Raw genomic sequence first — 72,089 nt, forward strand, 5'->3', positions numbered from 1 at the left:
CTTATCATGTCTATCTGCTTGTTGGGTGTCTTGGATTATCTTTTCCTAGGTCTTTTAGTCCAAAATGAGAGAGAGAGAGAAGTTGTTGGGGATCATGGGCTATTATAGAAAATTTATTCGAGTAAATCTAGATGAGTTGCATCGATTGGTCGGGTTCTTGAAGACCACTGGTGTGTGAAATATAGAAAGTAGTCAAATTGTTTGACTAATTTTTGCTTTAAGAATGGCTGACACACACTAGGAAAGACAAAGAAGATATGTGGCTAGACGTGAAGAGTATCTGAGTCAAAGGCATTGGTTACATCTGACTATGAGAAGTGGAGCAGTCCCGGAACCAAAGTTCAATGCCCAAACGAGGCTAGCGAAAGTGATTATCCCATAAGAGCAATAAGCATGAGGAGAGAGACATAGATATGCTACCGCAGGGGTGGAAGTTGACTATTATATAGAGCCAGAAGATTATAATGATGGTGTCGGGCCAAGGCATCCTTAAAAAGATTGGCGGATGTAGATCTGTTAACCGATTGGTTAACAATATACCACTGCTGGTTAGTGATGTGATTTGATGGACAGTGGCAAGCTCATAGAGCCAAGATTGTGTCTTGGATCTAGATGGGCCCAAGAGTATGGTAAAAGAATGAGAAGGGAGAGTGATAGAAAGAGATTAGGGTTGGCCCTCCCTTCAAAAGGTGACATGTATAAAAGGCCAAATGGTTGACTTTGGTCTTCATTTTTGTATGCACAAGTTTGGAATAGAAGATCCCTCTTCTCTTCAAGAGTGTCTTTGGGTGTTCTCTTGTTTCCTTTATAGTGCCTTTGTGTTTACCACTCCATCCCCCTTCACTCTCTCCTCTTCCCGTCTCCTTCTCCCTCCCTTCTCCTCTCTCTTCTCCGTTCTCCCCATTCCCCCTTCCTCTAGTGGAAACACATTGCAACAATCCAGGAGTTGCTTGAGTGGCACATGAAGATGGCTCATGCCTTGCATTTCTCTCATAATGAGTAGCTTGAAGTGGAGGCTCCATCAGCATTCCTTCAAGATCCCCATGACACATGAGTCATCGTTGAGACCACATTTTTGGTGCCGTTATCAGGGAGTTCAAGGTATGCTTTTGCATTGCATTTGCCTTCTCTCATAATCTACCCATTGCTCATTGTTTCAATCTTAACTTGGAGCTTTGATAGTGGAGTTGTAGGAGAGGAAGGAGTGAAGAAGTATGCATTTGGACAAAAAAGTGAGAAAAACTATCATTTGTGTTGAAAAGTCTTTTTGATCATTTGAAGCTTGTTTTTATGTTTTTTAGTGTTTTAAGTTGGTAGGAAGATAGCTGGAAGATTGCTAAGGAGTATATGATGTCAAAACTCATTAAAAAACAACTAAGAATGAGGAATCAGGCTGAAAATCGAAGTGGTTTTGAGTGTTGATAGTCACTCTTCAAGAAATCTCTCATTTTACATTCAAATGTTGTTTTTCTTTCTTGTTTTTTGCATTGAGTAGGTATATTAGGTAGTTTGGCATCCCCCCATCACAAAAAAACATGAACAAAAACTTTAAAATCATCAAGAAGCATCAAAAACTAATCGGTGACACTTCGCGTTCCTATCCCCACATGTCGTTGCCTTAGCATTATCCCATAGATCAAACTTGCATTAACCTGTTGCCTTAGCGCTATCCCACCAGTCAAACTTGCATTGACCTGTTGCCTTAGCCCTACCCCCATGACCTAATACATGTTAGTACCTAACCTGTCGCCCTAATTAAATACTATCAGTGAGCTATCCCGCCAGTCAAACATGCATTGACCCGATGCCATAAGGTTATCCCATCGGTCATTGCCTAAGCTCTATCCCCACGGGTCATCACCATAGCTTTATCCCACTGGTCAAACACTTTTTGACTCATTGCTTTAGCTCTATCCCACCGTTCGTTGCCTTAATTCTATCCCGTTGTCCCCAACCATGGGTCATTGCCTTAGCTCTATCCTATCAGTCAAACATTCCAAACTTGTGCATACAACAATGAAGACCAAAGTCAACCATTTGGCCTTTTATACATGTCACCTTTTGAAGGGAGGGCCAACCCTAATCTCTTTATGCCACTCTCCGATCCAAGACACAATCCTGGATCTATGAACTTGCCACTGTCCATCAAATCACATCACTAACTAGCAGTGGCATATTGTTAACCAATTGGTTAACATGCCCCCCTTTCTGATCTCGATCCAGTCCTCTGGATCATGCAACATTCATGGTTGTTGGAGTGTTGTCAATTAAGATCATGCAAAGTAGTCTTTCTTGTGCACTGGGGTGAATCTTCTTTTGGTTCATTGCAGCAAAGGGATGCGGTGGCTCCTTGTTATGGAATGATTATTGGAAGTATGGTTGAGTGATTCTTTTGGAACTAGCACCTTAGGTTTTGAGTGAGACAAGTTGAGGACTTGTGACCATTCAAAAAAGGAAAAGAAAAATTTAAGAGGTAAGTTATTAGTGCGGATTGATGTAACACCCTAGTGGTGTTAGTGTTAGCAGAGTAAGTAAAGTGCATTCTCATGGTCCTCTTAAGTCCCATATTATCAATTTGAGGGGGACTTCTAATGGATTCTCATCATACCAAGTCCTTAACATGCTATGTTTGAATGTTTGGAATTGTGCATGACATTTTGTCTTGCTTCTCTACATTGAAGTTCCTTTTAAATCCATTTTATGGATTATATTTCATTGAGGGATTTTCTTGGAAGTATTTGAGCCCAATAAGGTTGTGGACCATCTGGAGATTTATTCGTCTGAGTCATCAAATTTGAGAGGAGCCTAATATTACACCATACAAACCCCTAAAATGAGGACTATGGCTGAAGAAGTTTATATAGAAGGGAGATTCTAGGAAAGGATTATTCTAAGCTAGAACTAAAAGAAAAGAAAAATAAAGAAAAGAGGATGAGCAGAAGTTAGATGTTAATGGTGATGTTAGTAAGGGAATGTGAAAAAAGCTTTGAGGCTCACAACAAACTCATCCAGACCCATATTGGTGTAATCCCCATCACCCTGGAGTTGAATGAATCCTCGAGAGCTATTGTGGAGAATCATTTTGCATTCCATTTGTGAACTCAAATTCAAAACCTTAGTGACTTAGGCATAAGTCAGTGCCCTAATCTGTTTTGGCTCTGCTGATCAGATTTGTTGTTGATGCGGATTGGTATATTGTTTTTCCATAGTGTTTGTAGCTTATCTTCCCGACCAAGGAGCCCTTGGGCTTATGTACATTTGCTGAGTATGCTGTGCTTAGAACATGAAGGGGACTAACCGCCTATTTTCAACTAGTCTTGTTTTCACCTAGGACTTCCACATGTGACATATTGACCAATTGTTGCCCAGACCTAGCAAGAACATCATTTTGTAGATCACCAGAGGAATAGGAATTGTATAGCTATTTGGGACCTCACGTTAATCACTTCAAAGGAGAGTCACTAAGACATCAGTAGAGATCTTTGTTGGCGAGTAGTTTTCATCCCATTGGCAGCAATGTTGCTTGAAGCTCTTTGAGATCCTTGAGTGCAGCAGCACGTTCTTGTGGAGCTACTCCATTTTTAGGAGCAGGTTCTTGTGGATCTATTGTTGGCATGTTTTTTGTTGTTGGTAACATTGCAGTCTCCCACATGTACCACTTCTATGCTAGTCATCATCGTAATAAAGTGATATATGATCTATGTATCAAATATGAGTAGGATTGCAATGTCAGAGAGATATTTTGCTTTTGTTGAGCCCAAGTTTTAGACGATAAAATTTTTAGGGATGAAGATAATTCATTTTTCACATTGGAAGGTTCTTGTGTGACTTCCATTGTGATGGACATTGTGGCCAATTCTTGCGTAGCTACCCTGATGATAGATGGCAAATTTCTCAGTAAGGAAGGGCTCCCAACATGGATTCAGCTTTTGTCTTGGCATGTTCTTGTGTTACTATCTCTTTTTTCAAGACAGATTCTTGTGTTACTGCCAATTGCCTTGAAATTGATGCAATAAATTGACATGCCTTTTGATAGACTTGCAGTCGAACAACTTCTTGTGTTATTGTCTCCCTATTTGAGATAGGTTCTTGTGCAACTGCTCGAGAGGAGGTAGATGAACTCCCTTGCATATGATCCTCCTGCATTGGTGCTTTTCCCTTGTCCTTGCAAGCAGGTTCTTGCTGTTCTTAGCATCTTTGTGGTCGAGTAGGTTCTTGTGTTATTGTCTCCCTATTTGAGATAGATTCTTGTGTAACTACTTGAGAGGAGGCAGATGAACTGCCTTGTGTATGATCCTCCTACATTGGTGCTTTTCCCTTGTCCTTGCAAGCAAGTTCTTGTAGTTCTTGGCATCTGTTCAGAGTAGGTTCTTGTGTGACTACTACTGGAGCATTTGCACTTGATACTTTTATATTGATAGATTTGGGGATCAATTATGCTTTTGCGATGGAGATGGTGTATATTTGGGCTTAGGGCAAGCATGGATGGGCTATTGATTGCTTTGGTGAGGCTTGGGTACCCATATATAAGAGTTGCCAAGGTAATATCCCTAGGACTCGAGTAGTCTTGTGGGAACCCATTGGTAATGTACCTTCCTTGTTGGATGGCATCTTCTTCTTCTTTGATGTTGAGGTCTGTTGTTTACATGAGGGGGTGGCTGGCAATGGTGAGGCTTGATGTTTAGAGGAGGAGGTGGCTTTATATGTTGAGGTTTCTTTGGAATCCAAAAATATGATTCACCCTCAAAGTATCCTTGACCCATCAATAGATCCTTTCGAACCCATATTTTCTTGGTTGCCTTTTGTCTTCATCTTATTCCTTGGTGATCCTTGTCGAGGTGGGAGGTGGAAGTAGTCTTGCTGATGTTGATCCTTGGCTAGCAATTGGTGCATCTTGATGGGATGATTCATCACCAAATAACCCCTTGTGTCTTGGATCCATATTTTACCAAGAATGGCGGCTTTCACCAAGGTACATGCAGGAGCTACAAAAAACTTGCAAGGCACAATGTAATTGTCCAAGGAAACATTCAACATTAAAGAACCAATAACCATACTTGAAGGCATATCTGGCCGAGATGTTTTAATGTTTCCCAGGAGATAAGGTTGTGGCTTGCTCGCCAATCTGCCATGGCTTGTATTTGGCATGTTGCACCTGGTGATGTCAACTCTACCCAAAGTTGAGATGGAGTCATATCTATCTCATTAGGATCAACGGCATTGTCGATTCCTAGTTCAATTTGATTAGGTAGTACTGCTCTTATGGTGTAAAACAGTGTAATGGAGTTAAGTGTTCATCATCAAGGTGCATCGCCTAAGTGCCCTCAGTAGTTGGGTAGATCTATTGCTACCAGTGTATGCATCCAATCAAGTGAGTCTTCTAGTTTTGGTAAAGGAGCACAGCAAGGTTCATCAAGACTCTTCTCACTTTCCCCTTTCTCATATTTTTTAAATAGCTTTACTACCAGCACAGACCTATTGGTGGTATCTGATTCAGCTGCTGCAAATAGATTTCCAGACCTAGTGTGAGGCTTTCATGTTTGGAGATCAACCCTCACAACTTGATGATCTTTCCTTAGATAAATGTTGTTGGAGCAATCAATCCTGCCATACGCAAGGTGTCATACCCAAGGTTGTTTGGGAAATCTGTTACAATAAGACACACTTGATATGTGAGACCAAAGGTTTTGATTTTAATGTCCTTTAGTACTCCTATGGGATGAGCCATGCCTCCATCAGCTAATTTAACTACCAAGGAAGTACTCTCTCGATCAGGACTTCCCCACTTTTTCCAACATTGTTTTGTGATGATGCTAACACCTACTCCTCCGTCTAAGATTGCCATAGTTTTCTGATTATGGAAGGAGATGGGTAACACTGCATTTGTGTCATCATCACTCTTAAAGTATTGGTCCAGTTTGTTAACTGGCACCCTTGGAAGGTCTTGAGCTTGATTGGGAGATTCAATATTCTCAAGTTTTGTGGACTGGGGTGTCACTATTTGCCCATTCACCCAATCTGAGAGGTCTCTCCATAGAGTAGGATTACCTCGTAGTAGTGTTGCGATGGGTATCTTGATCTCAGTGGTGGACATGAATGAGGCTAATCTTGTGATGTCTTGAGGACCAATGATAGGTTCTCTGCCTATTGATTTTGACTCTCCTAAGCCATATAAGGACATGTTATCATCCTCCTTTAGTTGTTGCAAGGTGGGGTCTTCTTCAAACATCCATTGCATTGGGGTGGATCTCTCTATTAAAGGGCATGACACACCTTCTTCATCTACCCTTTCGGGTATTTGCAAAGCTTTTGAGGCTCGAGTGCTAATCTCATGTCTTGGATGAACTGTATCAGTACTCTTGCTTGCCTTGAGCCTTTGGTCACATTCCTCTTGGCCCTTTCATACCAATTTCTGAGCCTCGATGAGACCTTGTTTCCCCATCCATGGGTTGGGATATTCACCATGACCCTTAGGTGTTTTGGCTTGGCCATGGGTTGAAGCTATTATCATTGCCTCATTTGCCTCATGCAAGTGTTTGTTGTTGCTGGTACCATTTGAGAGAGTATCACCAGAGGAAGATGATGTTGTTAGGGAGGATGTATCTTCATCCAACCCATCTTGGATGATGACCATTATTTTTCCCTTCCCAATCTTCGTTGCACCCTTGGTGCTTACTTGTGATGATTCAGTTGCCTCTCTAGGCTGTGACATGCTAGCTTTATCCCTTTTGGCTTGTTTTCAAAGCTCTTTATGAAGGGCTTTAGCTTGTAACCTCGTGATTACATTCAAGGATACTGGTGACGCTTGACCTCACTCAATGCTTAACAAGTTAAGGCTTGTGGAATTAGATGGCCTTCTCATCGAGCAATCCTTAAAAATATGGTCCACAACACACCTAGTGCACAATGGTGGTGGTGTATTAGATGCTGGTGCACATGTGATTGGATGATTAGATTTCCCCTTATATGGACATTCATTAGCTAGGTGTGGCCCTTGACACATATGGCATTGAATCGGTTGTGCCTTGGCCAAGTTGTTCCTATCTCCCGTTGTTTGAGAAATCATTGCCGTTTGGTAGACCGGAATGTATTGGCCATCTTGTATACTATAGTGACTTATAATGCTAGACCGATTTGCATTGTCACCATTTTGGGCATAGTTATTTCCATTGAAGGTAGGTTTGGGGTCCCCCCCAATCACTAGGTATCTCTTCCATCAATACTTGATTCAGGGGAGTAATTCGTGGTGGTGGTGGTGGTGGTTGAGGTCCCAGTACTGGCAGGGGTAATGGAATATTTTGAGCCCTAAATTGCCCTTGATTGGTTGATGTGGCTCCTTGTATTGCCAATTGTGCCTGATTGGATGGATTGGGCAGTGTAGGCAATGGTAGATGTGGCCTTTGTTGATAAATGGGTTGAGGAATCACCCTAGGATAATGACATTGGGATGTGACTACAAACATGACCATATTTGGAGTCCGATTGACCAAGTTATGGCTCAAATAAAATTGGCAGGAGGAGCCTCCCAAGAGGCCACAATATCGCGGCCTCTTGGGAGGCTCCTCCTCCCATTATTTTTTTCCTTGAAAATATAAATTGCACAAGAAAAACACATACTTTTTCTTCCACCCCTCCTTCTTCCTTGACCCTTGCAAAAACATAGCCAAACATTTTTTAAAATTGTTGTTTGTACGTAAGACAATTGATTATTCACAATATCATAGGTAGGACAACAACCGTAAAAGTAAGCAATGCATGATACTTTTTAAATATAAAACATCATACGAGAATGTCAAAATTTATGAAAGTCTTTGCTCGAGCCACCGCCTCGCTCGAACGCAGTCGCTTGAATTCTGGTAATCCTTTGCCCAATCCACCCTGCACGTAAGGCATAATCACAGTTTGCCAAGCCACTCTAGCTTTGGTGTTGCGCATTCCATTTGACCCTATCGCTCAAATTCTGGTAATCCTCTGCCCAATCCACCTTGCACCTGAGGCATAATCACTGTCTACCAAGCCACTCTAGCTTTGGTGTTGCGCATTCCATCTAACCCTAACCAAAGAAAGTCCCACACCAATCATCGTAGATGTCCCATGAAACCTCAGTGGAAATACTAGCAAGAGTCAATATACGAGGCCGTTGGCAAGAAGGATCTGGTTAACTACCAGCACCTGACCTAGTTTGGTTGAGCTCCACTATAGTAGCTTGTACCGAATAGTCTCTAGTACTAGGCTAAACTGCTGCTCTATCGAGATGTCAATACCAACGTGACAGCCTAGGTACCTTGCCATCTCTCCTCTCAAGATCCACAAAAAGCCAAAATTAGCACCCAAATCTTGAACGTCCTAGATCTCCTCCAAATATGTGAAAAAACCAATTGATTTGGTCCACTTTATGCGATCACTGTAGGCCTTGCAATAAATGGACAAGGTGCGTCTGACCCTCTTTAGGTTGGATGCTAAATGGTCCTCATAGAGGACAATATCATCTACAAAGTTGGAGTCTAGTCTTCCTATTGGGATTGGGAGCCTCATCCCTATAAGGCCAAGCACCTAAGAGCACAGAAAGTAACCAAGGGCCTCTGCTACAAACAGGAATAAATAGGGGGCTAAAGAATAGCCCTCTCATACTATATGGGAGAGAGGAAAGGCCTCCCCTTTGTGGCCCCTAATAACCACCTGGCTCGAGCTGCCCACATAGAGCTGAGATCCCCTTGATTCACCTCTTTGAGAAGACAAGCCTCTATATGGTACCCTCGAAGAAAGACCACTCCAAGCTATCACAAACCTTCTTGAAATGTAGAAGAAGAATGGCGAGATGCTGTCCTCCCAGGACCAGCCCACTGCCTCCCAAAAAAATGAAGATGTTGTCCAAGATACTACGCTCCTATACAAAGCATATCTACATCTCATGGATGTTGTCTGGTGGTAAGTGCAATCATAGGTGCAAGGTGAGGACCTTGGCTAAGATCTTATAAGCGGTATCAAGGAGGGTGATTGGCCTCCACTAGTGGATGTCTAATCTATCACCCCCCTTCAAAATTAGGCATATCCATCCTTTGCTCAGGGAATGTGGGAGGGTATCTAAGTTGAAGATCTCATGGGAGGCTAACTTGAAACTCCAAGTAGCACTAAAAGAAACTCTGAGTCGGTCCATCCTCTCTAGGGAGCTTCAGGGCTGGAGGAGCCTATAGGGTCTCCCAGAACTCCTGGTTAGTAAAGGGAGCCTCCAATTGTATGCTAAGACTCTGCGTAACAACTGAGGGGATCTGCCCGCCTCTTTGGCTAGAAGAGTGGTGGGCGAGACCTCCTTCGATTGAAAGACCTATCAATAGAAGACTGTGGTCATCTCAAGGATCTCCTAGTGGTTGGTGTGTATCAGTCCTTGAGAGTCCTTGAGTCGCTATAGCTGGAAACTTGTAGAGCATGGACCTATGATCTGAAAGAATGTCCTAGTCTTCTTGTCGCCCTCTTGGCCCATCTGGCCTGAGAGGAGTGATAGGAGAACTTGGCTCTGTGGACCTTCAAATCTTGTAGCTCCAAACGTGCACACTCCAAATAGTCCCTAAGCCATTTGGACCGTGGGTCTTACTCTCTAAGTTGCTTGATAGATGCGAGGTCTCGCCAAAGTGTCCTCTCTTGCTTCTAGAAGTTAGTAGGTCTCTATCTGATGGCCTGATACCTGGAGCTCCTGATTGCTCTACTAAATCTGTTCGACCACCCATGCTGCCCACTCGTCAAGGAGTCTATCCTCAAGCCATCTCTAGAGTGTCGCTATTTCATGTTGTACCTCCTCCTATAGATCTGGTATACGGACCCCCTTTTTGGGGAAGTCTGCAATGGGGCTACTCCAAGTGAAGAACCACCAAAGAATGGTCCGACGATGACATTGTGGTACTTGCTATAATGTCGGTGGAGCCACCACCATGGACTAGGTCCCAATCCCCTATGTAGAATCTATCGAGCCGCTCTTGATGCCGCTCTCCGAAGGAGAAGTGAAGGCTTCCTAGACTCCTGGAAAACTCAGGCTCGCACTAAGGATCACTACCACACTGATCACAAAGATAATCTGCTCCCAGTACTCCTCTCCACACAGCTGGCATCTCTACAAAAGAAGTTCCTCCCTGCTTATCCTCCATGAACTCGAGGTTGTTGAAGTCACCTCCAACAATCTATGAGTCCACCTCCAGTAGGCAATCTGTGAGCCACCTCCAAAAAGTCAGTGGTGCTGCAGGTGCATATAAATTCATAATACCAATCTAGGCCTCTTTTGCCTGAAGGCCCCAATCCATAGTGCATGACCTGCAATGGGCTTGCTCTGTGCATTTATCTTTGGGGCCACCGCCTAGGATGCCAGAATACATACCCCTCCTACCAAAACTACCGCGGACCAAAGCTCTGGGCCCCTCCTAGGGAGGAGGTGGTGATGACGTGTGATATCCGCCCCACTGAGAACATGTGCTCCTAAACCAAGAGAAATTCAATGTTTTACCTACCAAAGCCCGTTGTAATTCATAACAGAGTAACTGGTATTATGGCTTACTACACACGGTCGTGAAGCACATGCACATTCTAGTTCACCACTATCAAGCTCATGGGGATAGGGCAGCAACAACGAACAAGGCTCGCTTATGTGTGCGAGCCCACTCAAGGTAAACGGACTTCAAAGACTTTGCTGGAGGTTTGGAGGGAGAGTAGTCTATGTTCGTATGCCAATGAACCAGGGTCGCTATTGGCTCAATCCCAACATTCTGTGCCCAACATTGCATGAAGGAGATGTCTACACCAAAAAGGTTAGTGCAGTATTGTAACATCCACCAGTAGTGGGACTGTGTGAGTACCGCCTCTAGTGGCAAGCAGATCACCGCTACCACGAAGCCAGAGCCTGAATTTACTAGGGTGAAACCAAGATAGAAATATGCTGAAGCACCGTTCTACCCCTTGTGGCCCCATCCAATTAATCCATCATCTGGTAAACCTGGTGTTCCACTGTATTGTCCATGTGTCTCCTATGGGGAACCCATTCTGCGCATTACCAGAGCAATGTTATCCCATTCCATGGTATCAAAATATTTAGCAACATCAACCTACTAATTAGCACATCTTGCTCTGTATATTTTACATATTCAATGCCTATGTACACATTAGCAATATTATTATGAATTTGCCTTTGTGGCACAAAACCATATTGAGCTGGATGCAAACTTGTATGTAGAACCCCTTTTAATCCATTGACCAACATTTTGTAATGAGCTTGTAGATAACAGGCATTAAAGTGATGGGTCTCCAATCATATGAGCTTCATACCTCCTAGCCAGCGGGCTGCTCCTCTATGCGGGCATCATCTCAAGCTTGTGGCCTTCAACTCCAACTCGCCTAGCCCATGGACTTCAACTACATCATACTGCCGCTCGCAACCTCTAGCTCGTGGCATAGAGTTGGTTCCGGATGTTTAAGCTACCCTCGGTCCGCTGTGGGTCAGCCACCATTGGGATAAGTTACGCTTAGCAAGGTCCTTATTTAAGCTTCAAACCGCAAGGTGGCTATTGTACACAGGATGGTAAGGTGTGACCAACCTCCAAGTCTTTCTTCTGAAGGTCTTGCTAGTCCCCTAGGCACATGGTTCGATGAAGGAGAATCCCCGAGTTCATGGAGCGCCTAAAAGCTTTAGCTGTTCACGTTTTCTTCTAGCAGCTCCTTGTGCTTTCCTTTGTCCTTTTCAAATTTGGGAGCTTGCTCAAGAAATAACGACATGACTTCCCCTTTTGAACCTCGATCCAATTGGCACCTATCTTCATGATTCAGCTAGATCCTCTTCCTTGGCTGTGTCGATGGTGGACCCTTCCTCGCGGGCACGCTCTTTTCCTTCTCCTTCTTCTTTCTTCTTCTCCTTGTTTCTCGCCTTTCCAGCAAGAGGTGCGGCTTATTGCTCATTGCTAGTGACTGGGACTTTCGGAGGATTCAGCTAGAGCCTCTTCCTTGGCTATGCCGATGGTGGGCCCTTCCTCGCAGGCGTGCTCTTTTCCTTCTTCTTCTTTCTTCTTCTCCTTCTTGTTTCTCACCTTTCCAGCAGGAGGTACAGCTTATTGCTCATTGCTAGTGACTCAGACTTTCGGTGGCAACCTTTGGTCTGGCCAGAGGGGCTCTATGGCAACACCCTCAACTCCCACAGCTATCAAAGTTATACTTTCACCAGCGGATAAGCAGCAAGAACAGCAGGCAGTGAATCTCTTGTAGGACAAGGTAGTTGTAGGTAGGATAGTCGCCTTCACTCCTTCGAGGAGATAGATTAGAGACTGGGGATCCAGGCCATCCTGGCACTAAATGGTGACCACATCTAGCAAGCCACTATTTATGGACAAGGTGTTTTCCTCCTTTAGCTTGGTTCCCTGAATACTGCTCTGGTTCTCGTGGAGAGAAGCCCTATTCTCCTAGGCCCTCATTTGGTGTATCTTATCTCTTGGTATCACGGTTTCACGATGGAGGACACGAATTCGACTCATTATGTTCCCTGCTTTCCAATGACGCCAGGTGATGGGGTTCCTCGTCTCAGAATAGTTGTAGAGAGCTTGGACACACTACGAGAGGTGATTCTTTTGGTGACTCTTGAGGGAGGGACCCTTCGCCAAAGACTAGAGGTCTCCGATCTAATGATGCTATTTTTTTGTTATATCAAAATAGTACTGCTCATTGCATAATTGGTGGTGATCTTTCATGCCCATGGGACATTGGATAGATCAATGAGGCAAAGATGCCCTCTTAGTGCTTTGCTTTATGCCATTGCTACCCACGCATTATTGTTATACATGGATAAACTCAAATGAGGGCAGTTTGCATGGACTACAACTACCGAATGGGAAGCATTGTGTGGCACAAGCATATGCAGATGACTCTTTCTTCTTTCTACGCAACACTCAATCGAACACATGCTCCATCATGGATGCTTTGAAATTATATGGATTACATATCAATTTTCAAAAGTCAACTTTTGCCTATGATGGCAAAAGATTGGCATGAGTTATTGTGGCCGTCATATTTTGGAACAAGGACATATAGTATGGCATTAGGGATATCCAATTGGCTAGTGCATATATTTAAAAGAAAGCACTTGGGTGATGCAATGTAAACAACAAAAGTTGGACGACTGTAAGCTTTCTACTTGGCTGCTACATGTGCATCGGCACATCATACAAGAAATCATTATGGCTTATATATAGTTTCACTTGCGGCTCATAGCATGTGAAAAGAAAACTTTGGATGCCTTCATGTCACAAGACCTTCGAAAACAAGAAAAGACAAAAGAAGCTCTTCATCTCTTGAAAGTTGATCTGGTTTGTTCTTCAAAAATGCATCAGGGACAACATTTTAAACATACACTTTCATTTGATTGCTCAAAAAGCTACCATGCTATTTAACTTTTGCAGTTCAAAAGGAACCATGGGCAAAAATGCTGGCTAGAATGTGCACTAAGGTTAGTACGCATGCTTTTGGTAACTGGGAGACCACTTTCTGGAATTTTATTAAAAGGTGCAATCCTCTCTCCAACCGACTGATTGCTGATTGACAAGTAATTATGCAATACATCTGTTGGTCTTAACATCCACTTGATATGAGAAACAACATGGCTTTGGAAGGCATACATTGGAGTAGACTTTTTCCTGCACCCCTTATAGTGGTGTCTCCCAAAAGGCATATTTTCTTACATGAAAAGGTATCAAATATGATTAAGATGTCATTCAAGAGGATGGTACTTACATGCCATTTCCGATAGCAAATAGGCGTTATGCTTTAGGCATGCACTCCAGAGCAGTTGGACACAAGCTGCATGACTTGATTCAACCATTCCTCATCTTCAAGTACAAGATAGGTTGAAGGACTAGAAACTTGCAAGACCAGAGACTAGTTGCCAGCACCTTTTGATGTCAAAACTAGTGGGCGGCAAGAGCTCAAAACTAGTGGGCGGCAAGAGCTTACCAGCTATTGATTCCCCCACCGTGTATCTAGCATCACGCCAAAGAACTTTGGCAGTTGAATAAACCTCTCAAATGGTGCACCAGATGCACGTCTATCATATGGAAGAATGGGCTTCCTCTCAATCAAAAGGCCTTCATGTGGCGGTGCTTGTTGGAAGTTTTACCAATAGGGACCCCACTAGCTCGGCATCGAATTGCACCGGCGCATCGCTTGCGTTGCTCTTGTTCACGAGACACAAGTCTTCATCTCTTGTGGACTTGTTCAGCTACCAAGACTCTCCTTTGACTGTATCAGCTAGCCTTCGAATTTGTTTCCCTTCGCATAGCTTCTCCAAGCACTTTTGGGTGTTTGGGCCAATTCACTCCTCTTGTTGGGTTAGATTTACTCCATATTGGACCATCTAGCATGATAGAAACCATGCATTTGCTCTCATGCCCCTTTTGATACTTTTATGCATTTTTCAGACACCATGTGCATACATCACTTTATGATGCTCATCGTATAGGTGATATTTCTATGCACATTTTACAAGTGTTTTCCCACTGCTTCTAACTGCCACACTTCGTGGTAGCCGTTGTAAATTGCATTAATTGAATCAATGGTTCCACCCAAAAAAAAGTGTGAGCATGCATGTGTGTATGTGTGTGTGTGTGTGTGTGTGTGTGTGTGTGTGTGTGTGTGTGTGTGAGTGCGATGGCGAGCTCAGCCTCTCCCTCACCCATGCCTGTACCTTGCCCGCAGTCTGCTGATGTTGCTCCGCCTGCATCCGTACCCCCTCTGTCAACCCCCGTACATCTTTCGCCTGCTTCTGTACCAGGCCCGTTGCTACCCGTACCTTCTGCGCAACAGCCTCTGCACAGGCCGTCCCCAGCCATACCATCTTTGTCCATCCCCTCGGCGCTCTCCTTTGTTCTTGTCCCTTCCTTTGCCCCTGCGCAGGACGTACTTGCTGTATGGTCATCCGTACAATCTGTCTGGATTTTTGTACAGGCTCCCCCCTCCGTACAATTTTCTTCATCGATACCTACTCCCATGTCCATACAATCGGGTTCGGTACAATCTCTTCCTGATGTCTCTTCCTCCCCTCTTTCTATTGCTCCGACATATGGCTCTTTCGTTTTCTCTGCTTCAGCCCCCTCTTCTGCCTCTACTCCTCTTGCACGTGTCTTCTTTCGACGGAAGCGTGAGGTTTGCCTCCCTCCACTTTGGTTAAATCGGCAAAGCTGGATATTGCGGATGGTCCTTCGTCTTCCCTCTAGCTGGACCTTCTTCGCCAAATGTGTTTTGCTTCTATCACAAATGTTCCTTCATCGAGTTCACCGCTTGTTTGTTCTTTGGATTCTGCTCTTCTGGTTTCTGGTCTTCGACAAGCTCAACAGTTTGGGATCTGTCTCTACTTTATGGACAAGGTTTTATCTGCAGCTCAACTTTGTTGTTAGGCTGAAGTTGCAGTGGGTCAGGATTGCCTTTCCTCCTTACTCTTTCTAGGCAAAGGTTTTTATTATGCTCACTGCTCTTCGAGTAATGTGGTGGAGCGACTTGTTAGTCTCTTGGTATTCATGGGGCTGGTTTCTTTGCTTATGTGATGCCCTAGGATCCGCTTTTTGATATGTTTGCCTCTCTTCTCACTGTCTGCTCTGGATTACCCTCAACACATTGCCTCTGCCTCTTCTTCAACATCTTCCTACTCTTGCAACACTTTTGGGGAGACCTCTACATCTTCCAAGACATGAGTTTTTGCAAACTACCCAAGATGTTCGCCTTTATATTTTATGGGATATGATGCAACGCATGCCCTCTACTCAGGATTTACCCATCCGATGCGCATCAAACTACATTTGCCTCTTTTCCTACAACATATTATCGATGCTGGCAAATTGATCATTTTGCACGTGCTTCTCTCTCTGCTTTCATACACGCTCCTCCTGCTCCTCCTTCCACTGTGAAGGATACTCTTATCCTTCTTACTTTTCCTCCGGTTTCTGCTAAGGCTTTACTGAATAATCCTTCTTTTACTACTACAAAGCATTACTGGAGGAAGGTAGAAAAATCACAAGCCAATCTTTCTCTTGCTAAAGAAGTTCAAGATCCGACTCCTGTTGAGCACATCATCAACCTCCTCCTCCTCCTCAAAATATGGATGTGCCCCTTGCAAAGGGGATCATATAGGATGTTGCACATGCTCTTTCTCAAGTTAATCCTCGAAGTGAAGCTGAAATGCTAAGTCCTGCGTTATCAGATGCAGCTCTTTCGTCAGAGGATACAGATGTTAATCTAGCTCCTTTGCCTTTGATGCATGTGCCAAAGTCTTTCTGTTCAAGATGCAGATGTGCCATTTTCACTGGATTCTTTTCATCCCATGTTACAAGTTTTCGACCCTGTGATTCAAAAATTTTGGGTGCCGAGCTATATTAAGAAGAATCACAAGGACAAAAAACACCTTGATTTATTGATGGTATGATTTCTACACTGCATCAGTTTTTACAAAGCAATAATCTGAAGCTAGAGGATGTTGTGTTTGATCCTTCTCCAGCTTGATATGTAACTTTTTACTTGACTACCTCATGACTTTTGCTCTCAAGCTTTACTTGTAAATTTTTCCTTTGTACTTATTGGTGGGTTTTTACCTCTTATGGGGTTTCCCACAAAAATATAAGATTTCCAAAAAAAATGTGTGTGTGTGTGTGTGTGTGTGTGTGTGTGTGTGTGAGAGAGAGAGAGAGAGAGAGAGAGAGAGCGCAAAATGAAATGCACCCGCATGGTTAAGGGGGGGGGGGGGGGGGGGGTTGTGAGAGAGAGAGAGAGAGAGAGAGAGAGAGAGAGAGAGCGCAAAATGAAATGCACTTGCATGGTTGAGACTACCAACCCCCATCATATGCATAGTAGTACTAGTTACCTAGACATTCCTACCCAATACATTATTAACCCTAGGAGGTATCTGTAGATTTTATCAACATATGGTTCTCCAATCTCTTAGTTTCATGCTGTGTTACCATAGGTGAATGGCAGAGTTTGTCATGGACTAGCTGTTAGGAAACAGGATATTATATCCTCTTTATCCAGCACAATAAACCTGACATGATCAAACCTGGCTATCCAAGACAAAAAATGCATTCAAAACTCCCGTCTGTCAAATAGCCCGACTATTCTCCTCAACCACCCAATCGATGTAAAATCAAATTTTATGCTATACGCAGCTGCCCGCCCCCTCACACATACATCTAATCCACCCGAGAAACCTTCAATTTCCGACCCATTCCTAACAAATCCACTCATTGCAGAATGCAATTTGTATGTTATCATCTACACTTTGTAACCAAATAAGCTTAAGAACATTCTGCTTCTTATCGAATTCCATGGGTGTCCCCAGTCTACTTTGTTCCACCGACGTTGTAAATGGAAATTGATTTTCATACAATCAATCTGAATTGATTCCGTATTTGAGCTCCATGGGGTCCCCAATTAACTTTGTTCCATCAATGTGCAATCCTTGCAACTAGACTGTCCTACGATCAGTCAGCCACTGATTCTTTAAGGAGTTGAGTGTGCTAACAATGAGTTTCTTCCAACAAACATGAGGCCACTACAACAGTACAAAACTTGGTCTCATAACCCCAGAGATGAAGCAGCATTTTGTCAAAAACCTTTAGCACAAGGATAAAAGACCCACCCAAACATGAAATGATACTTCAGTCTTAGGGTGACATATTCACAATTTCACTCTCTCACTCTCATCAGCAGAGAAGCAGGGCTAGTGGAAGTATCTGACTCCTTGGATCATGTCACGTGGCTTCCATTAAAACACTTTCATCTTTAGCAGCTTCCTTTTTCATTTACAAGAGGACCATGACCACCATTCTCAAGTTTATTGATTCTCAAAGGTGGGTTTGCGACCCTACAATCATTTATACCTCCCTCACATATCATGGGGAGCTTGGTTTTTTCTTTGTACTCCTTCATTTCCTTTATATACCTCTCCTTGTCCCTCAGACCCTTCTCTTGATATGGCTGCAAGTCATGACGCAAATATGTCAGATAAGGGAGCTGAAGAGTGCCAGATGAAAACTTCGTGAGCACAGAGGAAAACTGCTATATTGTTGTGATCGTATACTCACACTTTTTTCATCTTCAGAAAGCCTACTCCACGAGTCTCCAATCATTTTGCTTATTGCTCTATCTTTATCTGGTTGCATGGTCTTCAGCTTAGCCTGTTGCTCAGCAAAGAAAAAGTTGTAACCAGACCTGTTCTGCCTGGGAGCATTTGGATCCTTCCTGCAGCTTTCCTTCTTCCTCCTCTTTTGGCTTACTTCTTGGGTAAGATCAGAGGCCTTTAATTCTGAGCCAACATTTTTTGTCAGAGATGGCACACACGCATTTTGAGGCACAGCGTTTGCAGAGGGCACATGATACAAAACACCCCTCATCTTTCTGGTGCCAACCATCACAGTCACAAGGTATCCGTAGTCAAACTTCCCATCGATGGCTCCAGTGATGGTGCTCCCTATTGACGATGCAGGGTCGACTGTAGCAGAGCTGCATATGTTAAACCTTCCTACATCCAAATCATCTTAGGTGGAGAAAAAAAGAGAAGATATCACGGACATCAGACTCATGCAGTTATTATATAGCAAGCACTGTACAAATCGCATATAGAGGACCTCCAAGTGCTTGGGCGGAATCAATTATCCCCTTTTCTTTCTTCAGCCCATCTTCTGCATCACATGAGTCTCTTGGATCTGGTAGCTGAGGGACCACTGAATTTTGTATAGATAGAGCAGCTGAAAAAGTCACAAGGGTCAGTTCCCATAAAGGTTTCTCATGGCTCCAACAATTCCTTGATCATCAATCATATTTCAATGCAAGGACGAGACAGACATACCAGGAGGTGAAATGATCTTTCCTTGAACACCCAAAAAATAAACTTGCTCATAATGATGAAGTAAATCAATATAATTTCTCTGTAAAAGATAGCATTCACTTATTGCAGTAGGAGGGATGTTAAATGCGAGAATGACCTCCATCCACTTCTTGTCCTTCATTACCTGAAAATTTCGAAAACCAGAAGCAATTAGGACAGAATACAGAGTTGTGCTACTCCACAGACTTACGCTACATTGTGGAAATTGCAATGCCATATAAATGGTGCCACAATTCTTTTACCAAAAATCAAAAGATCTCATAGGAGCTATCAAAGAGAAATCTTCAAAAAACGAGCTGTACTAGAAAACTAGCAAGAACACTGAACCCCTTCAGACAATCTTGTGAGGAAGACGAGTCCTAGCCTTCCCAACTTGTAAGAACACCTGCAATCAACCCCTTCATGCATTTCAAGCCATTCCCAGGCTGACAAAAGCCTAAAATCAGAGATTTCCCCCCAGGCACACGATTTTCCATTTGGGCACCTGTGCATCTTGCACACACATCGAAGCCAATAGCCACTTGTTTTAAATTAAGAGCAGAAATTTGCTTACTTGTAGAGTCAATCAACAGAAAAATGTATGCGGTGGAGAAAATAGCCCACCAGTGGTCTTGTACACAACTGTCACCCTGATAGTGACGTATCCAGAACAACTTGCCGTAGGAAAAAGGCATTTTGTAATACAGCAAAGTATGTCTGCTTTACAATGCTGCACACACATCTGCAGTGAGATGAGCATCACCATGCTTCCATAGCTGCATCATGAACACGACGTTGACATTCACTGTCCTTCGTATTCTGCCATTAAGTTGCAATAGTTCCACAGCATCAGCACTTACAATGTCTTGACTTCTCAGTCAACTTGCGACCGGCAAGGGCAAACCATCACTCGTCATCCCCCTTACTCTGAACTGGGTGGTCAATACCATCAACCAAAGTAAAAGACTATACATTCATTTTTGGGAGACAACCCAAGGCAGCGTACCTCTTATTGACTCCAAATACATTCAATTTAGAGGGAAAGGCTGAGAACCTTTATTTGACTCAACACAAACACACAGCATCATTGGTCATCATCTATCACCTCAGAGAGGGATGGATCATGTAACATAGCAGATAGAGCTTGCTCCTCAGGTCCAGTAGATGTGGCGTATATATTCTTGAGCTTGTCTGGTGTCTCCTTGGCTGAAGTAGTGAGATCAAGATGATGAAGTAGTCTATTAGCCAACCTCACACCAATAAGCGCTAGTGCCTTGTCATTCTTCTCATCCCAAGCTGAGACTTGTGCGGATTGATCTTCACCACGAGGACGAGGCTCCATGTGTGCAAACTGAGGGAACAAACTTGCAGCACCAGCTGAATAACCAGCAAGTATGGCAGCTGGTCTAGGACGCCAAACGCAATAGCAGCCTCCACGTGTGCAAGTGGGCAGGTATAGGTGGCTGTAGGTGCTCCAAATACAAACCCTAATCAAAACACAGCAAGAATATGCTCCGAAATGCAGAACTGAACCAGAAATGGAGCTCTTGTGGTCGTAGTAACTGCTTGAATTGCTGCAGCAGGTCCGAAATCTGCAAAGCAACTCACTAGGGCACCCTGAAGTGCAAAGGCTGGTCACCAATGTGCAAGGAGGCTCCCTACGGTGGATTTTCACTTCAGCCCCGCTGACTCAGCCCCGCTCCCCCTTCCTCCGCAGTCTCTTCTCAGTCTGGAGGAAGCTGCGGCACAACCTCTCCCAGGTTCCCCCCAGCTGCCGAGAGGAGATAGACAGACAGCCCCTGATTTGTAGCAGCGAGGTGACAGATGATACAGGTCGCCAACTTGGAGAGAGGTCCCATATCCCATGGGCACTCTGGGCGCGTGGGCCTGTGCGCTCGCTCCGGGTTTGGAGGGACCTCTATAGCCAGTTGGGCCCAGACGAGCTGGCAGCAACAGTAGGTACGGCACGAGGGATCCAGACTCGACGAGCGGAGATTGATGTTGCCATTCCTGCACGTTGGAGGATTCCCACAGTCACTAGACACGTCCTCCCAGGAGATGAGAGGTGGCTAGGGCAGTTCACACCCCGCGGCATTCCTTTGGTGGTTGCAGGCCTTTTCTCGGACTCCTCGATTTATTTCTTCTCCGTCGCCGACGGTAGCCGTCTCCAGAGCAGAGAGGCTGTGATCGACCCCTAGCTTCCTTGGCAACGCCTTCGCATCATAGGGCTGCAAGGAAAAGCGTGGCATATGGACCCCCTGGTTGTGCAGGCCCAGGACTGGAGACTCTGGATTTGGGAGGGCCGCTCCTTGACAGAAGTGGAGTGGGACCCAGGGGAGTGGCATTGGCCACCATTGGAGGCCTCAGAGAACCCTACCCCCTTCTCATATAGCGCGCGTACCGGTAGGCATGCTCTTGGGGCTCTCCAGCGCAGGCTACCCACCCAGGCACATAGCTGGTATGCCCAAGGGATATCTCTGGTCTTTCTTCGTACTTTTTGGAAGACTCTATGGGCAAGCTGGCGGCCGAGGAAGATCTCTTACTTTCTTTGGATGGTGGTCCATAAGGGGCTACCAGTTGGGAGCTGGCTGAGGCAGATGGAGCAGGAGGGGCACTGCCAGATGTGTTTTCAGGAGGAGGAATCCCTGAAGCACTGCCTTTGGAGCTGTTCGCATGCTCAAACAGTGTGGAAGGGAGTCATGGGGGTCTTAGCGAGGGCTGCACCCGAGCTAGGACCGGTCACTTGGGGAGCCTTTTGCTGGTGCAACACCGTGATGGGACTTCACTTGGCTTACAAGTTCTCTCGACAGGATCCAGTTTTCTTTATCACGCAGGCCACCTGGGCATACATGGAAAGCTTCCCCTGGCATCTGACAGAGACAGATGCAGGAGCGATGACTCGGCACCCAATTTGGGAGATCATAGGGAGTATTGTAGGCTGGCATATCTGGACTTCCAGATGCGCGCAGACCCTAGGAGATCAAGCTTCTTCTGCTACCTAGACCCTAGCGGACATCTGGAGCACGATCATTCACGCACTCAAGGGTCAGTGGGATTAGAGTCAAGGGGACTCCCGGGCAGGGAAGGAGAAGAGACGGCGCTTCCTTCGAGACTGGGACCATCAAGAGCTTTTCTTCCAGCACTCTGCTCAGAGTCTTTAGTGGCATTACTCACCCCCACCGTGGCTCTTTGTCCACACTCAGATGATTATGCCCTGAGAGGCTTGTAATTATTTTTGTTACCCCGGGCTGTATCCATTTTGTGATTACAGCCCGCTGGCCTTTTTAGGCCGCCTTGTACTCTCGTTTTCAAGCAATATAACTAGCACTACTTTTTGCGAAAAAAAAAAAGGAGGCTCCCTAGAACAGTTCCAAATGCTGTAGCAAGACACTAGTCTGAAAATTGGCTGTAGTAGGTGTGTTGGAAGCCAAGAGACTGCTCGAAAAGGCCCTCAAATGACTCGAAATGCTGCAGAGAGTGCTGTCAAGTGACTAGAGAGTGCTGTCAGGTGGCCGATTACACAGCAGCAGTAATAAAAGCTTGTTCTTGGCGTTGAAAACCTTCGACAAAGCTCCGTTGAAGGCAGCTATGCAGCAGCAGCTCATAAACCCTGATTTCAGCGATAGAGAGCTCCAAAACGTCCTTGGGGAGTCACACATGCAGGCGCCTCTTGTAGGAAGTGCCGACCCACAAGCAAAGAGGGAGCCAAAGGCCTAGCTACAGCTCCAAGAGGGCTTGAATGAAGGCGGCTGGCTGCAAGGACAGAAAACCGGGGTGGAGTAGCTATGGAGGAGGTAAAACAGGACGAAAATGGAGCAGGGCTGAGGCGGCTGCAGGCTGCAAGAAGAAGGGTGAAGCAGAATTAGGGTTAGGGCAAGGGTGACGAATTAGGGTTAGGGGAAGGGTGACGTGGCAGCTATGGAAGGCGGCTCTGATACCAAGTTAGAAACATGGTGTGAGGGAGAGAGAGAGAGAGAGAGAGAATGATTCTCAAATGAAGACATAATGAAGGCTTTCATTCATTCACATCATCCTGGGCTCCCTCATTGGAACCAATGCCCAGTCTTGTAGAATCCAACACCAAATCATCCTCTGGAATGGGGTCAAAGTTCCCCATCTGATGCTTCTTAAACTGATCTCCAGATCTCTTTGGAGGTAGCCTGATAACCCCAACTCAATTCTGAAATAAAATCACTGTTTGCATAGAACTTACTGTCAGATGCACTGTTGCAGCACTATTTGCAGATTGCTTAAACCAAGCTGTTTCGAATAGGACAGATTAGCAGGAAAAACTCAAAGCCCCAAATTTTAGGGAAACCATAACTTCTGATAGTTAAAAATGCAGCTGCTGGAACCCATTTCAAGGCAGAAATTAGTACCAAACTTGGTACAGGTGTCCCATGGGCAGAGGCGACTCAGGGTATGCAATAAAATCTTTTGAAGCCATCAATCGCCAGATCGCTGCAGAAATTGATTTCTTCCAGCACCACTGAATCCTGCCCAATCATAGGTCAATTTTTGAAATTCCACTGCCATACTTTAGGGCTTCTGATCAGAAGATCAAGCTGAGCACAGTGATGTAAAAATTGTTCAATTCTGAGCACTTTGGATCTTGGTCCGCTGCCACGTGTACATCTATAGATCTAGACATCTGGCCGTGACAGTTTTTTGCAGGTAGGTAGCCCATGGCTCAAGATGATGTGCTCCAAGTTTCAAAACAATGATTTCCTCCACAAAATTTCCAAAAAAGAGCTCTGATACCACTGTAGCTAAACTAGCCTATAGCACGCTAGTTTAGGTCTAGTGCAACAGCCTCGTAATATAGAAATGGCAGCAAATGAATGCAAAGGTAATGTATAGTAAGTAGGTTGCAGACATTCATGAGCTGAACCATCAAAGTACCTGGATTTGTGTGTAGATCCATAGCTAGTGAGGGGCTGTACCAGCAACAAGGCCGCTCCACCTCAGCTAGCCATTCCTTGAACTTCCCAAAGGCATCTAACTTCTCTTTTAGAAAGTACACCCACACCTTCCAACTATATTGTCTATGAATGTGAGAAAGTACAGACAGCCACTAAAGGACCTTGTGGACATGTGCCCACACTAGTCAAAGTGTACCAGTTCCCAACGGCATGGTGCTCCTCCTCTAGCTGTGGAAAACATTGCCAATGTTGCTGAGGCAAGCTGTGTGGATGAAGAATGTGGGTTAGGCTTTGGAAGTCTTGTCACCATATTCTTCTCATGCTTTCTGCCAACCTGGTGAATAGTACGTGCCCGAAATACATATGCCACAACGTGCTGGCCGAGAGCAAGGATTGCATTTATCCAATAAGGTTGCAATCCTCGATCCCTTGAGCATTGCTATGGCAATTTCTCACCAAAACCTACTTGTTATCAAGCTCCACCTTCATGTTGTCCCTAGTCATGGCAAAGACTGAAAGCAAATTCTTTGCAAGAGTTGGCACATGCAGACATCAATAAATTTTGTGCAGACCAGCATGAATAGAAGTCTCTCCCTTTTACCAGACACTTCGAATCATCATGTGACGCCAACTCTCGAGATACAAGTTCAATCTGTGAGAACCATTCCTTGTGACGGGTCATGTGCCGAGTAGCTCCACTGCCAATGTACCATGGCTCCTCCAGAGTAGAAACAAGCCCTCAAATGTTTCTTTATCGAGGTAGACTAACACTTCTTTGCAATGTTTTGCTTACTTTTTCGACAATCCGTGGCATAGTACCCAAGCTTCCAAAGGTAGAATCACTTCACTTTCGTGTACTTTCATGGAAAAGTAAGTGCTTCTGCCTCAGCAACAGCTATCTTGATGGACCTTCCACATGCATGCGAAATTCAAAGCCTTACACAAAGCTCCTAGGACAAAGTTCTCGACCGACCCTCCCACTGATCCTCACAAGTCTTCAGAATCACGTGGCTCTAATACCACTAATGGCATTTACAAGTAGACTTCAATGAGAACCACTCTTCAACTAGCCTACAGCATGCTAGTTTCGCAACCTAGGTATGCAGAAATGACCGCAAATAGTAATAGATGGATAGGACAGCATGAGAACAATAGATTTCATGTGCAAAATCATCATATGTACCTGGAATCTTGTGTAGAACCTCATCTTGTGATGGGCTGCACAAGCAACACGCTAGTAAGAGAGTTCCTAGGCTTAGTCCTAGTTCAGTTTAGTCAATTCAGCCAAGAGCATGGAGGCTCAACTGGAAATGGATGTGTATTAGAATGCACTTCAAGAATGGATACATGGAGCAGTAGGACCCCCCCAATTTATAGGTTTGTGCCTGGCAACAATTGCTACATTGCTTAAGGAATAGCCATCCTAGGATGCCACGTGTCAACTTTAGGCTTCCCCCTACTTAAATACTTCTTATTTGCAAGCTATTTAAAGGCTGCCTAAACTATAAAGTACTAAGTGCTAAAGTCCACCTTGGCCAAAAGAAAATTTGCACTCAAATTTGCAAGGGAGTTGTAACAAGGAAATACAACCATAGTAATAAGAGAGAACTCATATCTCATAATAGCACATGTGTAACAGTGAGTCCAATCTCCTCCTGTTGGTAACAATTAACCACCACTGGCTCATGGAAACTCTATTGCCTTTGGGAAAATTTTGAATCTATATCTGCTGGCTCATCATGAATCTCGGATATGTTTTCCCCCAGGATGTACCAAGGTACCTTGAGATAATGTCTCACATCCACCTGCCTCCATTGTTGTTTCTGTTCTAAGTAGAAATCTAAACAATAGACACATGAAATACCAGTTCTCGCCCTGTGAGTCAATTCTGACTCTCCAAGCTCAGCACTTGAAAACTGAAGAACATAAGAGGAAACTCAACCATAACTCAAACAGAACACAGAAGGGTTCCCTAATGCTGCACAAACCTCCTACAGTGACATGAGCATCACATACGCTTCCATAGCTGCATCATGAACATGTCAACGTTCACTATCCTCCACATTCTAATTTCTGCCAAGATGTTGTAATGATTGGCACAGCATCATTATGTAGAGAAGAATTGGGTGAGGCTTGCTGAGTAGTCAACTTAGAAGTAGCAACAAAATCATTGTCTTTCCCCCTCCAGCATCCCTAGAATCCTTCTTAGTAAGAGAATGAGACACATTGCTTGATGCCTTATTTCTAGATATAGGTTTAACTGAGGGCTGCTAAGTAGATCCTTGTTCCTTCAATCTCCTGTCTCACAGGTCATGTGGAGACCTGTCACTACCAAACAGTTGCATGTGTTTGCAGGTCCTGGTAACTGTTGTATGAAGCAGAAAATACACCATGGAAAGTAGAACATCCATTACAAGGATCTCCTCAGAAGGATACAGACATTTCCAATACCTTCTTTTAAGAATCCTGAGAAACAACAGCAGTGTGAGGCATTTGCCCCTTACATGTGATGGATTAACTATTTCTTGTCCTGGTAATCGGATGCATCACTCAGTTGTGGGCTGTCACAAAACCCTGTAGAACTTAGAATTTGATTCAAGATTGAAGAATACTTAGCCATGTCTACAAAATAATCAGCTTCACCAAAAGGAAGACTATTTCTTGTCCTGGTAATCTGATGCATCACTCAGTTGTGGGCTGTCACAAAACCCTGTAGAGCTTAGAATTTGATTCAAGATTGAAGAATACTTAGCCAACAAAATAATCAGCTTCACCAAAAGGAAGCCAGGTAAGTTGAAACCCTGTCTTGAAACTCCTCAGAGACACTTCCCTCATATATGAATCCTCCTTCAGGTTCTATATTCTCATTGCCAAGCAATGGTGGCAGTGCTGGGGAGTGTAGAGCAGAGTGTATTTATAACAAAGGCTAATTTTACTTAGAAGTTTTGGTTCTATTTGGCCTTTAATGGCTAAGTAATAAGTAGCTTTTTAATGGTAAAGCCAATCGGGGCATCATAGGGGGCTATCCCATAAGCAAATGCCTCTTGACTAGCCTAGGAGCTTAGGAAAGTCTTTTCCTAGCCTGTTCTTGTGCAGCCCATCACAAGTGCTTGTTCTCCCTATAATTCCAAGTCCTTTGTACTTTGATGCTCATGGATTATGAAGTTTACAAGACATTTCATCATTCTGCACTTAGCTGTTGCTGTTTCTAAGCCCCTAGTCGTAGGAAATATAACTAGATTGCCAAACTAGTGGCTGGTCTAGTTACACTGGTACCAGAGCCGTTTTCTTGGGATTTAGTGGTCAATCCTCCATCATTTTTGCGTGAAAATTGGAGCATGGATTCTTGAGCCTCTTCCCTACCCCTATACAAAAATTTGTCACGGGAAGGTGTCTATGCAACAGCTTCCACGTGTCAGCCCGTAAGAAACCCTAATTGTCAAAGTGCTCAGATTTTGGGGCTTTTTGCATCAATGGAAAGCTCTTGATTTCCTGATTCTCCGTATGTGCTGGAATCAAGAAATTATTAGGGTTTGACCCCACATTGCAGTCATAATCCAGACGCAGGTGGAACTAACAGCCAGTCAACGATCTACTGGTAGAATGCACCAAATCATGTCATATTTGGCTTGTTCTGGTCTCCATAGCCACTAGGTTCCGCTCCTAAACTTTCGTGGAGATCTAAGTTTCAGTTGCAACAGCTAGCGCACAACAGTTATTTGCCAAATGTTCTAGCAATTTCTTGCAATCAAGGTGCAATGTTAGGAATTTCTACTCCTGGTTGGCTCTATCATTCATTCTTAGCATAAGGATCGCCTAATCAAGTGGGAAATTTCAAGTTCTCTCTCAAAAATTTGACCTGCAAAATTAGGGAAAAACTGGAATCTGGGGCTTTTGGTACTGGAGTTGCTATTCATCTGCATACTTTCCTGTGAATGGCTAGGCCTTGGGGAGGTTACCATGGAGTTCAATCACATGTATATGAGGTTCTTTCATGAGGGTAAGGAGATTCTTTTGAAGGGCCATGAACCACCTAAGCTAGCTGTTATTTCTTCCAAAAAGTTGGCAAGGGACCCCAAGAATGTTTGTGCAATCTTTGCCCTCCATCTTTCCACATCTGAGGACAAAAAGAAAGTTCTGATTGAGAACCCATACATGAAAGAGTTGTAACAACAATACTCAAATGTGTTTTCTGATCTTCCAAATCATCTTCCTCCTCAAAGGGACATTGACCACTCTGTCACTCTAGAGCAAGGTTCTAAACCAGTTAACAAAGCCCCATTCAGGTTGTCGAACAGAGAGGGAGGAGGTGGCTAGGCAAGTGAAGGAGCTACTGGATAACCCAAGCCTATTGGGAGTAAATATTTTAATGATATCAGGGGTAGCCAAGTTTCGTAAAGACCTAAAGATTGATTTGTCACGGGGGCGTGAAATTCTAAGTACTTTAATGTACTACAAGACTGTGACAACTTTGGTTTTATAAGTTCAAGCATGGGCTTAATAATGTGTAATTAAACGCGGCATGGTGCTATTCAGCAACTAAGCAATCCCCAATTTATGGGGCAATCAAACAGCTCACAGGCCAGCCAAAAGGCCAGCCATCTCAGCCAAACAAATGGCCAGAAAGTCCAGCTGGTCTGGCCGACCAGAACTGGCCGACCAGCTGGCCGACCAGCTAGGTCTGGCCTATAAAAGGCTTCTGCCCCCACACTTCCTCTGACAGGACAGGACCTGCAGCTGCTCCTCATCTCCTCCATCTTTTGCTGCAGGCCCGCCTGCTCCATCTACCTCTCCTCTTCAGATCTGCCTTCACTGCTGCCTCCACTTCTGCCTCCTCTGCTGCTGCCTCCACTTCTGCCTCCTCTGCTGCCTCCTCTTCTGCCTCTCCTTCCTGCCTCCTGGCTGCTCCATCCTCTCCCAGATCAGCTCCTTTTCTTCATCATGTTGCTATTCCAGATAGCCTGAAGGTGCCTTCCTCAGAGCATGCTGGTTTTCAGCCATTTCCTAGGGCAGCTCCAGCCCTTCATCATCCTCGTCATCACTGAGCTACACGGAGGACTGCGTTACGCTCCCTCTGCTGCTATCTTTTCTACTGCCTCTCTACATGGAATCATCTTTCTGATTCACCTCAACCACGGTCCTTCAGACACCACGGCTTGAGGTTCTTGTATTCAGTTTTTCATATTACCGACAGGCACTATGTTTTCTGAGTTCCGTTCTTCAGTTGTGTCTGAGTATTGTCTACTTTTTGATCGCTCCACTGCAAACCCTATCATTTCTCTATATGGTATCAGAGCCATGGTGATCTAAAGACCCCAGATCTCTGGTGATCTAAAGATTCTGATTCTTCATGGAGACCATAGGTACGGGGAGCATCACTCCTATGAACATATTCTTTTCCTCTTCATTCCGCTGCGCACTAAGGGAGAGAACTCCATCTTCTACTCCCATCCCTCCCTCCCTTTCAGAACTCCATCTTTTACTCCCATCCCTACCTCCCTTTCAGAACTCCATCTTCTACTCCCATCCCTCCCTCCCTTTCAGAACTCCATCTTCTACTACCATCCCTCCCTCCTTTTTCGGTTTCTGGCTTGACACTCCCCATTCCTTCGAAAGAGGGGGTCATGATCCTTCACCTCTACCACCATCGGCATCGACTTCCAGTATCTACAAGTTATCCCTAGGCGGGACCCTTTCTGTTCAGATGTGTCTAGATGACTGTTGTTTCGAAACTTCTACCTGCATGGAGGCAGGGATAGACTCCTCTCTCCCGAGGTCCAAGATCGGACACACACTGGCTCACTGTTCAGCTCCGACCTCTCTGGATTATCAGTCCTGCTACGACAAATTTGTTCTTTACCTTTGCTCTTTCCTCCACCTTTCGGCGGTGAGAGGGGGTGGCTTATTCTCTCAAACTTCACAGTGTTCTTATTTCTATCTGGTATCATACGTGTAACTACGACACTTGAGGAAGTGAACAATTCCCTTGCAAGGGCACTCCTCTTGTGATCTTCTATTGGGCATTTCACACGGATAGCCAGCACCACCACCGACATCCCTACACGAAGCTCCAAGCACACAATGTTTGCCCCTCAGAATTGGCAATTGAGAGGGGGTATTCAGCAACTAAGCAATCCCCAATTTATGGGGCAATCAAACAGCTCACAGGCCAGCCATCTCAGCCAAACAAATGGCCAGAAAGTCCAGCTGGTCTAGCCGACTAGTTAGCCGACCAGCTGGCAGGCCCACCGACCAGCTGGCCGACCAGCTAGGTCTGGCCTATAAAAGGCTTCTGCCCCCACACTTCCTCTGACAGGACAGGTGTCAACACAAAACATCTATCCTAGTGCTAATTTTCGCCTGATTCTCTCCTTCGTCGTTGAAACTAGTCACGGGCGATGGCTTTTCAGTTGTTCCTCCCAGCCAATTCTCAGGGATAGTTGATTCGTCATATTACGTACATTTTCTTCGTTATTTTCCATCATACTTATCCATGAGACCCTCAATTCCCTAGATAGTTCTCCTTGCCAAATGTCAGCATTTTGGCCTCTCCACTTGGTGCACCATTTTACCCCTCTCTTGGGGCACATTAAAACCCACTTGCCCCTTGGCATTATTGCACATTTAGGTGCACCTAGGCCTTAGCACTCAGAACTATCTAGTCAATGCCATTCCGCCCTCACCTAGGACCTTGGCAGTTACTTCTCTTGACCATTTTAATTACGCACATTAACTATTACAAAAGTTGGTCATCTAAGAGAAAATGCCCACCGATCTATCCGAGGTCATGCTATCTCCGCTAGAGCATAACATTCCTTCCCTCTTCAAGCATCAGCGTCCTCGATGATGAAATCTGGGAAAGCTCTCCGTAACTGGTATACGGATTCCCAGGTAGCTTCCGATAGAGGCTGACCATGCCATGCAACCAACACCGTGGGTATCTTCCGATTTCGTATCTGCATTGTTCCTCGGTCCAGGATTCTTGTTGGCTGGCGCCTTGCAATATCCTCTATCTCCTGAAACAAAACCACACCTTCGATTAGTGAGTCACCTGTATGCAAAAATTTCTTTAAGCGCGAAACATGAAAAACCAGGTGCACCTTACACCCCTGTGGCAATTCTAATTTATAGGCTACACTGCCTATTCTCTTTAGAATTAACCACGGCCCACAGTATCGAGGTGATAACTTAGCACACTCTCCTGAAGTCAACAACTTCGAGTGCGAAGGAATTCTGAGAAAAACTTTTTCTCCTTCTTCAAATACTCTTATAGACCGATTTTCATCCGCATACACCTTGGCTCTATCCATAGCCTGGCGGATATTAGCTCTCGCAAGTGCTAGCATCTCCCGCATCTGAACTACAAAGTTCGCGGCACTAGGCACTTTCTGAGGTACTCCAACTATAGTTGGATTCGCTGGCCTATAACCATAGTTCAGCTCAAACGGACTGAACCCAGTAGATGAATGTTTCCTATCATTGTAGGCAAACTCCAACAATGGCAACCACTTGTCCCATGAATGTTGCCTCAATGACACATATGCCTCAGCATATCCTCTAAAGTCTGGTTGACTCTCTCTGTCTGACCATCCGTCTCAGGATGATCCCCACTACTCATTCCCAACTCAGTCCTTAGTGTCTCAAATACCGCTGTCCAAAAATGACCGGTAAATCTAACATCTCTGTCTGACACTATGAATCTAGGTAATCCATGCAGACGAAATATATGTCTAATGAACAAATCCGCCACTTGCGGGGCACTAACAGACTCTCTAGTCGGAATGAAGTGAGCCATCTTGGTTAGACGATCAACCACCACAAGGATAGAATTATATCCTCCTTGTGTTGCAGGTAGCCCTACAATAAAGTCCATGGAAATGCTCTCCCACTTAGTGGTATTTCCAAGGGCTGTAAAAGTCCGGGTGACTTCACCCGCTCGGCCTTACTTACCTGACACGAGAAACACCGTGTCACATATTCATGAATATGTTTTTTCATCTTTGGCCAAAAGAAATCTCGCTTCACGAGATCATATGTCTTCTCGACACTTGGATATCCCGCACACGGGCTATCATGGCATTGTCGAATGACTCTCTGCCTGAGATCATTCTGACCAGGTACTACAACCTTGCCATTTCTAACTAGCATACCATCCCTTATGGTATATCTTGCATAAGTTTGGCCTTTTCTGGATGCTAGGTCATCCTTTTCATTTTCCCCGGGTTTTAACACATGAGCTTTAGGCCACAAGCTCTGGACAAACTCGTCCACTTTTTGAGTTTCTCTTATCTCGGTCATTAGAGCGCTCTCTAATACCGTGAAACTCAGGTTGTGCATAATGCGAGACAACGCATCAGCAACCTTATTGTCTTTTCCTCTTCGGTACCGAATCGTTAGATTAAACTCCTGCATGAGCTCTGCCCACCTAGCTTGGCGGCCCCTCAAGTCAGGTTGTTTACAAAAATGTTTCAGAGTATCATGATCTACATCCACATAAAACTCTGAACCATACAGATAATGCCTCCATGTTTTCAAAGCATGGATAACTGCGTACAACTCCAATTCATGAGTTCGCCAATTCCTTTGAGAGGGAGATAGCTTCTTGCTTTCAAAGGCTACTGGCCTTCCCTCTTGAAGGAGGACTGCTCCTACCGCAATGCCACTTGCATCGGTTTCTAGGAACAACGGTTTCTGGGGATCAAGTATTTTTAACACCGGTCCTGAGACCACAGCTTGTTTTATGGTGTTAAAACTTTCTTGTTGATTCTGTCCCCAAATAAAAGGTACTTTATCTGAGGTCAGATCAGTCAATGGCGATACGATTCCGGAATATCCTTTGATATGCCTTCTATAAAACTGGACAAATCCCAAGAATGATCGCAACGCGGTCAGACTCTGAGGGATTGGCCAAGTTAGTATCGCAGCCACTTTCTTCGGATCCATTTCTACCCCCTGTGGAGTAATTATGAACCCTAAGTATTCAAGCTTAACCATACACAGTATAGTTTTTCTTTTTATTCACATAAAGACTGGCTTTCCTCAAAGTACTGAACACTATCCTTAAGTGTTCACAATGCTCAGTAACACTTTTACTGAATATCAAGATATCGTCAATAAAATGTACTACGAACTCTCCGATATACGGACGTAGTAAATCGTTCATAAGCATGACGAAGGTCGCTGGAGCATTGGTAAGTCCGAAGGGCATTACCAAAAACTCATAATGACCAAACCTGCTTCTAAAAGCGGTTTTATGCACATCCTCGGCTCTAATCCGGATCTGATGATAGCCGCACTTAAGATCTATCTTGCTGAAAATCACGGCTCCATGTAATGCATCTAGCAAATCATCAATCCGAGCCATCGGATACCTGTGCTTAGCAGTGATATTATTCAATGCTCTGTAATCTATACAGAGGCGAAACGTATCATCCTTTTTCCTCTTTAATATCACTGGTGAAGCAAAAGGTGAGAAACTTGGTTGAATCTGTCCCAACTTGAGGTATTCTTCCAGTTGCCTACGCACCTCCGCTTCTTCAGCAAAACTCATTCTATAGGGAGGTCTATTTACAGGTTCTACCCCCGGGATCAGTTCAATCTTATGTTGAACTTTCCACTCTGGAGGTAACCCATAAGGTAGTTCATCCCTAAAACACTCAGAGAACTCCTCTGTTATAAGATTAGCCAGCTTGGCCATCTCACCACTTTGCGTAACATCAGTGCTAGCCGAAGACTCATCCACCGGCTCTACCGATGCTGTGCAAAGGAATAAAAACTCAACTTGAGCCTTTCTGATTTCCATCACGGAAACCAACGGTCCCTGAGGTATATCTTTTTCACCTCGCAAGACATAAAGCACATCATTCATCTTGAATTGATATACGTGCTTTTTCCAATCAATGGCTGGATTCTTCCTAGAATGCCACGCCATTCCCAGGGCTATATCTGCATGAGCAAGCTTGGTCATTTCAAAATCAAGCTTCTCAGCATAGTCCTGAATCCGAAGCTCCAACTGGGTAACCCTTTGGTCCCATACTTCAGTTGAACTTCCATCGGCCATCCTGACTGTATACGCATAGTCAGATGGACTTGTCTTTAGTTTCAGCCTCTTCACGAGCTTGGAGTTAATCACATTGTGAGTTGACGCCGAGTCAAACAACACAATGACATCATGACTGGCCACTTGCCCTTTCATTTTAATTAACTCCGTATCATTAAAGGCCGTATACCCCGTTGCTGCGGGCTTAGATAGGATGTTATCAGGTGCACTCGTCACTAACTTAGCAACAGATACACATAACAAACAAGGTACTAACCTCTGAGAAGGTCCCGCCAGTTGCATCTGCATATGTTCCGCACTGGGACTCTCCTGCATTTCTACGTCGCATTCAGATATTATCATATTAGCCGTGCGACGGTCTTTATTCAGTGGACAATCCTTCCACTGATGTCGCTAAAGGCAGCCGAAGCACAATCCTTCTTTTCTAGCTTTCTCTTTTTGTTCAGGGGTCAACGAGGACTTTGACCAAGCCCGGGCTGCCATTGGAGTTATTTTCCTTTTCACCCCAACGGTGGTACTTGTTTTTACTGGTCCCTCAACCGGCTTCACCTGCTTGGTTTGGCCACTTGGCTGCGAGACACTTGTCTTTGAAACCCATTTCCTCTGAAATCCCCCTTTTCTCGGGTGCTCATACTGAGTCCCTGCCTGCACAAATCCACCAGATCTGCCTCTGGCATCCTCATAGTTCAGGGCTACTGCTATAGATTCATCTAGTGTAGTCACATATTTAGCCCGAACTTCCATTTTGATCTTGTCGTTCAGTCCATAGATATAGTCCTTTAACTGAACCGACATAGGGAGAGGGTCTGTTATTTTCATGACACATTCCCTGGATTTGTCAGTGTACTCTGCCACTGACAGACTCCTTTGACGAAGATTTCTATAAGCATCCCAAGCTCGGGATTCTTCATCAGGTGGAAGAAAGTGTTTCTTGAATTCAGCTTTAAACCCTTCCCAGGTGGTTGGAGCAACTTGATCCTTCTGTTGCTTTATCCACCATCTGTCCGCTGCCTCAATAAACAGGTGTGTGGCCTCGCGGATTTTCTTTAGATCGGATCTAATCTCACAAATGGCGAAGGCTTCTTCCCACTTGTGTAACCAAACCTCGATCACATCAGAGCTGCGCTCGGTCATCCGACCAGCGTACTTCTCCGGTCTATAATTAGCGATATTAGGCACTTTGACCCTTGCGCGCTCTAAGGAATGTATACTGGGCTCTGGCTCTGCTGGAGCTTTGCCCTTATCAATCCTAGACGGTCTAGCCGACAAGGCTTGCACCATCTCCCTGATCTCATTTTGACCAGCATTCACTTGAAGCTGCTGGTTCATAATCTGTTGTAAAGCATCCTCTAATATCGAAATCCTACCAATCAAAGTAGGTGCTGCCTGATGTGACATCTGTTGTGTAGACTGTACTCTAGACTCACTAGGATTCACTCTTGAATTCTGTCCTTCTGCTTCCATAGGTTCACAGTGGAAGATGGGTTTTTTTTTTTTTTTAATAAATAAACCCAAATAACCAATATATACACCCTTCACTGCTATTCTGCTTTCCTGTTTTTTTTTCTCTTCTACAGTGCAGAAATCACAGGACCATATGAAAACACAAAAAAAAACTGCACGGAAAGAAAGGGCTCCCTGGTTGTTTCGCAATAATCCTGGCTGCTCTTCTCAGACATACAATTTCCCTTCGAAGTCCCTTCCAAATAGGCTGTGCAGAGGCCTTAGAATGCCAAGCAGGCGGTGTCTCTGCGCTACGTCCCCTGCGCTCAACCTGCTACCAGTATCTATTCAAAAGCCCCGTCGGGTTTTCTCTTGGACTCTTCTTCAAACAAAATCAATATCGACTATCTGTCCGCCATAGCTCTTTCGATTCTCAAAAAACAGCCACCAACGTTGCGTCACGTCTGACCCCGCGACGAATCCCAGGCTTAACGACTCCCTTTCAACGTCAACAGAGCCCAAGCTCAACACTTTCTATCCCTTATTAGACCCTACGCTCCTCTTGGCGTAGATCAATCACCCGTCAGCGCCTCCTATGATCAGCGCGTCACCCACACCGGTCGTCGTAGCAGAAGACAAAACAAAATTAGCCGTCAGCTTTCCGTCGATCTTTTCCTTGCCTTCACCTAATTCGTCGTAGATCGTGCACGTCGCTCAATCACGTATCCCTCGATCTCTAACCTTGCTCTACGACCTGCTGGTGTAGGTCCGCGTCAATAGTTTGACGCTCACGTCCCTTGATCTCTCCACCTGCTGTCCGTCACAAAACCGACGGGTTCTACCCTTACCTTGGCTCTGATACCAAAATGTCAACACAAAACGTCTATCCTAGTGCTAATTTTCGCCTGATTCTCTCCTTCGTCATTGAAACTAGTCACGGGCGATGGCTTTTCAATTGTTCCTCCCAGCCAATTCTCAGGGATAGTTGATTCGTCATATTACGTACATTTTCTTCGTTATTTTCCATCATACTTATCCATGAGACCCTCAATTCCCTAGATAGTTCTCCTTGCCAAATGTCAGCATTTTGGCCTCTCCACTTGGTGCACCATTTTACCCCTCTCTTGGGGCACATTAAAACCCACTTGCCCCTTGGCATTATTGCACATTTAGGTGCACCAAGGCCTTAGCACTCAGAACTATCTAGTCAATGCCATTCCGCCCTCACCTAGGACCTTGGCAGTTACTTCTCTTGACCATTTTAATTACGCACATTAACTATTACAAAAGTTGGTCATCTAAGAGAAAATGCCCACCGATCTATCCGAGGTCATGCTATCTCGGCTAGAGCATAACAACAGGACCTGCAGCTGCTCCTCATCTCCTCCATCTTTTGCTGCACGCCCGCCTACTCCATCTACCTCTCCTCTTCAGATCTGCCTTCACTGCTGCCTCCACTTCTGCCTCCTCTTCTGCCTCTCCTTCCTGCCTCCTGGCTGCTCCATCCTCTCCTCCAGATCTGTCCCAACTTCTGCTCCTCTACTCAGATCTGCTCCTCTACTTCAGCTCTGTCCCTTCTGCTCCAGATCTGTCCCATCCATCCTACTCCAAGAGCTGTCCCCTTCTACTCCTCTGTCAGCTCCTTCTGCTCCAGATCTGTCCCATCCTACTCCAGATCTGTCCCCTTCTGCTCCTCTGCTCCAGATCAGCTCCTTCTGCTCCAGATCTGTCCCATCCTACTCCAGATCTGTCCCCTTCTGCTCCTCTGCTCCAGATCAGCTCCTTCTGCCCCAGATCAGCTCCTTTTCTTCATCATGTTGCTATTCCAGATAGCCTGAAGGTTCCTTCCTCAGAGCATGCTGGTTTTCAGCCATTTCCTCGGGCAGCTCCAGCCCTTCATCATCCTCGTCATCATTGAGCTACACGGAGGACTGCGTTACGCTCCCTCTGCTGCTATCTTTTCTACTGTCTCTCTACATGGAATCATCTTTCTGATTCACCTCAGCCACGGTCCTTTAGACACGACGGCTTGAGGTTCTTGTATTCAGTTTTTCATATTACCGACAGGCACTATGTTTTCTGAGTTCCGTTCTTAAGTTGTGTCTGAGTATTGTCTACTTTTTGATCGCTCCACTGCAAACCCTATCGTTTCTCTATAGGTGCCTAGCATATAAGCGTAATTAATCCCTAGGCCCAAAGGCATTCCAAGGAATTAAAAGAGTGGTTGTTGGGAAATGATGATGTGGCATTTTTAATGGGCCCCCCTAGAGGACCATGTACCTTCAGTGGCCCCCCTAGAGTTCCAGGTGGCTCTAGTGTCTTCTACATGCTCCTTTGCCATTCCTGGACCTTCCTAGGCCTTCTAAACTTCACATGTGCGGTTTTCTCTCTCATCTTCTCCCTTTGTTGAGATTTTGGACTGGTTTTTCAGCCTCCTTCAGCTGAATTCCGTTTTTCTTCATAACTCCTCACCCGTTTGGATTCCTCGACTTCCATTTGGCCCGATGGCTTCCCCTCTGCCTCTTCCAAAGCTACAGCTTTCTATTGAATTTCGAGTGGTCCCACGCGCTGGTTGACTGGTTTTTCTCAGTTTTGGAGGACTTTCCGGCAATGAAACTTCTCCAAAACCTTCTCAATGCATCCCTCTCTGAAGCACACTTCTTTTGAGCGCAAGAACTCCCATTTCTTCGCGACAGAAGTGCTTTTCGCATTTTTCAGTGGAATTCTTGTTGGTCGGCTCTTGTACATGCTCTTTCTTCATGCCTTTGCACTCCTCTTTGGCTGAGAATGCAATTGGGCATTGGCTACTATGTCCTCTTAGCGATTGAGGACTTGGTTCAAGTACTCAACAGAGCTCATTCAGAAGTATATACAAAGGCTCTGGAAGCTATCGTTATTTTCCCATGGGGTTGATGATAGGAGCAGGCTGCTCAGGTTCATCTATGGACTCCATCCAAGTGTAGCAGTCTGTCAGAATTCTGTTGGAGGTATTAATTCATTGTGAAGCAGTGGATTTAAGGCCAGAACCTGTCAAAATATTGTCTACTCACTGTGTAGACTTCACTGTTTGATAGTCAATTCTCTGCCAAAACTTTGAACAAGAGCACTGTTTGGAATATTGTGGGATAGGACCTGTCTGACTGAGAATATTAACTGGCCAGGGCAGAAAATTCACTGCCATGTGACGATTGATGACTGCATAGGACTTGACTGATAGATATATATTTTTTTCACACCCACCCGTGTCCTAGCATTGTTGAGATATCGAGCTCCACTTGTGATATGCCAGGGTGACCGTTGTGCATTTATGTCACCAAGTTAGCTGCAGATGCGGTTGGTACACCGCCCATGAATAATAGCTAGATGACAGCTATCTTTATGTACTCTAGTTAGTGGCTCAATTAGTATGCCGCCTTAGTTAGCTAAGTTTGGTTTGAGACCCACATAAGGGTTCACCTATTCTTTTATACTTAGAGTTCTTTTGGCTTTCATAACTAAGAAGAGGAAAACTGTTTTCAGCCTCCACCTTTGTGTATATTCCCCCATTGTGTATGTGAGAAAGCTGCAAGTGAGACTCCTTCCTTCTCTCCCACTCTCTTCACATGGTATCAGAGCTCGGTTCTCGCGATGTCCTAGTAAGAGGATCAGTGTTGCTTTCCTTTTTTTTCGAGTTTGGGAGCAAATCTATGCATGTAGCACAGCCGAAAAGTGCAAGAGTGCACTGCCTCAAATTAGGACGCCCTTCGCGGTGTAGCAAGAGGACAATATATGCTACAGACAAGAGCAAAGCCCTTTGCAGGAATGGCAACCGTAAGAGCAGTCATTGCTATGGCTGCATCAAAAGGATGGTCATTACATCATATGGATATAAAGAATGCTTTCTTGCATGGTGATTTGCAAGAAGAGGTCTATATGGAGCAACCACCAGGTTATGTTCATGCTGTTCATCCTGAGTTTGTTTGCAGGTTAAAGAAAGCCTTGTATGGCTTGAAGCAAGCACCCAAAGCATGGTCTGACAAGATAGGACAGTATGTTGTCACTAGTGGCTTTCAGATTTTCAAGGCAGATTTCTCACTTTATGTGAGAAAAACAGAGAGGCATTATGCTGCTTGTCATTTATGTTGATTTGATCATCACAGGTGATAGTGATGAAGATATCCTTCATGTAAAAATGCTATTAAAGCAGAAGTTTAAGATGAAGAATTTGGGAGAGCTGCGTTACTTCTTAGGCATTGAGATGATTAGATCCACAAGTGAGATATGGCTCTTGCAGAGGCAATATGGATTGGACATGCTGTCCAAGTATGGGATGACAGGCTGTAAGCCTATTTCAGTTCCTTTGGAGCAGAATGTGAAGTTGAACGCAAATACAAGTGAGCTTCTGGAAGACCCTACTATGTGCATACGCATAATAGGAAGTTTGATTTATATGACTATTACTAGGCCAGATTTGAGCTATGCTGTTGGGTTGGTAAGTCAATTTATGCAGACTCCAAGAAAACCGCATTTGAATGCAGCTAGACGCATACTGAGGTATGTGAAGTCCACATTGCAGTATGGACTATTTTATGAGACTGGGGTTCAGATACAGTTACATGGATACACTGATGCTGATTGGGATGGTAGTATTTCTGATAGACGATCTACAAGTGGATATATGTTCTCTTTTGGGAATGTTGCAGTCACTTGGAGCAGCAAGAAACAGCCTACAGTTGTCTTGTCAAGCACAGAGGCTGAGTACAAGGGTGCAACAATGGCTACAAGTGAGGTAGCTTTGTTGCATAAGCTACTTTATGATATGCATCAGTCTACACATGGGCCAGTTGTCATTTATTGTGACAACATGAGCAGTATACACTTGGCAAATAATCAAGTCTATCATCCTAAAACAAAACATATTGAGGTGCATTATCACTATGTGCGAAAGAAGGTTCTAGTAGGTTTTATTGATCTAGTTTATGTCAGCACAGAGGATCAGGTAGCTGACATATTCACAAAGGCATTGGGTGCAGAGAAGCTGCGCAAGTTCAGAGACCTGCTTGGTGTGCAGGAATTAAGATTGAGCTCGAGAGGAAGTGTTGAGATATCGAGCTCCACTCGTGATATGCCAAGGTGACCGTTATGCATTTGTGTCACTGACTTGTTAGCTGCAGATGCGGTTGGTACACCGCCCATGAATAAAAACTGGATGACAGCTATCTTTATGTACTCTAGTTAGTGGCTCAGTTAGTATGCCACCTTAGTTAGCTGAGTTTGGTTTGAGACCCACATATAGGGTTCACCTATTCTTTTATACTTAGAGTTCTTTTGGCTTTCACAACTAAGAAGAAGAAAACTGTTTTCAGCCTCCACCTTTGTGTATATTCTCCCATTGAGTATGTGAGAAAGCTGTAAGTGAGACTCCTTCCTTCTCTCCCACTCTCTTCACAAGCATGTGGTTTTAGGGGGAGTCGTGTTGACCACAGCTGTGGACCCTGTCCCCACCGGTCCAAGGTGGGTGCCCCTCGATAAGACAGAATATTAACTAGTCAGAACAGAAGATTCACTGCCACGCAATCGCTGAATGGACAATTCAAAGTTTGCTCAGCTGACTAATTTTAGGGCTCAATTCTCCAACGAAGTGTTCAGTTTAGGTTTGACGATTGTACAAATCTAATGGCCCTTCCTTAAGGTCCTTCAATCTTCGGCCAATAAGTAGTTTGGTATACTCTGGACTTTAAGCATGGTCCTAGTTTTCTCACCTAGTGGATGGTTCATGCGCTCACTAACACCATCACCATTTTGTTAGAGGTATCAGAAATTGAGTCTTGCCTTTCAATACCCTTCTCTTTACAGAATTCAATAAATTCTGTAGACTTAAATTCTCTCCCTTTATCTGATCTGAGAGCCTTAACATGCAATCTGGTTTTCAACAATGGCAACGAACTCCTTAGAGTCTTTAAGGGTCTCGAGCTTCTCCTTGAGGAAGTACACTCGTCTTCCTTGAATAATTGACTATGAATGTCCGGAAGTAGATCTTACCTCCTACTGATTTGACATGTGAAGGACCACATAGGTCATTAACCTTTTTCCCTTGAACCTACCTTTAGGAACTTTTCATGACTGTGCTTTCCAATGATACATCCGTTATAGATCATCTTCCAAGCCACTTACAAAGCTTTTTCTGTTCATAAGAACTAGGCTTTCCATGTTCAAGTGACCAAAACTTTTATGCCGTGGAACTTCTTTCTCTCCTAACCCCAAATCATCCCAAGGGTGATTTAATCAACCAACTCCATAGTTCATCACTAACTTTTCAAACATCTAAATGACAGACTATGGGCCAACTCCCACTCTATCAAAGAGATTTTCCGTTCACTCCCGTCCAGAAGCTCTCAAGAACATACTGAAGGCATCGCCATAATGAACAAACACCCTTGCACAAGTGAATACCATCTTGCATCGGTAGAGGACAAATCCTTTCCTCTTGTGGAGGCTGAGAAGAGGCAAGGGACTGGCAGGTTCTCTTTGGTCCATGGATCAAAACTGCCTAGCATATCCACCAAGCCCATGATCAACGTTGTAAGCTGTCCAATCCTTGACAGCCATGTTTTTTCCCATCATAAATGGCAGCTCAATTGCAGTGTTTGGTTTGAATCTACCTGGCCATCCTTGGGGCTACACAATCTACCACAAGGTGACGTGATTGCCTCCTTAATCCAGATGAAAAGTACATAATTGGTTGGCTTCCCCTACAAGAACGCCTTTCCCATGAGATAACAGGATGGGAGTGGGTGCCACGGGCATCTACAGCCCATGGCATGGCTGGACTCTATCAACCACACAGCCAGCCACATAAGCAGCCTGCAGGCTGCTCGAGGGCCTGAAGAAGGCCACACACAGGCCGCAGTCAACTAAGAGACTTGTACGGGCTGACATGCAGGCATCATACACCGGCGACACCATCTACATGCAATACGAGCTGCCACAAAGACAGCAGGAGCAGGAAGGCTGCCTTGGGCTTTTTCTAGACAGTTTGCAACCATGTAGACCCACTGGCCCAGCAGAAGTACAGCAGCAGCCTGATACCAGCAGGACAATCACGAGCTGCCATGCGGCATTGCAGCAAATCCAAGGGACCCAGCAGCAGATGGGGCGCTTTACAGACCAGGTCAGGTCTGTAAAATGGCCAGTCAGGCCTCGATCAAAGACCTTCAGTTACAGTCGGCCTCAGAAGAACTTCAAGCCTCCACCTTTTCTCGGTTGTCAAGTAATAGAGATGGTTGATTGCCTCTCTCCATTCCCTCCCTTCAGAAAGCTCTCAGCCTTCACCTCCAGTTGTAATCTCAGCCTTTTGGCTTTTCAATCAATAGAAGAGATACCCTACAACAGGGGGCAAAATGCTCCAAGTGAGCCTGTCTGCACATTCTTTATAATATGCATGACAACATACGTGAGGGATTACCTTAGACTCACGTGCCTGCTACAGTGGGCGAGACGAAGCAAGGTTCCCACCAACATCCACCTCAAGCCTCAAGGAAGAAGAAACTTCCCAAGCCTGCCGATCTCACCAGGCTGGACCAAACCAACGTTTAATTTTGCACACCATAACGATCATGTGGAAACCGTGGCATGACATTGTGCAACAGCACACTGACATGGTTGGGCATCTGAGAATGGAGTGGCAACCCAATCCTGCCGCATGTAATGGAATAAGGAAAACTTCAAGGAGAAAATCCCTTACTACAGGAAATAGATTTTTCCTTAAAAGACTAGAATGATTAAAAAGGGTAAAAGCAAAACATCTACATCTCAACGGCACAGGTGACAGATGCATTGTATTGATGATAAGCTTCCTCATTACCGCTTCTAAACCACCACGAGAAGTGACTTCTTTGTAAAGTTTGTGCAGGTCCAGGGCCTTCCCCGCAATCTTAGGAACCCTGCCAAAAGCAGTAGGCACAAGAATCATAACACCACTTTGAGAGCAAGCTCAAATCATTGATTCAAGATAAGCTCAGAAAATTTTGCAACATAAACCATGCGCACTGATACCCCTGGCTCATCGCTAGCAACTTGAGATCATCGGGACTTTGAAAACAGACACACATAGGACAGCTTCAAGATATGCTTCCTCTCAGAATTTGACAGACATCAAAATTTGTGATCCTGATTAGGGAACATCCCTTGAAGTGAACCGTTAACAGGCTTAAAATTCAAAAGCGACGTAAGCAACAGAAGTAAGCTAAACGTTTGCTAAGACGAGCAAGGATTATTACTCACGTGATCTCCAGGCCAAGCGCTGCATGTAAGCTGCGAAGCGTCTCCACAAACAGAGTGCAATCCGCTAAAACGGCGTCGTGAGTTGTTAGTGCAGCTGGATAGAGTCGTTCGCACGCCCCAGGAGAAACATCTCGTGGTTGTCGTGACAAGAGCTGCTGTTCCTGCGTATCCAGCCCCGGGGAAGTAGATTTATCAGCATCTGCTCCGGGTTTCTCAGAAAGAACCGAAGGAACTGCGTGAGCGAGGTCCTGAGACAGGGAAGCAGAACTGTGCGCTGAGCTTCCGGGGCGAGGCTGCAAGGAAGCATGGGTCTGTTGTTCGAGAAGCCATGAGAAGCTGGAGGGAGCAGGAGGTACATGGTGTTGCGGTGAGTCGAGCTGCTGGGGAGGTCCAAGCGACATTGTTGGATGCATGCAAGCTCCAAGCTTGGGTGAAGATTCATCCGCGGGAAGACGAGAGCTCCACAGACATGAACAAGAAAATCATGTGTTTGCAAATGCTCTTGTGAGCAGCTAGTCCTTTGTCTACAACAACACAAGAGGGACAATGTTTACCGGGTGGCAGCACTGTTTCTCCTCGTCATCATCATGACTACCTATCATCATCACGCATCCTAGAAACGGTGGAAGGGCCACGTGCAAGCATTTGTGCCTCTTTGCACCTCGGCCCCCCAAAGGATCATCTACTAGCAACATCTTACGGTGCCTGTTTCATGCATTTAGGCCTCAAAAGTAGGACGCGCTGCCTATTTCATGCATTTAGGCCTTAAAAGTAGGACCCCATTGGCCAATGGGGTGCTACTTTTGATTCAGGCATTCAGGTCCTAAAAGTAAGACCCCGTATCTTTGGACTTACAAATCCAAATGGGGTCATGTCATATATCAAATCAAACGGCAAGATCCAATTTAGATGGTTTTCATGTCCATTTTCTACATATATCAAAATTGTATGCATCGATATATACATCAATATATACATATATGCATCAACATATACATAAATACATACATACATATATATGTGTGTGTGTGTGTGTGTGTGTGTGTGTATGCTCACAAAAAAAGTGTGTGTGTGTGTATGTATGTACATGCATATATATACATACATACCTACATACAAACATCAAAAGTAAGACCCCATTGGTTTCCCATGTCATGCATTTTGTTGTCTCATGAGCATAAGAACAAGCACTTGTGTTCTTTACCTTTCTTTGCAATGGGGGTCTTGATTTTGGGGGGGTATGCCAAAAATTGATCAACAAAATTATTTGATGAATATAGTTTTAGTTGATGGAGAAAATGGACATGAAAACCATCTAAATTGGATCTTGCCGTTCGATTTGATATATGACATGACCCCATTTGGATATGCAAGTCCAAAGATACAGGGTACTACTTTTAGGGCCTGAATGCCTAAAATAGGCAACGCGTTAACACGCTGTCTATTTCATGCATTTAGGCCTCAAAACTAGGACCCCATTGTATTGCCAATGGGATCCTACTTTTGAGGCCTAAATGCATGAAATAGGTAGCGCGTTAACGTGCTGCCTATTTTAGGCATTCAGGCCCTAAAAGTAGGACCCCATATCTTTGGACTTACAAATCCAAATAGGATCATGTCATATATCAAATCGAACGACAAGAACCAATTTAGATGGTTTTCATGTCCATTTTCTCCATATATCAAAATTGTATGTATCAATATATACATCAATATATACATATATGCATCAACATATACATATACATATACATACATACATACATACATACATATACACACACACACACACATACATACATACATACATACATATATATATATACATACATACATACATACATACATACATATATATATATGTATGTATATATATATATATATGTATATGTATGTATGTATGTATGTATGTACATACATACATACAAACATCAAAAGTAAGACCCCATTGGTTTCCTATGTCATGCATTTTGTTGTCTCATAAGCATAAGAACAAGCACTTGCGTTCCTTACCTTTCTTTGCAATGGCGGTCTTGATTTTGGTGGGGTATGCCAAAAATTGATCAACAACATTATTTGATGCATATAGTTTTAGTAGTTTTAGTACACATACATACATACATACATACATATGTGTGTGTGTGTACATACATACATGGATGCATGCATGCATACATACATACGTACGTACATACATATTGATGCATATAGTTTTACTAGATGGGGAAAATAGGCCCTACTCCGATTTTTGTGGAGAGACACAACTAGACAAATAGAGCAAGTCCAAGAGGTCGCTGGGGACACCCCCCGGCAAATGGAGATGCCCGGTATGCAATTTTAGCACCAATTTTGGGATGTAAGCTGCATAGTCATGTCCAAAAAAAGTTGTCAATTCTTGCATTAAATGTAGGGTGGTGAATATATCCTATTCCGTCATGGGGTCGGAGAAGACGGAGGCAAAAAATTGAACCTCCAAAAAGACTTCTTTTACTGGTCTATGGGGACCACGGCTCTTACTAGTGTTGAGAGTGGACAAGACAGCTACCATTGGTGTGATATGGGAATCTTCCAATCTGCAATTTTAGCACCAATTTTGGGATGTAAACTACATAGTCAGGTCCAAAAAAGTTGTGTCAATTCTTGCATTAAATGTAGGGTGATGAATATATCCTATTTCATCAGGGGGCCTGCAGAAGACGGAGGGAAAATTTTGAACCTCCAAAAAGACTTCTTTTACCGGTCTATGGGGCCTAGCTCTTACTAGCATTGAGAGTGGACAAGATAGCTACCGCTGGTGTGATATGGGAATCTCCAAGTCTCAAGTTTTGGGGTACATGAAATTAGATCATGCTAACAGTAACTCTAAGAGGTTCCAAAGGCAGGCAACATTCTTCATCATAGCTAACTCAAATGCAAGGCAATGAAAATGCCAAGAGAGTTGCTGGGTAGCATTGATTTTGGGAAGGGATATGATGATACTTTGTTGTGTTATGTAGGATATTAATTTCCATTAAATTTGGGACATGTTAGATATAACTTCATAAAATCCTAAGTCATGAAATTAATACATTACAAGTTCAAGCATAAATAATAGTTGTGAAGTTAATGCATTAAATATTCAAGCCTAAAGAAGAATTAATCAAGACCTAATGCACCGTACCAGAGACTTTGGCCTTACCCTGATTCCATAGACTTGCCAACGTAAGGCCAAAATTTTCATTCTTAAGAATATGTGGAAAGACCTTACATTTGGCCCACTTTTGGCGAAAAAATTTCATTCATTCTAAAGAATAGGTGGAGTGAAATTGTGTTTGATAAATACAAATCAATGCTCAAGTTTGGACATAAATAAAGGTATCCTTTTGAAGATATTGGAACAAATGAGAGAAATAATATTGAAGATGCATGAATTTTTAGACATACTATTAAAGACAAATGAACATATAATGGATGAAATCTTATTGATGATACATGAATTTTCAATAGAACTGTTAATCAAAAGATTTGATGGATTTAATGTAGCTTTAATACATTATCCCTTTTACAAGGGTGTTTGAGTTTGAGGCTTAAAACATAAGAATGAATTTGTGTTGAAGCCTAGTGGTTTGTTAAGGATATGTGAAACTTGAAGTAAAAGTACTTACAATGGAAGGGATTATATCAAGATCCTATTAAGGACATGTGAACATATAGTAGAATAATTCTACATAAAATCGGTGGATTAAACTTAATGGCTCAAAAGCAAAAAAGGATGATGGTGCAACCTAGGGGCTACTCTACGGCACTATGGCAGCAATCTTTGTAGTTACTATCAAAGGTAGTGTAACTTTTTTGTCAAGGAAAGAGACGCGAACCACTCCACATGACCTAGATCTATATGACCTAGGTTGCACTGACTTGTTTCTTTCATGGATAAAAAGTGACCCTTAGGTGATGCTATAGCACTCCCTTTTTTGGTTCATTATTATAGCACAATTGGGGCCTTTTGACCTAATACTAGCTACCCATCAAATATTTGTTGTAGATGTTAGGGGTAATTACCACTAGTTTTATCACCACCATTAGTAATTTTATTTGAGTGTTCCTTAATGGTAGTTCTCCTACTACTACATACAATATTACCAATAGTAGTCCTAATCCCAATGATAGTACACATAATATTATTACGACCGTCCAACTTTAATCATCATGATATCTATGAATGCATATATATAGGTCTATCTATATCTATACCTATTTATTCGTCATCCAATACGTTTGCATTTATTTTTGGTGCTTTGCTTACTTTGAAACTAAAGATAATGTGATTTCATTATTGTTTGCATTCTTGTCAAACATGAGGAGCTGGAATGCATAAGAGTTGGCAAGCACATTATTCTGTGTAGATTTGAGCCATTGAATAGCCTATTGATTCTGATTGTTTTCTTTCTTATTAAATCCTTAATTTGGTTATTTCACACTGAACATCGCCATCTCAATTCTTTTTTTTTTGTTCTAGTAATGTCCTATCGCAGCATAGTCTAGGGTTGATCAAACAAGATAAATGGGTGCTCACATTTAATATATTTTTGAGAGTCAGAGGATAGTGGCTGTAGACTACAAAATCATCACTTTGAATAAATTTGGTTCTTCTAATAGAAGGAATAATTTCTATTGCACTAAAGATGAAAGAAAATTATCAAAAGGCTGATACAAGGCTCAAAATCACACTGGTGCTACTAGGCTTAATAGTCATAGGCTAGTAGTAGTACTAGTGTATTTACTAAGTAGTGTGCATGCCTCTCCTCGTTAAAATTCATAGTCTTCAAAAATATATAATACATAAGTCAAAATATTCTAATTAGTTTTATCATCCTAATGTTGAAACTGACTTAAATTCATAGTCTTCAAAAAGGTATAATACATAAGTCAAAATATTCCAATTAGTTTTATTGTCCTCATGTTGAAACTGACTTTCTCTTCCTTCGTCTCCTATGAGCTTCAAACCTTTAATCCATTAATCTCTCAAATAGTAAGAATGGTCTTGTATTAAGAGGCGATGGTATCTAAAGTGATCTACAAATACTAAGAATGGTCTTATATTAAGAGGTGATGATATCTCAAGTGTTATACAAACCATAAGAATGGTTTTGTATTAAAAGGTGATGATATCTCAAGTGTTCTACAAATAGTAAGAATGCTTCAAGTGTTCTACAAAAGTATTAGGTACCTCTTAGTGGCTGAAGGGAAGGAGTGATGATATCTCAAGTGTTCTACAAATAGTAAGAATGGTCTTGTATTAAGAGGTGATGATATCTCAAGTGTTCTACAAATAGTAATAATGGTTTTGTATTAGGAGGTGATGATATCTCAAGTGTTCTATAAAACTATTAGATACCTCTTAGTGGTTGAAGGAAAGGGGTTGGAAGTATGGGCAAAATCTCTAGGAACTATAGGATGGTTGCAAGAACAATTTTGAATGTCATAAATGACACTTGGGTTTTTCAACATACGGGTGAACTATTTTTAAACATTTTCTTTCATGGTTGATAACACTTTTAATAAGAAGAACCATTTTAAATGTCATAAGTGTTGATGCAATCCCGTGCTATGAAGTCTATAGATAGTTTTTTTTCCCCGCATATGGGTGAAGTGATGTTTACGTTACTAAGTTCAACATATCAAGCAACGCATTTGTTTTGATTATTGAAGGAGTTTGATAATAAGACCCATTTCAAATGCAAAAGAATTGTTGTATCAGTAATGGAATCCGCTTTGGAGTGGAAATTCAGTTTCTTTCAAACCACATACTATTGTTGCATAATCTGAGTATGGCTCTAATTGGAAGTTAAGGTAGACTATAATTCGCAATATTGGTATAGTTACACATAGTAACATAAGTTTTATTTTCGATAATCTTTCCAAATAGTGGTTTCCACAAAGCTATGTTGAGTACCTCGATAAGGAAATTGTGGAAAAGCTCGCTCGCTTTTTTGGGCCCGCTCACTTTTCCTCGCTCGCTCTATCAACTACCTCGCATAGGTTGGGCTAGTATATCTTTTGCACTACCAGTATCTTAGTCCCCTCAAGTCTTTCCAGTGGTAGCTTGCCCTTCTTTCCAACCACCGTGCATTGTTCCTTTGAGAGCTCTCAAGCACTTCCATCTCAAGATTCTCTTGTGGGTTTGCATTTGTGCTGAGTAGAATTGGGGGTGCTTCTTGTCTTTCCATAGTCTAGGTCTGTTCCACAACCAATGGGACCTTCACCTATTCCTCATAGAGATCCACTCTTTTGCCAGTCCCTAAGAGAGTTTTGGATGGTCTATGTGTACAACTTCTTACAAAATGACCCAATTCCTTACACATGTAGCAAGCGTCACGGAACAACCCAAACTTGACTTGTTGTTCAATACCCAAGCCATCTAGAAATTGATATCCACAAAATCATTTCATGCCTATGGTCCCATAGGATCTAGGTTGGCTTCTTGGCCTACAATGATCTAGATGAGGGGGGAATGAGCAGCACCCTTCCTAGGGTTGCTGGAAACTTCTTGACTGTGTTCCCCCAACCACGATGGGAAAACTCCATCCACACTGGCCACTCATGGTACAAGAACTCGTCAATGCTAAATGCTGGTACCCAGGGGAGGATGATCATTGACTCTCTAGCAAACACAGAGGATCTGCCAACAATGTCATCTATGATTGCCTCTTAAACACATGGGATGAGGAAGAACCCCTTTCAAAGAAATCTCGCATTGTAGCTGATAGGCAGAATGTCGCACTCATAGGACAATAACTTCTCCAACTCCTCCAAAGTTGGTATTCACCCTATGAAAAAAAGATACAATCCTCCTTTGGAGAGAAGCTCCAGTTTGGGCCTAACATCATCCACCTAGAGCATGCACATTGATGAGTGTCTTTTGCCAGTCTCAAACCACAACTTTCTTTCCACTTCTTTAGCGCTTTTGGAAACCTCTATGAGCAAGATCTTCTTGGCTTCCTCCTCAGATAGTGGTGAGAAGCAACTTTGAAGCTTCTTGGATAGCATGTTAGCATATGAAGCCATCTCAACCGCTTTTCTCATTTGAGCTCTGAGCGAGGCAACCATACCATCCTCTTCCACATTTTCTTGCAACTCATCACGAACACTCTATTCACCCATCTCCAAAAGTGGCGAGTCTTGTTGATGTCACTTCCCTCTGCCCCCAACCCCCCTCCCATGTGAGAGCCACATGTCCAATATCCACTAGCTCACTCGTAGCCAAGTGTCTCTCCTCCACTCACACTTGGGTTTGAGGAATCTTAGCTTCACTGTGCACATGACATATGCTCCCAAAGAAAGAAAAGGTCTTGTATCTATTGTACTCCTTCTACATTAAAACATAGCATCTATTGTATTAGTACTTCCTCTTGAAGTTATCCATTGAGAAAAGATAACTTGACATTCATTTGATGAATAAACAAGTCTAGGGTGCATGTGACCAAAAATGATAAAGTGACTTGGCTATCCCTGATAGATATCATTCTTCAACAAATCAACCAGGGAGGAAGAGTCACATCAATTGATGCAAATTTTGTGGAACTTGCTGTACAAAAGCCATCCATTATTCCTATGACCATCACATATGTCACGTAGGGCCATTGTGTCCTATCTTTCAAGTTTGGCCAATAGCTATTATTCTCTCACTTGTGACCACATCTTTCACCTAGCCTACCTTGGTACCATAATCTCCTACCTTCTTTAAAATTCTAGTCCATCTCTTTGTAGCCATGCTATGTTGTTAAAGTAGGACAAGCAACATAATCATTGTTACACATTTAATATTCATTGATATGAAATTTCAAGATTGCTAGGACCACATGATTCTGCTTGCAATTATCTCTTAAACATTCCATGAACTCAAGAGAGAGAAATAACCCAATTGTCTTGCCTCCTCTTAACACTAGTTTGGTAGCATAACAGGACATAAAAGTGTCCTTTTGAGGTTTTGGCAAAAAAATCACAACTTGTTGTAGATGTTTTTTTCAGGGATTTCCTCTTTTGAGCTTAAGATAGACTCATAGGACTATTATCTAAAAATATAAGGAGCACAAAAGCCTCTTACATGTTATTACAAAATGCTCACAAATGTATGGTAACATGGTCGTTCACCCAAATAGTACTTAGATTTGAAACTTTATCTAGTATGCCTAAAAATAAAATTGATTTCAAGGAGCTAGCATTTTTTACAAAGTGTTTATAAGTATATCAAACACCTAAGAGTGACAAAATTTTATTTTAAAATCATTTTGGCAAGATTAGTTTATCAATTAACAAGAGTGGTCAGCCTAGCAAGTTGCATTATAAGTCACATTTCATAAATAAACATCTTGTTATACTACACATAATAGCCACACAAAGCATCATATCTTAACTTTAACAATATTATATCATAAGGGAAAGTTACCACATCACAATAAAGGCTAAAACTAAAAGAGATTAAGTGCGCCTAATATCAACTACCAAAACAGGTTTCACATTAAATCTCACTTTTATAGTTTTGAATTATCATGTATATAAGTGTTTTGCATATAACTTTTTTAAATTGGTATCACTCATTCATGATTAGAGGCACTCTATAAGTATAATTTTAAATGTATTAAGGTTATTATGATATCCTTTAACCCTTTGATCTTGAATTTAGCGTGAATTACAACACAAAGAACAATCAATATACGATTTGAATTTGGTGTTCTACATGACATTAGGTCCCCTAAAAACTCACGCTACTCCATAATATCCTATTGAAGACATGTACCAAGTATGGTTGAGTTTGGAACTTGTTAGACATGTCAAAGAATTTGTAAAAGATCGATTTTTCCCTTGCCATTAGCATTCACTAAAATTACATTTAAGGCTATAGATCATAATGAATACGATTATCTAGCTTCGAGGAAATATAAACATATGTGTTATAATTATCCTTAGCCTCCAGGACTTACAAACTCTAAGAAAACTCATTCTAAGTAAGAAGTATGGCTATTTTATCTAAAACTTGAGAAAACAGCTTGAAATGTCGGTGTTAGGTTGACCTCAAAACTTTAGGTAGAACTTAATGTAATAGGTGCAAGTTCCAATCCATAATAATTCCAAGTTTTTTTCAGCATATAAGCTATTATGGAAAATAATCAAAACCCCAAAATACCTTATCGATGCTTTTAAATAATTCTAGGAAGTTGCTAAATTGACAAGACATAAAAGTGTCCTAGGACATTTTTATGTCCTTCTACCAAACTAGTGTTAACATAATTGGATGATTATAGATGTGATAATCTACCTCGGGGGAGTCACTTAGTGTAATATGTCTATATCACGTGCGTTCAAGGCTTCTTTTCTAAATCCCTATGTAACCTATTTTTATCATTTGCTTATGCCCCCTCTGTAAATTTTCTCAAAATTTATAAATCCCATAATGTAATTATGGGATTTATAAATCCCATAATTACATTATATATTTTCTCAAATTTGATTAATCCCATAATGTAATTATAATTTTTTCCCTTGAGGAATTTTTAATGTCCCTATGTGAGAGATACAGTACTACTTTTGGAGTCATTTTAGAGGCAATATGAAAGATATAGAATTCTCTCTCTCCCTCTCTCTCCCTCCCTCTCTCTACCTCTCTCTCTTACCCTCTCTATCTCCATCTTTCCCTCCCTTTGTCTCTCCCCTCCCTCTGCCTCAGCCCACAGTGGCTTAAATGCATTTCAATCTATGATTGTCCTTTGTCCCATAGACCCACAAGGTCTTTCGAGGACATTTATATTTCTTTCTTTCTTTCCCTCCCTCTGTATCCCTCATTGTTCTCTCTCTTGTTCCCCCTCTCTCCCCCTATCTCTTTCCCTCCCATTGTGTCCTAAGTTGCTCTGTATGTGTGTGTATGTGTGTGTGTGTGGCATCATCTTGTTGCCTTGTTGCCCTTAGCTATCTATGTCATGGACATTTGACATTGGATTACATATACATTTTTTGTATTTTGGTAGTGGCTCCACCCTTTGGATCAATTGTATCTGGGTTTTTTTCAGTCTCATAGTCTCTCATAGACCTTAATTAACTTTCTTTTTTTCTCTTTCGCAAATTAGAGGTGCAAAAGAATAAATGCAATCTTAACTCTCTCTCTCTCTCTCCCCCTCTCCCCTCTTGTCTCTCTATGTCCCACTCTCCATCTCCCTCTTTCTGTCCCCCTCTCCATCTCCTCTTTCCCTTCCCCTCCCTTTGTGTCCCTGACTGCTCTCTCTCTCTCTCTCTCGTAGTCTCTCTCTCTCTCTATCAATGTCTAGTCATACAGCTAATGTCTTATGGCCAGGTGTATTATTTGTGTCCCTTATTGCACTCTCAACCTCTCTCTCTCTCTCTCTCTCTCTCTCTCTCTCTCTCTCTCTCTCTCACACACACACACACACACACACACTCTAATTGCTATCTATCCATCTCTCTCACTCTCTCCCTCTCTTATTCTCTCTCTCTCTCTCTCTCTCTCTCTCTCTCTCTCTCTCTCTCTCTCTCTCTCTCTCTCACACACACACACACACACACCTTATTTGAGTCTACACACATGAAAGAGTGCAACAATAGGCAACATGCAAGTTTGAACCCTGCTAACAATGCCAAAGGACTAAGAGAAACAGAGAGTAAAAAGGCAATGCATGTGCCATACCAAGACTAAAGAGGTATGCAAATTAACTTGAACTATGCAAAGAGCTCTTGCAATCCAAAAGAAAAAACGTTTATAGAAATTCTTCGTCAAAGATTGGAAACTTTTATAAATGACATTTATGCTTCAAAATGTCACAAAAACCATATGTCAAGATAAGTCAAATCGACAAAATATTTTATGAGAATACATAACAATTATTTCTTGCCAAATACAAACATCTAGAGCTTTCCTATGTTAAAGATTGGGAACTCTATGAATTGTATATATCCCAAGCTTATTAATTGCTTCTGTGTTTTTGTTGTTACAAGAATTTAACAACACCATGGCTCTTTGCCACATTCCTAGAAGGCCCTTCCACTTTTTTTCTTCCATGAAAACCCTTGATAATATACTTTTAGATATCAATGCTCCACTCTCGTATAACTATGTGGGAACCAGCTAACTCTACTTGTAAGCCCCCCATATGAGGAGAAGGCATTTGAGTAGCTTGGTTATCCGGTAGGTCTTGGTTCAGATGGGGGCCATGTGTGGCCTGATGGCTAGACGGCTTCAAATAGAGTTGGCACACTGCCAACTAGGCTACATGCAAGTGCGGGAAGGCATCCCTTGACTGACCGCACTCAGGGTAGATGGAGCATTTCTCGGGGCAGCCCACTCTTGGGTTGCGGAGCCCGTTTGGAGCCTCAGATAATCCCGGATGGCTGTGGGCCGAATAGAGACCGTAGGTTAGTTGCTCTATTTTGCGCACCGGTTCTATCATATGGTCGGTGGCCTATTTCGGGACCGACTCCCAGTCGACTGTTTTGGCAGACTGGGTCGGCCACCCAATTGAGTCTAACCAACTACGACTGGTGGCTATATAAGAGTAAGCCCGTGAAGCCCATTTCATCACTGGCTACAGCAACCCTTATTCCTTAGCATTCAGTCTCCATCTTCTACTGTTTCTAGCATGCCATCGAAGCTTCTTTCATAGGAGCGCACGACTGGGAGGCAGCGCCATCTATTGTATCAGTTCTACAGTAATCAAATTTTTGATTCTCCATACTATCTTGTTTTCTCTCTTGCATACGAGATCCTGTTATCTGTTGAGCACAGACGTTGTATTATTTTCTTACATGGTATCAAAGCCTGGACTCTAGCAAGAAGATTTGGTAGTGTGTTTTTGTTTGCAAGCAGATTGTGAGAGATGGCCCAACCCGCAAGACTGCAAATCCCACCGTTCGGCGAAAGCGAAAAGTTGGACGGCTCTAACTATCCTCTGTGGAAGTTCAAGATGAAGACCATCCTAAGCGCATATAAGCTTTGGGACACTACTACTGGGGTGGATGTGAGGCCGGTTCTGAGACCGGATCCAGCCAATGCAGGACAATAGATAGTACCAACTGCGGATGAGATTCTCGCATGGACAAGAAGAAATGCAGATGCACTGTGTTCTATTGTCTGCAGTGTTAGTGATTCCGTCATGGTGTTAATTCAACATGTCACCACAGCGGAGGAGGCATGGACGGTCTTGAAAAATCAGTGCGAGACCACGAATCAGACGCGAATTTAGAATCTGGAGATTCAACTCGCGAATGAGAAGTTGTCTGAGTCTGAAGCGGCAGAGAAGTTCATCACAAGGGTGAAGAATCTGCACGATCAGATGACTACGATTGGCATCACCATCACCAGTGAGAATCTAGCACGAAGGTGCATACGGATTCTCCCACCAAAGTACGATGGTCTTGTTACGGCACTGAATACGCAGAACAGAAATCTACCCCTCAACTTTGAGGATTTCAGCACGATGCTTTTGGAGGAGGAGATGCATCAAAAGACGAGGACTGGAGAAGATTTGGCTTTCTGGACTGGATCAAAGAAAGGTAAGGGTAAGGACTCTGGTAACCCATCTTCTTCTGATGATTAAAAGAGAAAGAAGAAGATCAAGTGCTTCTATTGCAACAAGGCAGGGCACAAGCAGAATGAGTGCCACAAGAAGATTACAGATGAGAAGAACAGAGTGAAGAAAGAGTCTAGCAATAGCGCGCAGGCAATACCAATAGAGCTGTTCCTAGCAATTGAGGAGATTTGCACGGAGGTAGTTCATGTACTTGCAGATGAACCTTGGATCATTGACAGTGGTGCATCGTGCCACATGACCAGTCGGAAGGATTGGTATACCTCTCTATAGCCGGTAGGGAATGACATCATGGTAGCAGTCGGCAATGATGCAAAATGTCCAGCAAAAGGAAAAGGTACGATTGCTCTCAAGTTAGATGGAGTTGTCTGATGTTCTTTATGTGCCAGATATCAAGAGGAACTTGTTGTCCATTTCTGCGATCACGGATTGGGACCTCAAAGTTCAATTCGATAAGAATGGTGCACAGATTCTAGATCTTCAAGGGAAGGTTGTTGGTAAAGGTACATGTCGCAACAACATTTACGAACTCTCAGCTTTCAATGCTTGAGCAGATGTGAAGAACACTAAGTTGTGGAATGAGAGGTTTGGTCATCTAAACCTTAGTTCTTTGAAGGAGATGCATAAATGTGGAATGATTGCAGACCTACTAGAAATTTTAGATCTGCCTGATGTATGTGAAGCTTGCATGATGGGCAAGCAGCATCAGCAGCCCTTTCCTAAAGAGGCCAGTAGGGCAAAGGCTCCTCTAGAGCTCGTTCACACGGACCTCTGCAGAAAGATGGAGATGGAAGCTTTGGGTGGTTCTTTCTACATCATGACACTGATCGATGACTATAGTAGAAGGATATGGATATACTTCCTGAAGATGAAAGACGAGGCTTTCAGTAGGTTCAAGGAATGGCATGTAATGGTCAAGAAAGAATCGGGGAGGAAGGTGAAGAAGCTGAGATTAGACAGAGGTGGAGAGTTCACATCGATTGAATTTGAAAGTTATTGCAAAAGTCACAGAATCAAGAGGCAGAAACCCCCGCCACATACATCACAGCAAAATGGAGTAGCAGAATGCAAGATGCGCGTCATCTACGAAATGGGTTGGAGTATGATGAAAGGGAAAGATTTGCCAAAGTCTTTCTAGGCTGAAGCATGTAACACTACACTTTACATTCTCAATCGTAGCTACACGAAGGCTGTGAACGGGATGACTCCACTGCAAACCTTTTCTGGTAAGAAACCTTTAGCTGCACATTTTAGAGTTTTTGGATGTGACTGTTTTGTGCATGTCCTTGATGCTACTAGGACCAAATGGGAACCGAAGAGTCGAAAGTGTATTTTCTTGGGCTATAGTGAAGAGGCAAAGGGTTACCATCTCTATAACCATGTTACCAAGAAGGTAATTGTAAGTCGCGATGTGGTCTTCTCAGAACAGCCGCATCAATTGGAGGATGATGCTTCCTTTCCAGACAACCAGGACTAGGATATCCATCCAGTACCACCACCAACAGTAGACCGAACTCCCCCAACGGTGCTTGGGAGGATTCAAGACAAAGAAGATGAAGAAGAGCCTGCAGAACCACAACAGCAACGACCATTCTCGAACTGGGTAAAGTGGCTTTTGGATGGCAGAGAACCTCCAGCCATTGAGGAGGAACCATCCGAACACCGCCGGTCCAAGAGATTAGAGGAGCAAACAAGGGCGCAGGAACACTTGGTCAACTATGCTTTGATGAAAGAGGTGATCCGTGCTGATGAACCCAAGTGTCTTAAAGAGGCACAGGGCAATGATAGGTGGATGGAGGCTATGCAGTTGGAGTATGGCTCCATAATGAAGAACAACACTTGGGACCTTGTGGATCAACCACCAAAATGCAAGGTAATCAGAACAAGTGCATGTACAAGACCAAGCACAAGTCCGACAGCATGTTGGATAAGTACAAGGCTCGGCTCGTGGCAAAAGGATTTGCATAGGTACATGGTTTTGATTATCAAGATACTTTTGCTCCCACAGCTCGACTAACCACAATTTGTAGTGTTTTGGCTTTAGCTGCCCAGGGAAGTTGGCCCGTGTTTCAAATGGATGTGAAATCCGCCTTTTTGAATGGAGATCTCAAGGAGGAGGTATACGTGGAACAACCACCAAGTTTTGAGATCCCCAGTTTAGAAGGTAAAGTCTGCAAACTGAAGAAGGCACTTTACGGGCTGAAACAGGCCCCACGAGCATGGTACCAATAAATTGATGCCTACTTTCTACAAAATGGGTTTAGGAGGAGCCCATCTGATGCAAATTTGTATATCTTCAGAGAAGGAGGCAGGTGTATGCTCGTGGTCCTTTATGTGGATGACCTTGTCATAACAGGGAACCATGAAGAGAAGATCTCGCAGACAAAGCATTTGCTAGGAAGAGAGTTTGAAATGATAAACCTCAGACTGATGCTTTTTTGTTTGGGGATTGAAGTTTGGTAGGAGTCGAAACATATCTTCATTTCACAGCTGAAGTATGCTGGAGAGATACTGAAGGCATTTGGCATGACTAAGTGCAAGACAGCTGGTACCCCTGTGGAGGTTGACGTGAAGTCTCAAATGAGGATTCATCACCACTGGTGGACGAAGCGAAGTACAGAAGGCTTGCAGCTTGATCGACCTGTGCAACACACGACTGGACATAAGCTTTGCGTCTGGTGTACTTAGCAGGTTTTCCAATAAGCCCCGGGAGAACCATTGGAGGGCAGGGATGCAGGTGCTGAAATACATCAATCACCTATACCAAGGGCAACATCTTGATCAGATTTTGTGACTTAGATTGGGCAGGAGATGTGGACAGTAGGAGATCAATGATAGGGTACTGTTTCTCACTTGGATCTAGAGTTGTATCATGGGTCAGCAAGAAGCAACCCATAGTTGCTCTTTCTTCTACTGAGGCCAAGTAAAAATCTGCATGCTTTGCTTCTTGCGAGGCAGTGTGGTTGAGGAGGATTTTGGGGGACATGGGTGCAATGCAGAACAAGCCTACGCAGTTATCATGTGACAATCAGAGTTGCATGGCAATTGCAAAGAACCTAGTGTTCCACGCTCGCACAAAACACATTGAGATTCAATATCACTTTGTATGTGAGCTGATTATGGATGGAGAGGTCGACTTGGTGTACTATCCGACTATAAAGAATGCTGTGGACATCTTCACGAAGGCTCTTGGAAGAGACTTGCTGGAGAGGCATCTTCATCGACTTGGCATTGGGCTGAAAAAGTAAGTTCACTTGCAGGTGGACATTGAGGGGGGGTGTTAGATATCAATGCTCCACTCTCGTGTAACTACGTGGGAACCAGCTAACTCTACTTGTAAGCCCCCCATATGAGGAGAAGGCATTTGAGTAGCTCGGTTATCCAGTAGGTCCTGGTTTGGACACCAGATGGGGGCCATGTGTGGCCTGATGGCTGGACGGCTTCAGATAGAGTTGGCACATCGCCAACTAGGCTACATGCAAGTGCGGGAAGGCATCCCTTGACTGACCGCACTAAGGGTAGATGGAGCATTTCCTGAGGTAGCCCACTCTCGGGTTGCGGGGCTTGTTTGGAGCCTCAGATGATCCTGGATGGCTGTGGGTCGAACAGAGACCGTAGGTTAGTTGCTCTGTTTTGCGCACCGGTTCTATCGTATAGTCGGTGGCCTATTTTAGGACTGACCCCTAGTCGACCATTTTGGGTGGACTGGGTCGGCCACCCAATTGAGCCTAACCGACTACGATAGGTGGCTATATAAGAGCAAGCACGTGAAGCCCATTTCATCACTGGCTATAGCAACCCTTATTCCTTAGCATTCAGCCTGCGTCTTCTACTATTTCCAGCATGCCATCGAAGCTTCTTTCACAGGAGCGCACGACTGGGAGGCAGCACCATCTATTTTATCAGTTCTACAGTAATCAAATTTTTGATTCTCCATACTATCTTGTTTTCTCTTGTGTACGAGATCCTATTATCTATTGAGCACAGACGTTGTATTATTTTCTTACATATACAATAATGTATTACTAAAACCTTTATGGTAGAATTCATCCTCAACCGTACTATGTCCAATGCCAAAACATAATATTCATACTCTCTTTGCCGCATCCATGCAAAACCTTGTTGTCTCTCATACTAAACATAGTATTTAGATTTGTGGTGCCACATCCATGTAGCACCTTATTGTAATCGATGCGGAAGCGAGTGTCCAAAACCAATTTGTTGCATTCTTATAGGACCTTGCTATAACAAATCCCATGCAAAGATTTGCTATAACAAATCCCAAAACCACTTCAATTCCTCACCCTTTGGCTTCATATGCAAACATTCACACATTTCATGAGCACCTTTCAACCCTTTCTTCAAAGCTTTGATGATTTTATCATTAGTTGAGACACAATTATAGTCTCCTAGATTAGCTTCAGACATGTTCTCTTTGAGATTCAATTCCCTCCAGACATGTTCGTGCTTCTTATGTGCCCTTGTAAATAAGGGACTAGCCTATTTAAATTGAAAGTGTGCAAGCCTGTTCAGACTACCAGCACTAAGTAGCATGTCCATCAAGTCATAAGCACATTCAGGTCCCACAATGCTTCCAATCTTACTAAAGAAGATTTCAACTGCATATGATTCTGTAAGATGTAAAGAGCACCTAAGGCTTGGACAAAATTCTCTAAAGTACTTTATTAATAAGACCACAAAATGGCATGAGAGTTGTACATCTAAGAAAGCCTCCTTAGTTATGAAGTTTCTATTCAATGTATAGTGTGTATGATGAACAATCCAAGACCTCCAAATTTGGAAGAAAAAGGAAACTTTGCTTGCAAGATGGACTCGATCCATAAGGCTCAAGTGCGGAGACAAGAAGATGTCAATGTAGTCTCCGGCAATTTCAAGGTAAGCTTGTGTTCCCAACATGCTTCTCTCTTTTCTATGCATTCCATTGTTTGCCACAGTTCCCCCAAACACCATTCCACTTGTCTACTACATATCCTTTGAGCTCCAGCCCAATTTTGCATTCCATTGTTTGCCAATTCCTCCAAACACCATTGCACTTGTCTACATATCCTTTGAGCTTCAGCCCAATTTTCGCGGTCATCTCGTCTAATATCTCCCTCACTTAGCATATGCTTGTCGATGAAAAAAGTATCATACACAATAATAACATGATTTAAGGTGATCCAAACATTGCTAATAGGCCAACTGATGCTTAAGCATTGGCTAACCACATTTTGTTGTGAAGGAGACTCAATATGGGTGTTGAGCAAAGACCCATCCTTTTGAGTTGAGGTTGATGGAGAACTAAAATGGTAGGTTGGAAGAGAACTAATGCTCCTAGTCATTCATTCTTGAGAACTGGAGAAAAATGAAAGAATGGAGGACAATGCACATAACTTAAATGTGCAAATTAGTGAAGGAGCGTTGTTTGGGATGTTCTAACCCTAAACCCTAATTGTAGAAGCCTTGAAATCCAAAAGTTAAAAAAAAAATAAAATTCAATTCCATAGAGTATATAATAGATACCCCACAAGCACATTGCAAATGGGGAATGTTTGTCCATGCTCTTACTCATACCAAGCTATAGACAATATTTTGGAGCAAATTTGAGGAGTGAATTAGAGTGTAGATTTCAACACTTGAAGAAGAAGAGAATGGATGGGTATGTATTTTCTATCCAACATGAGAGATTCCATATGAATCAAAATATTCCTTTTTGAAAAGTAAATGATTCAAAGGTATTGTTGTTCACATTTTTTAATTAGTAATTGAAAGAAATCTACATAATGTTGATGAAGTTATGATAATAGTTGATAACATCATCAAGTTGAGACATAAATCATGACAGAAGTCAATGATTTGTCATGACTTATGTGACGAAACTCAATAACGTCATCGAGTTGAGTCATGTGTAAGAAGAATTTATTATAGAGACGTTGTAAGATGAGACAAAAAATGCCCAAACTACCCAATACCTAGCAAAAGCAGAGTTGGTGAGGAAAACCTAGGAATTATTTTTGTGGAAGTTTAAATTTGATCTCTATCCCATGACAAAGGAGACAATACATCATGAGGAAAATTGATGGTATTATGAGAACATATGATATGTCTTGATAATAGCATTGAGTGAACTCATAACTCATGATAAATGCTGATAATGCTATCAAATTATATCATAAGTTGAAACAGAAGAGCAATGAGCCATAGTATGACTTGGACATGGGCAATTAGAGCTATTTTTATGTTAGGATTGTTGATTAGTTCTTGTAGAGTATATGTGTTGGTTAGATGGAATTTTCTTCTATAAAGAGTTTTGGAGTAGATAATGATTCCCTAACCTTGCAACCAATTTTTGAGTGCCTTCTACTTCGAATTTGAACAAAGTGTTGGGGCTAAATGATATTACACATGACTTTACTTGTTGTAGAGCCGCTCATGCTCTAAATTTTGAGCCAAAAAGCTCCCAAAATGGAGTCCTAGTTTGAAAGATATAGCCATTTTACTATTTCTATATTTTTAATGACAAAATTCAATGATGTTATTGAGTCCTATCATAACTTATGAAAAATTTTGATGACATCATCAAGTTTTGACACAAATCTCAATGTTGATATTGAGTTCTATCACAATCATGCCAAAATTTGATGATATCATCGACTTTCATCATAACATTCGCTACAACTCGATGTTGTCCTCAAATTTAGGGTTAAGTTTATGACATGGCTCGATGATATTGGAAAATTATGTCATAATTTGCAAAAAAATTTAGTGTTTAGGGTACTTTTTGGGCAAAAAGTGACCTACAAAAGACCACATTCAAAGTTAGCATTTTGCAAAATTTTCCCTAGTCACCTCTCTTTTTTGCAAGGTTTTTCCCTGATTTCCTCTCTTAGAGAGTCGCCTACGATCTTCCAAGCCTGATTTTTTATCTTAGCAACATAAAACTTTAGTTCTTTCTCTCAAACTTTCATTTTCATCTCTTCATCTATCTCAAATCCCCTACCTCATAGAAGCTACCTTCTTCCATGCACACATTGCCTATCTCGTAAGAAGAAAGGCAAAGAAATTTTGTTTTGGTGCTGTTATAGAGGAAGAACAAAGAAAAATAAATTTTGTTCCCTTTCCAAGAGCATAGCCAGGTACGTCTTATCGTCCTGTGTTAATAAATATTTGATAAAACTTGACGATGTTATCAAGTTTTGTCATATGTTATGATAAATCTCATACATATATCCATAGTATACTACACAGGCTTTTATGGGACAATCTTTTTCCTTATTAAATAACTCTTTTGGATATGGAGATAGATAATATGATCCACACTTATATGGATCCCTTGCCATGCCACTTGTATATGTTACATCTTTAAGCTTCTTTTTCCAAATTATGGAGGCCTTTGTTTTACTTTGGATGAACATCAAGGGATATTTTTATATATATTTACTTATGGGCTTTTGAAGGATCAATACATTTTAGCATCCCAATATGCCTTGGTGTATGAGCATTACTCCCATTACCCCTTAAGGAATTTTTGCCAAAATTAGGGAGGCATTTATATTACTATATTGGATTATCAAGGGAGATCTATATTTACTTATGTATTTATATAGGTACTCAAATACATACATACTTACATACTATATATATATATATATATTCATATTTATATTTATATATTTATATGTATGTATATGTATGTATATATACACATACATATATACATACTTATTGATTTTGGAAGAACATATAACTTTCATTATGGAGGGTATTTTTAATCTTACTTCAATCTTTTTGGATTCTTAATATTCAATGACTACATATGGGATTAGATAAATTAGGAGGGTGTCAACTTGCTTGCTATGGCACTAAGACCCTGGAGACACTAACACCCTCTTTGGAAAAAAAGGGCCTTATGAAATAACTTATGATGATAATAATATTATTAGACTTATTGATGGAGATTTTGGACTTGCAAGTGAACCTCTAAAGAACTTACATGGGAACCTTTAACGGACTAGGGTTCGCACCCACGAAGCTATGGATAGAGTTGAGCATGATGAAAATAGAATGAGGATGCCCTTTTATCCATCATCTCAAGCTAGGAGTAGAGGTTGTGTGACCACAGAGAATGTATGATACCATTGTTTTTTAATATATAATTAAAGAAAGTGCTGGATTAGATAAGGGGGATGGTCTTCCCCCAAAACAAATACTTATTATAAAGTTTTGTCATATTGGGGCTGCCCCAAGGCCTATGTTGGAGGGGTGACTATTGTGGGCACGTAACGAGATGCATGGGTGGATCTTTGCATGGAGGGGCGACTATCATGGGTGCATAATGAGATGCATTGGAGGATCTTTGCATGGGAAGGTGGCTAAGCAAAGTTAAGGAGCTGGACCTTGATGGCCTCATGGAATTCACATGGTCCAATTGTAGGATAAGAGAAGAGTTCAGAGCGAGCAAATTGGACCACTTCTACTTCTCAAAAGAAGGGTGGTGGATGAGAGGGACCCTAAGCAGCTGTAATGTGGCTTTGATGGCACTCTTGGATCATGTTATGATCCTATGGAACTTCACATTGTCAGTCCAAGGTAAGGTGGATAGGCCAAGAGATATCCCCTACAAGTTCAGAAAACATCTCCTCAATTCAAAGAAGTTCTATAGAATGATTTGGAGAGCGTGGTGTGAGGCCATTTCAAAAGACAAAGATCCAAATCACAGGTGGGACACTACAATTCAAAGGGATCTGTACATTGCCAAGGAGGAAGACTACAAAGACTATGCAGTTCACAAAGGGCAACTACATGTTGTGACAATGGCTTGAAAGGCACTGAGAGCTGCCATAGTGGATTCTCCAAAGGATCAAATCCTATCCTCTTTATTGGTTAACACAGAGATGCTCGTGCAAGAGGCATAGTTGCTTGAGGTTGAGTAAGAATGAACTAAGGGTCAATAAACATCCAGTCAATAAAGAGTAATCATCAGAGGGATCTGGTTGATAAAGTGTAGGATGCCCAAGGTGAGACCTTTATTGAGTACCCTCCTTTTTGGCTATCTAACCTTCAAGATCCTTTTGCATCTTTTCTAGCTCCTTGTTTGCTATTTCTCTCACTTCTTTGTGTTGAGATATCGAGCTCCACTCGTGATATGCCAGGGTGACTGTTGTGCATTTATGTCACCGACTTGTTAGCTGTAGATGCAGTTGGTACACCACCCATGAATAATAGCTGGATGACAGCTATCCTTATCTACTCTAGTTCGTGGCTCAGTTAGTATGCCACCTTAGTTAGCTGAGTTTGGTTTGAGACCCACATATAGGGTTCTTCTATTTCCTTGTACTAGAGTTCTTTTGGCTTTCAGAACTAAGAAGACGAAAACTATTTTCAGCCTCCACCTTTGTGTGTATTCCCCCATTGTGTATGTGAGAAAGCTGCAAGTGAGACTCCTTCCTTCTCTCCCACTATCTTCACATGGTATCAGAGCCTGGTTCGTGGTAAGGAGCTCAAGAAAGCAAACCAAGTTCGCGGTGTCCTAGTAAGAGGACCAGTGTTGATTTCCTTTTTCAAGTTTGGGAGTAAATCTCTGCAGGTAGCACGGCTGGAAGTGCAAGAGTGCACTTGAGACGCCCTTCGTGGTGTGGCGAGAGGGCAGTATATGCTGCGGGTTGGGGCGAAGCCCTTGGTGACTTTATTTTTCTGATTCGAAGCCATTTCGGGGCCTGTTTTGAAGGCAGAAGTTCTTTGCAGGCACTCAAAAAAAGGCCCTGTTTTTGCTGTGCGACCACTGCTCTGCAGGTCGGTGAAAAGTTACCGTAGAAATTGCATTGTATGCCTGTGCGTAGAGATATTGGGAGTTACAAAATCATCCTTATTCCCTGTTCATGCAAAATCATCACTAGGAAGTGACTGTGTGGTCAAATACAACTTTCGTCAGTTTTGCGGATTTGCCCGTGAGGCAGAAGCTGTGTTTTTTACAGTGACAGAATATTTTGCAGTGTTCTATAATGGCATCTGATTCTCTTTCATAGATTGTCACTGAAAAGCTTGACAAGAACAACTTCCAAGCATGGAAGTTTAGAATGAAGAATTTCCTTATGGGAAAAGGCTATTGGGAGTTCATTACAGGAAATGAAGAAGAACCAGTTCTTCCTAATGTTCCCAATCAACAGGAAATGCAGGCATTTAAAGGATGGCATGAGAGAGCTAGAAAAGTTATGTATTGATTGTCTATCAGTATTTCGGACTCTATGATTGTGCATATTCAGAATGCAAGTATGCCAAAGGAGGCATGGGATACTTTGGCAAAAATGTACAGCACAAATACGCAAGCCAGGAAAATGCAGCTCAAGCAGGAACTACACAATGTGCAGAGAGAAAATATGAGCATCAATGACTACCACATGAAGGTGAAGAAAATTGCAGATGCACTTGCTTCCATTGGGTCACCAGTGGAAGATGATGATCTAGTTTTTGTGACCTTGAATGGTCTAGGAAAGGATTATGCACAGTTCCGGACATCCATTGCCGTCTGTGAAAAATTTCCTAATTTTGAGGAATTGTTTGCTCTTCTAATTTCTAAAGAGTAGAGAAATGGTGGTGCATCTTCTTCAGGAGGAACTTCAAAAGAAACTGTCTTCTACTCAAATGCTGGAAGAGGTAGAGGAGGCCGATTTGGAGGCCATGGTAGAAATTAGAATATGTAGCAAACTCAAGAACCTTTGGACGAGGACGTGGTAACTCTAGAGGCAAAGGGAGCCAAAGAGGTCATGGTGGATGGCAAAGAGGCCAAAATGCAAATAGCAATGTTGAATGCTACTATTGTGGTAAAATGGGTCATATGGCTAAAGACTGCTATAAAAAGCAGAATGACATCATGAATGGAAAATTGCAGCAAGGGAATTATGCATCTTCTAGTAGACAGGGTGATGACAGAAATGAGCATCTGTTTATGGTACAGCACATGACCAATTCTGTGACAAGTGCAAAAGAGAGCAATGATGTGTGGTATGTTGACTCAAGTGCGTCAAACCACATGATAGGTCATGCAGAATGGATGCAGGATGCAAGGAAAATGGAAAGACCAAGATTTGTGGAGACTGGTGATGATACTGCACATCCTATTGTGCAGATTGGTAAAATTCCTTTGTCTATGCAGGATGGGAAAAAGAAATAGCCGTATGATGTATTTCATGTCCCAAACATCACCAAGAACCTGGTTTCTATTGGTCAAATGGTTGAGCAGGGCTTGTAGGTCAGATTTAATCCTCATGGATGCTTTGTTGAGGATATGAAAAATAACGGTCGCTTGATAGCAAAAGGAAAGAAGAAGGGCAGGATGTTTATGTTAGATGCGGACATGCCTAAATTGAGTGTAGCAATGTTTGCACATGGGACTGGTGTAGTTGCAGATATTGATATCTGGCATAAACGCATTGGTCATGTTAATGTACAGTGACTTAAATCAATGTAAGTCCAAAATATTGTTACAGGATTGCCTAAATTCAAGGTTGCAGAAATGCATAAGGTATGTGAAGCCTATCAATTTGGAAAACAGGCAAGGAAACCATTTCCTAGACATGTTCAAGAGAGTAAGAAGCCATTGGAATTAATCCACTCTGATGTGTGGACTACTAAAGCTGCATCTATTGGAGGCTGTCATTATTTTGTCACTTTTATTAATGACTGTAGCTGAAAAGTTTGGGTGTATTTTATGAAAAAGAAAAGTGAAGTGTTTGGGAATTTCAAAGCTTTTAAAGCTATGGTTGAAAAAGAAACAGGCCTGCAAATAAAATGCCTAAGGTCAGATGGAGGGGGAGAGTACCTCTCAAATGAGTTTGCAAGGTTCCTACAGGAGCATGGCATAAAGCAGCAATATTCATGCAGTCATACCCCACAGCAAAATGGACTTGCAGAAAGGAAAAACAGGCATATTGGAGAGGTATCTCGGGCCATGCTAAATGAAAAAGACCTACCAGATTATTATTGGGCTGAAGCAGTTGCTACATTAGTTTACATAATGAATAGGACTCCCACTGCAGCAATACATGGCATGACGCTAGAGGAGATGTATACTGGTAGGAAACCAGATATTTCTCATTTGAAAATTTTTGGTTGCATTGCCTATGTTCATGTGCCAGATGAGTTGAGGTCCAAGTTGGATCCAAAAGTTGAGAAGTGCATCTTTATTGGTTATTCTCTGCAGTAGAAAGGGTATAGATGCTATAACCCTTCTACTCGTAAGTTTACAGTGAGCAGAGATGTTGTTTTTGATGAGATGAACAACTGGTATAAACCAGTAAATGTGATTGATTGTATAGATGCACAAAATGGAAATGCTGCACAGAATTCACAGCAGCAATCACAAAATATTAGTGGACCTGCAGTATCCTCTAATAGTGCTTCACATGCTTCACCATGGATAGGTAGACTGGATAGGCAGACTGAGATCAGGAGAATCTCCTTAAAGCGATGCAGATAGTGGTATGCAGGTATCCCGAAAAGGAAAAGAGAAGGTAGATCAGCCCATGTTTGATGTGAATGCAGGTCACTCTTATGTGGATGGTGAATCCAGTGGCTCAGAACAAAGCATTGATGATGAGTTGGGTATTCCTTCTGTTGTTACACTTGGAGTAAGGAAGACCAAGGATGTTTTGAGAGCACTGGTAGTGAGCCTATTTTGCACAGGTCTACCAGAGTCAAGTATCCTGTGGATAGGCTGAAATATGATGGATTTATAGCCATTCATTATGCCTATATGGTCAAAGTGATACAAGAAATAGAACCCACTTCTTTTGAGCAAGCCATGGGAAAAGCAAAATGGGAGAAAGCCATGGATGAAGAAATGGATGCCTTGGAAGCAAATGCTACATGGGAATTGGTGCCTTTGCCTAAAGACAAGAATGCAATTTGCTGTAAGTGGGTTTATAAGATGAAGCACAATGCAGATGGTTCTGTGAACAGATACAAGGCAAGATTGGTATGCACAGACATATGGCATTGATTATGAAGAAACATTCAGTCCGGTTGCAAGGATGGCAACTGTAAGAGCAGTCATTGCTATGGCTGCATCAAAGGGATGGTCTTTACATCAGATGGATGTAAAGAATGCCTTCTTGCATGGTGATTTGCAAGAAGAGGTCTTTATGGAGCAGCCACTAGGTTATGTTCATGCTGTTCATCCTGAGTTTGTTTGCACGTTGAAGAAAGCCTTGTATGGCTTGAAGCAAGCACCTAGAGCATGGTCTGACAAGATAGGACAGTATCTTGTCACTATTGGCTTTCAGATTTCCAAGGCAGATTTCTCACTCTATGTGAGAAAAACAGAGAAAGGTATTATGCTACTTGTCATTTATGTTGATGATTTGATCATCACAGGTGATAGTGATGAAGATATCCTTCATGTGAAAATGCTATTGAAGCAGAAGTTTGAGATGAAGGATTTGGGAGAGCTGCGTTATTTCTTGGGCATTGAGGTGATTAGATCACCAAGTGGGATATAACTCTTGCAGAGGTAGTATGGATTGGACATGCTGTCCAAATATGGGATGACTATTTCAGTTCCTTTAGAGCAAAATGTGAAGCTGAGCACAGATGCAAGTGAGCTTCTGGAAGACCCTACTGTGTACAGGCGCACAGTAGGAAGTTTAATTTATCTGACTATTACCAGGCCAAATTTGAGCTATGCTATTGGATTGTTAAGTCAGTTTATGAAGGCTCCAAGGAAACCGCATTTGGATGCGGCTAGATGCATACTCAGGTATGTGAAGTCCACATTATAGTATAGACTATTTTATGAGGCTGGGGTTCAGATACAGTTGCATGGATACACTGATGCTGATTGGGCTGGTAGTATTTCTGATAGACAATCTACCAGTGGATATGTGTTCTTTTTGGGAGTGCTGCAGTCATGTGGAGCTACAAGAAACAACTTACAATTGCCTTGTCGAGCACAGAGGTTGAGTACAAGGGTGCAGGAATGGTTGCATGTGAGGTAGCTTGGTTGCATAAGCTACTCTATGATATGCATCAGTCTACAGATGGGCCAGTTGTCATTTATTGTGACAACATGAGTAGTATACACTTGGCAAATAACCCAGTCTATCATGCTAGAACAAAGCACATTGAGGTGCATTATCACTATGTGCGGGAGAAGGTTTTACTAGGTCTTATTGATCTAGTTTATGTCAGCATAGAGAATCAGGTAGCTGACATATTCATGAAGGCATTGGGTAGAGAGAAGCTGTGCAAGTTCAGAGACCTGCTTGGTGTGCAGGAATTGGGATTGAGCTGGAGGGGGAGTGTTGAGATATTGAGCTCCACTCGTGATATGCCAGGGTGACCGTTGTGCATTTATGTCACCGACTTATTAGCTACAGATGCGGTTGGTACACCGCCCATGAATAATAGCTGTGGATGACAGCTATCCTTATCTACTCTAGTTCGTGGCTTAGTTAGTATGCCACCTTAGTTAGCTGAGTTTGGTTTGAGACCCACATATAGGGTTCTTCTATTTCCTTGTACTAGAGTTCTTTTGGCTTTCACAACTAAGAAGAGGAAAACTATTTTCAGCCTCCACCTTTGTGTGTATTCCCCCATTGTGTATGTGAGAAAGCCACAAGTGAGACTCCTTCCTTCTCTCCCACTATCTTCACACTTCGAGCCTATCTTGGAGCTCCTTCATGCACTTCTCCACTTCTTCTCTTCTATGTCTTTCCATGTCAACCAATTTTGTAGCGGCCTCAGCTTGCTCTTGTGCTTGCAAGGCCCTCGCTTGTGCCTCCTCTACATTGGCTTCTATACCTTCCTTGAGACTTTTCTCAAGTTGCGCTACCTTTGTTGCATCGGTGGCTTTCTCTTGTAGAAAAGTTACCTTTTGAGACATCTGCTTATCGTATTGCTCAAAAATCCCTTTGAGGGTAGATGCCATCAGATGCATTGCAACTCCAGTGGATTGAGATGAAAATTGGGATATGCCATCCATGCAATTCTTTAGGTTGGATAACATGCTCTTGGAGATTGCCTTTGAAAAAAATACGTCACGTACTTTCAATTGCTCTACTACTACTTGAACCTGCCAGAACTTTTAGGTTCCTCTCATATCAAGAAAGAAGTGAATGGTTTTCTTCAGCACATCTTGGAGGTCTATTAGCAAGCTCAAAATCTTGACTCTGCCATCTTTACTAATCTAAGTATTGGGGTATATGTCTAGAATATCCTGTCTCTTCCATTGCTTCTCAAAAAAGTGTGCTTGCAAACTGCCTCAAAAAATTCCTAGACCATTTTCAATCACACTTTCATTGAAAGTAATCTTCCGACCTTGACAGACTAGTTGCCCCTCCTTCACGTTTAGCTCATGTACCAACCTGATGAAGTTTTGGAGAGCATCCAAATTGGGCTTTTGAAGAGCGAGAGAGGAGCTCCCATATGTCATGATTTCAAGATCAGAAGAGGAGAGGCTCTCGCACTGTGCTGCAGAGGGGAGGAAAGATTGTGTGAGGAGCTCCTGGACTGTGCAGGGTCCATTATGAGAGGGGATAGAAGTTGCAGGAAGAACGCAAGGGAGATAGAAATGGTCGAGAGGGATAGAAGATGAAACAGTGAAGGAAATGGAATAGTGGAGGCTTGAGTTTGCAATCCAATTGCAAGGGAGAAAGAAATGGTTAAGAGGGATAGAAGATGAAGCAGTGAAGGAAATGGAATAGTGAAGGCTTGAGATTGCAAGGGAGAATGAAATGTTTGAGAGAGATAGAAGACAAAACGGTTAAGGGAATGGAATAGCAGTTTGTAGCCCAACTACACTGTCAAGGTGAGAGACACCGTGGTGGTTGTAACTTGACTACTATCAAGGTGAGAGCCACCATGGTGATTGGCCCAAATTTTGAATAATTCAAGGCGTTCATATTGACTTGCATGGTAATGAATGATTAGAGGTGGTGGCATCTAAGATTCCCAGCCATGTC

General features: G+C 42.9%; 1 protein-coding gene across 2 annotated transcripts; it reads right to left on the reverse strand.

The window, feature by feature from the left end:
• Nucleotides 1-17,326: 17,326 nt before the first annotated feature.
• Nucleotides 17,327-44,078, reverse strand: LOC147897192 (high mobility group B protein 9-like). 2 transcript variants are annotated; one of them, XM_087381649.1, is made up of 7 exons: nucleotides 43,915-44,078; nucleotides 43,559-43,806; nucleotides 43,140-43,218; nucleotides 18,854-19,016; nucleotides 18,633-18,752; nucleotides 18,090-18,496; nucleotides 17,327-17,982 (listed from the first exon to the last, which is right to left on the reverse strand). In XM_087381649.1, the coding sequence occupies exons 1-7, from the start codon at nucleotides 43,969-43,971 to the stop codon at nucleotides 17,788-17,790; spliced, it is 1,269 nt and encodes a 422-aa protein (XP_087237775.1). In that variant the 5' UTR covers nucleotides 43,972-44,078; the 3' UTR covers nucleotides 17,327-17,787. The 2 variants fall into 2 exon arrangements, with proteins under 2 accessions (XP_087237775.1, XP_087237774.1); XM_087381648.1 differs by having other exon boundaries at nucleotides 43,559-44,078.
• Between the last annotated feature and the right edge of the window lie 28,011 nt (nucleotides 44,079-72,089).

This window comes from Dipteris shenzhenensis, chromosome 11 (assembly GCF_047967505.1).
Source record: "Dipteris shenzhenensis isolate YYH24624 ecotype China chromosome 11, Dip_SZ_1.0, whole genome shotgun sequence".
Classification (NCBI taxonomy): domain Eukaryota; kingdom Viridiplantae; phylum Streptophyta; class Polypodiopsida; order Gleicheniales; family Dipteridaceae; genus Dipteris; species Dipteris shenzhenensis.

What these genes read in the sequence shown, in the direction of transcription:
- LOC147897192 (XM_087381648.1), bottom strand. Translation starts at nt 43,971, where the DNA reads ATGCATCCAACAATGTCGCTTGGACCTCCCCAGCAGCTCGACTCACCG. An exon ending in GCGCTTGGCCTGGAGATCAC is followed by an intron (nt 43,219 to 43,558) that starts GTGAGTAATAAT and finishes TGCTTTTGGCAG; the next exon opens with GGTTCCTAAGATTGCGGGGA. An exon ending in AAAGATCATTTCACCTCCTG is followed by an intron (nt 18,753 to 18,853) that starts GTATGTCTGTCT and finishes TGACTTTTTCAG; the next exon opens with CTGCTCTATCTATACAAAAT.